Raw genomic sequence first — 72,089 nt, 5'->3', positions numbered from 1 at the left:
ATTTTCGTTATGGCGCGGTTTCGCCAAGGTCACTGCCAATGGCACCGAAAATATAGCCATGCACCTAAGGCTTTCGCCTTCGAAAAACAGAAATTCCGTGGCAGTGAACATAACTCGATCAGGCACCTGCACGCAAATGAGCAAATGGACTCATAAACTGAGGCCAACCGACAATAAGAGTGTCAACCATTCGACTGCATATCCTGAAACATGCGCCCATCGCGACCATTTAGCAAGCTTACATTATTATTTTAGAATCAGCTTTCGACAAATGAAGCGATAAAAGGGCATTTTTGCTTTTCTGATTCGATCGGACAAAAAGTTGGACGAGGAAAAGATGGACGGAAGGGGGGGGGGGGCGAAGGCCGCTCTTTCAAGATTCTGCACCCGCTTTCTCGAAGCGGGGCTGAGCCTCTAAAGGACTATCAATAGCAGCAAAACTGCTGATTCACAGTAGACTGGCTGGCCGCTCGTCTTATACCCTCGGTGTTTATCAGATCAGCCATTCCTGATTCGCGCTCGTCCATGCTGGACGGTGAAAGCTGTTGGCGTGGTCCCTTTTTTTTCTTTTATTGTTAAAACTTGTATTCTGTTATCGTCCAGTACACTTCGTGCGTCATCGCGCGAATTTCGAATCTTAAAGGTCCGTACGCCACGTGGTGTAAAAGCTGTGAACTAAAGGCGATGTCCGGAATATCTGGGGTTGGAATCGAAAACGGGATAAGTCTCGGTGTCGCTGATGTGAATCCTTGGGTAGCAGCACGAAATCAATGCAGAAGCAGCGCACAGGAAGTCCCATCCTAATGTCATCTGATGAGCGCATGTCAAAAGCACTGCAAGTTGCACATGATGACGAGTACTGTCTATCAGAACGCGAGCTGTGCACTGTCCGGTAGGAAAGAAGGGAACGGCATTGACACCACATAGGACCGGACCAACATACGGCGTTTGCACTTTTCGCAGACGGAAGCACAGTTCACGATGTATAACAGAAATAGAGGCTCCAGTATCTACAACGGCGTCGACAGAAACACCTTCCACACAAACCGAGAGCAAATTGGCGAGGCGAGCAGGAGGAATTGGGACAGTTCGATACAATGCAGTTTCTCCTCCAAAAACTGCAGCCTCTAGCTTTCCGAACGGGTGTCCGCAACAAAGGAAGCAGCATGCAAGGGCGATAAGGAACGGCGGTAAGGTGAATGAGAGCGACGCCGGGGCGAGCGGGATGCTCGAGCCATGTCCTGGGAAGGTGAAGGAGAGTGACCAGAAGAGGTTGTGTACGGTCCGGGAACGTAGGAATTTAACCCTGGTCTCCTGTCTCGCTCAACGGTGGCGTAGTCTCGCCTTTCACCTGGGTGATGCCCGGGAACGTAAGAGTCAAACCTAGGTGCGCTGTCTCGCTCAAAGGTAGCACAGCCCCGGCTTTCACCTTGCTGACGTCGACGGCAGTAGTGAGAAACGTGGCCGCGAATACCGTAGTAGAAACAAACCGGGCGCGACGACCGCCACGGAGAGTAGTACGGCTGTGCAGGAGTAGTCGCTGCCAGCGAAGCTAGGGGGTCGCGGTAAGCTTCGGCAGGTGGAAACTGAACGGTCGAGGGAGGCCGGGAGGCAATTTCGGCATAACTTAGTGGACGAAATTGTCCAGCAGACATGCCCATTTGGGCGTTTGTCATCGACGCCAATTCGTCCTTGATGATGTCACGCAGTCCAGAACGAGAGGGAGGAAAGATTGCAAGCGTCGCAGGTCCAGAAAGATGGCCGTGAAGTTCCTCCCTGATGAGAGTGCGTATCAGGGCTCGCAACTCAGCATCACCATTGAGATGAGGGTCGCAAGAGGTGCGTGGCAGGCGAATAGACTGGAGCGTGTCTAAACATTGGCATCCTGTGATAATATCACCAACGCAGTTTGGGCTCTGCGTGACGAGAGCATTAAAGGCGACTGTGTTGATGCCCTTCAGTATGTGGCGAACGTGGTCAGCTTCCGCCATGTCACTCTGTGCGCGGCGCCAGAGAGCGAGGACGTCCACAATGTAGGATGTATAGGACTCGTCCTGCTCTTGTATGCGCGTTGCAAGCCTCTGTTTCGCGACTTCAGAGCGTCCAGAGGACATGCCGAATATCTGGCGGAATTGCTGGATGAATGACGGCCAGTCCGAAAAGTCACTTTGGTGGTCTTCGCAACTTCGGTTAGGTAAAAAGCGACATACCGCAACTTGTGCGTGTCGTCCCAACAGTTGACGTCACTGGCTCTGTTGTAGTGACAGAGCCAATCTTCCACGTCGTCGTGGCGGAGGCCGGCAAAGACGGGAGGATCTCGGTGTTCACCGTCCAGGGTAGGCCCAGCTGGCTGAGCAGAGGTGGTAGCAGCCCTGGTGGATGGGTTGGTTTCTGCCATCACCGTGTTACGTGAGAAGAAACGACGACCGGACAGGAGCTCCAGGGTAATCGGGAAGTGAGAGGACGTGGGAATCGAAGCACACTCCACCACTTGTGAGACGTCGACCGATGCGATGCCTTTATTTCCGAGCGGCCGCCCGAGGCAGAGACGAAGCACCGCACGAGAGAAAAGATGATGAGTCGTATGTACAGATGACGACGGCGATATGCCCAAAATGCGCTCACAACATATATGCAGGGTGTTTCAGCGAACACTTTCAAAATTTATTTTGCCTGTGGCAGATAGCCCTATTCTAGTTATTGAGCTAGTGTACTCGAAGAGGCGGACATTACTTGCACAAGAAATTGAAATGCATAATCGAATAATTGACAGAAATTTACTAATTAAATTTATAACTAATGACCTGATAGCCCATATTGCAATTTACAAGTTGTAGCCGTGGAGTTTGCAAGGCGGATTCACTTGGGACGAATTCTCGGGATGACACCAGTTTCGAGATATTAATTCCCAAACTTTGCGGAGAAATGTATTGGCGTTCCAGTTAATTTTTTTTGCTTCAATGCATAAAGCGATGTTTTGTTAAGAACTTTACTGGAACGCCATTGCATTTCTCCGCAAAGTTTGGGAATTAATCTCTCGAAACTGGTGTCATCCGGAGAATTCGTTCCAAGTGGATCCGCCTTGCCAACTCCACGGCTACTATTTGTAAATTGCAATATGAGCCATCAAGTAATTAGTTAAATACTTAATTAGTGAATGTCTGTTAATTATTCGATTATGCATTTCAATTTATTGAGCAAGTAATGTCCGCCTTTTCGAGTAGACCAGCTCATGAACTGGAATTGTGCTATCTGCCACAGGCAACCTTTAAGAATTTTTGAGTGTTCGCTGAAACACCCTATATATGTATATATATAATATGTAATGGGGTTTATTGACGACTCAGAAACGCGACCGTCTCAGTTGAGCGTCGGACACCGAGAGCGCGAGCCCGTCTTCGTCGGCGGGCCGATGATGATAGTGCGTCCACAGGGCGCGCCAGTCACACAGGGCGCCAGTCTTCTTCGCTACAACTGCCCCCTGGAGAAGAAGGAGCCATCCTGGCGACTCAAGGAGAGGAGAGGACAAGGGGGTCGTAATAGGGTTTAAGTCTCTGGACGTGGACTGTCTCGCGTCCACGACACCTCAAGTCAGTAGATGGCGTTAGCGGCTCGACGACGTAGTTGACCAGCGTCGTCTGTTCAACGACGCGGTAGGGACTGTGGTATTGAGCGAGGAGTTTAGAGCATAGGCCAGGGGCGCTTGAAGGTATGCACAGCCAGACTAGTGAGTCCGGCTGGTAGGTGCAGGGAGGTCGGTCATCATCGCGACGGAATTTTTGGAGACTCTGGTCTTCCGCCGTGAACAAACGGGCCAGCTGACGGCATTCCTCGGCATACTTGGAGGCTTCAGACAGAGGCGTGCCCTCTGATGGGTCAGGCCGGTAGGGGAGAATGGTGTTGAGTGTACATGTAGGTTCACGGCCATATACGAGAATGAATGGCGAAAATCCCGTTGTGGCCTGTGAAGCGGTATTATAGGCGTACGTAACATATGGCAAAACGAGGTCCCAGTTGGTATGATCCGATGCCATGTACATGGATAGCATGTCGCCCAAAGTACGAATAAACCGTTCTGTTATGCCGTTCGTTTGCGGATGATAAGCTGTACTGGTGCGATGGACGGTATGGCACGCGGTCAGAAGGGCGTTAAGAACTTCGGAAAGAAACGCACGCCCTCTGTCACTAAGAAGTTCCCGCGGTGCCCCATGACGCAGTATGATGTGATGCAGTAGGAAGGACGCAATGCCGCGGGCTGTCGCTGTTTGCAGTGCCGCAGTTTCTGCATAGCGGGTGAGGTGGTCGACAGCGACAATAATCCAGCGATTGCCAGCTGATGTGCAGGGAAGAGGGCCGTAGAGATCGATGCCGACGCGGTCAAATGGTCGGGATGGACAAGGAATGGGCTGTAAAGGACTAAAAGGACGAGGAGCAGGAAGCTTGCGTCGTTGGCACGCTGTGCACGAGCGAATGTACTTTCGCACAAAATTATACATGCCACGCCAATAAAAGCGGGAGCGAAGCCTGGCGTAAGTCTTGAAGAGGCCGGCATGGGCGCATTGCGGGTCTGAATGGAAAGCGGAGCATACACCTGTGCGCAGATGGCGGGGAACGACGATCAACCATTTGCGACCGTCGGAAGCGTAATTTAGACGATAGAGAACACCATCCAGCAACTCGAAATGAGAAGCGTGGCGGCGCATAGCACGTGAAGGGCGTGTTCTTGAAGCGTCAGAAATGCAATCCCTAAGTGCCGCAATCCAGGGATCTTTGCGTTGCTCCACAGCCATGTTGACGGGCACAGGCGACGCAAACGCCGATTCGATGGCTGTAATGCAAGTCATGTCACTTGGTGTAGGCGACCGAGAGAGGGCATCCGCGTCGGTGTGTTTACGGCCAGACCGGTAAATGACGCGTATGTCGAAGTCTTGTAACCGTAGAGACCATCGCGCAAGGCAGCCTGACGGATCCTTTAAAGTCGATAACCAACATAGAGCATGGTGATCTGTAACGACGTAGAAGGGGCGGCCGTACAGGTAGGGTCGGAATTTTCCAAGTGCCCAGATGATAGCCAGGCACTCCTTTTCGGTGACGGAGTAGTTAGATTCCGCTTTCGTTAAGTGTTCGGCTGGCGTAGGCTACTACGTATTCATCATGCCCACTTTTTCGCTGTGCAAGCACGGCACCAAGTACTACGCCACTGGCGTCGGTGTGGACTTCGATGGGGGCCGTGGGGTCGAAATGGCGCAGTACGGGAGGCGAAGTGAGCAAACGCCGCATGGTTTCAAACGCATCGTCGCAAGCTGTGGTCCAAGTAGAAAGTCGTGTGTCGCCGCGAAGCAGCTGAGTCAACGGAGCAATGATGGAAGCGAAATTCCGGATAAAACGACGAAAGTAGGAGCAGAGCCCGATAAAGCTCCGAAGTTCTTTCAGGGACGTGGGTTTCGGGAACTCGGCGACGGCGTGAAGTTTCGAAGGATCAGGGAGTATGCCATCTTTCGATACGACGTGTCCGAGTAAAGCAAGCTGCTGGGCTCCAAAGCGACATTTCTTCAAGTTGAGTTGGAGGCCTGCCTCGGTGATGCACTGCAGGACTTGTTCGAGACGGTACAGATGTGTGGGAAAATCTGGAGAAAAGACGACGACATCAAGGTAACATAGGAATGTCTTCCATTTGAGCCCACGAAGCAGATTGTCCATCATTCGTTCGAATGTAGCAGGGGCATTGCAAAGCCCAAACGGCATAACGTTAAATTCATATAGGCCATCTGGGGTCACAAAGGCTGTCTTCGGGCGATCGGCAGGATCCATAGGCACTTGCCAATAGCCTGAGCGTAAATCGAGCGAAGAAAAATACTCCGCGCCTTGCAAACAATCCAGAGCATCGTCGATGCGCGCTAAAGGGTAGACGTCTTTGCGAGTTATCTTTTAAGACGGTGGTAATCAACGCAAAATCGAATTCAGCCATCTTTTTTCTTAACCAGGACTACAGGCGACGTCCAGGGACTATTAGAAGGTTGAACCACTCCACGCTCAAGCATTTCGCTTACTTGGTTTTCAATAACATGGTGCTCCGCGGGTGATACACGATAATGGGTCTGGCGCAGTGGTGCGTGGGTGCCGGTGTTGATCTCGTGACGTACAGTCGATGTGCGGCCTAATGGGGCGTGTTGACAGTCGAACGTAGATTGGTATTCCCGTAGAAGGCTGAGAAGCTGCGAACGCTGCGTATGGCTCAAGAGGGCATCCACTGAACTATGGAAGACGTCGTGCCTAGGCTGGGACCAATGCAAGCTATAGGTGAACGAGTTCACGTCTGAACAGGTGTCGTCAAGAGGGGCGTCAAAGATGATAACCGAGTCGGCAGACTGAAGACGTCCAAGGCACTCGCCACGACGTAAGACGAGGGGCGTGGCCTTAGCGTTGGAAACGAGTAGTCTCGTGCAGCCACCACTGACAGTTAGGACAGCGAAGGGAAGGGAACATTGTCGGCGAACAAAAATGTCCGATGGGGCAAACAGGGCAGTAGTGTCAGTGGCGAAAGTAGAGCAGGCATGCGCAATCACCGAAGAGTGCGGAGGGATCGTAGTGTCTTCTGCAACGACCAGTTTGTCGCCGAGATCGTCAAGTTCATGTGAGCGGGTGTCTGGAAGCGGAGAAAATTCAATTTCGGCGCGAGAACAATCAATGACGGCCTGATGATCGGAAAGGAAGTCCCACCCCAAGATGACGTCGTATGAACAGGATGAGAGGATGACGAACTCGACTGTATACGTGTATCCTTGAATGACGATGCGGGCGGTACATGCGGCAACAGGGGTAATGCACTGGGAACTTGCAGTCCGGAGTGACAGCGCAGATAAGGGCGTCATTACTTTTCGAAGCTTGAAAGTTCTTCCGTAACTACTGAAACGGCGGCGCCTGTGTCGACTAATGCCAGTGTGACGACTCCTTCAACAGATACTTCGATTACGTTCGTCGGAAGAGAGCGAGGCCTTGTGTGGTTCGACTGGAACGCAGTTCTCGCCTCTTGAACTGCGGTAGCTAGTTTTCCTGCTCCGATGGGGCCGGACGCCGCCGCATGGGGGAAAGTGAGCGGCGACGAGGGGATGGCGAGCGACGACCACGGGCAGAAGGAATGACGTTGCGCGTGGACAGCAAGTACGAATCACGTGGCGGTGAGAAGGACGAAGCCGGCGAAACGTAGGAGGAGACAGGTTGGTAATGACCTTGAACCATAAGCGACGGCGACAGAGCTGTGCCACGTGACCAGGGATACCACAGAAGAAGCACACGGGGCGATTGTCGGGTGTACGCCAGGGTCCCGTGTTAGCTGGTGATCTGGTGGTGTACACTGGAGGGATTGGACGTGGCGGTGCAGCAAACGGTGTCGCTGAAAAAGTCGATGGGGGTGGCCGTGCTGCAACCTCGGCGTAGCTTAGAGGTACAGACAATGGTGGCGCTGCACGAGGAGACTGTATGGCTTTGGACACTTCTTCTTGGAGCATTTGACGCAACGGAGGAGCCAAGGACGGCGTAGGTCCGGGGACGGCGGTGAGTAGGGATAGCTGGCGGGCGTCTTTGGAGCGTATAAATTCCTGGATTTCGCCGAGCAGATAGTCGTTGTTAGTGACAGCGGCTAAACTTGCAACGGAAGCAGCGGGAACAGAAAAACGTCGAGTCAGCAGACGTTGCCGCCTGAGTTCATCGTAACTCTGACAAAGTTCAGCGACCTCGACCACGGTCCGCGGGCTTTTCGAGAGGAGCATTTGAAATGCGTCGTCTTCGATTCCCTTCATCACGTGACGGATCTTGTCAGACTCAGTCATCGATGGATCGATGCGCTTACAAAGGTCTACAACATCTTCTATGTACTTGGTGAAGTTCTCACCGGGTTGCTGGGAACGGCTGCGCAAGCGCTCTTCGGCACAGACCTTCCGCACCGCAGGGCGACCGAACACTTGCGTAATGCACGCCTTGAAATCTGACCAGGTGCGAAGGTCGGATTCGTGGTTGTGGTACCACACGCTAGCGACACCCGTGAGATAGAAGTTGGTGTAGCCGAGCTTCGTAGCATCGTCCCATTTATTGGGGGCACTCACCCGCTCGTAGATCGAGAGCCAATCTTCGACGTCGTATTCGTTGGAGCCGCTGAAGTTGGGAGGATCAAGTTGACGCACGGGGCCAGGACAAATCAATGTTGGCAGTGCCGGAGGTGTTGTTTGGCTGGCGTCGTCAGGCATGATGGCCGGCAGCGTCTGATTGCGTAGTTGCAGGGTTGGGGAAGTAGAACCCAGCACAGCTCCACCAAATATGTAATGGGGTTTATTGACGACTCAGAAACGCGACCGTCTCAGTTGAGCGTCGGACACCGAGAGCGCGAGCCCGTCTTCGTCGGTGGGCCGATGATGATAGTGCGTCCACAGGGCGCCAGTATTCTTTGCTACAATATATATATATATATATATATATATCGAAGAGTATAGATCACCTTATAACGCAGTAACATAGAAAAGACACGTAGCTATGGTGACTTTGTAAAGCATCCACCTCGTAGGCGGGAATCATGGGAACGCCGGAAACCCACCGTTGTTTTAAATGCGAAGCATTTCTTGGCGAACATTTCCCACTTTGACAGTATCTATCTATCTATCTATCTATCTATCTATCTAGCCGCCTACGCCTTTGTGCTCTCATGGTCGTTTCATTAACTTGGTATGTACCGAAATTAGCATACTATGACAAGAGCATATGACGAATATAAATGATAAATCATGAGATGAATATCTTGACATGCTGTCATGTAGGTCACGAAACAGCCGCCTACGTCATGGTGCATTTATTGTCGTTTTGTTAACTTAGTAGGTACCAAAATCGGCATAGTATGACACGAGTGTATGACGAACATAAGTGATAGGTCATGACGTAACTGTCATGACATGCGTGTCATGTAGGTAATGCCAATGATTCAGCGAAAAATATTAACGCTCAAAAACCACTGAAATGGGTTTGCACGTGTGCACTAAGTGAAGGAAAAACTAAAGGATGTTGGTAGAAATCGTAGTCATGAGTATGACTCAGTATAAACGACAATGACTCAGTGAAAAAAAAATAAATTTAAAATCCACTGAAATGGGTTCTGACTTGGGGACTGACGAAAGGAAACACTAAGGGATCGTTGTAGAAGTCATAGTCATGAGCATGACTCAGCGAAAACGTCAATGACTCCGCGAAAAAACATTAACACTGAAAAGCCACTTAACTGGATTCTAACGTGGGTACTAAGTGAAGGAAACACTAAAGGATGAAGGTAGAAGTCACAGTCATGACCATGACTGATCAAGAATGACAATGACTCAGCGAAAAGGATTAACACTCAAAAAAACACTGAAATGGGTTCGGACGTGGGCACTAAGGGAAGGAAGTACTAAAGGATGATGGTAGAACTATTAATCATGGGCCTGACTCACGAAAAATGACAATGACTCAGTGAAAAAAGATTAATGCTCAAAAATCCCTGAAATGGGTTCTGACGTGGGGACTGACGAAAGGAAACACTAAGGGATCGTTGTAGAAGTCATAGTCATGAGCATGACTCAGCGAAAACGTCAATGTCTCCGCGAAAAAACATTAACACTGAAAAGCCACTTAACTGGATTCTAACGTGGGTACTAAGTGAAGGAAACACTAAAGGATGAAGGTAGAAGTCACAGTCATGACCATGACTGATCAAGAATGACAATGACTCAGCAAAAAGGATTAACACTCAAAAAAACACTGAAATGGGTTCGGACGTGGGCACTAAGGGAAGGAATTACTAAAGGATGATGGTAGAACTATTAATCATGGGCCTGACTCAGGAAAAATTACAATGACTCAGTGAAAAAAGATTAATGCTCAAAAATCCCTGAAATGGGTTCTGACGTGGGGACTGACGAAAGGAAACACTAAGGGATCGTTGTAGAAGTCATAGTCATGAGCATGACTCAGCGAAAACGTCAATGTCTCCGCGAAAAAACATTACCACTGAAAAGCCACTTAACTGGATTCTAACGTGGGTACTAAGTGAAGGAAACACTAAAGGATGAAGGTAGAAGTCACAGTCATGACCATGACTGATCAAGAATGACAATGACTCAGCGAAAAGGATTAACACTCAAAAAGCACTGAAATGGGTTCGGACGTGGGCACTAAGGAAAGGAAGTACTAAAGGATGATGGTAGAACTATTAATCATGGGCCTGACTCACGAAAAATGACAATGACTCAGTGAAAAAAGATTAATGCTCAAAAATCCCTGAAATGGGTTCTGACGTGGGGACTGACGAAAGGAAACACTAAGGGATCGTTGTAGAAGTCATAGTCATGAGCATGACTCAGCGAAAACGTCAATGACTCCGCGAAAAAACATTAACACTGAAAAGCCACTTAACTGGATTCTAACGTGGGTACTAAGTGAAGGAAACACTAAAGGATGAAGGTAGAAGTCACAGTCATGACCATGACTGATCAAGAATGACAATGACTCAGCGAAAAGGATTAACACTCAAAAAAACACTGAAATGGGTTCGGACGTGGGCACTAAGGAAAGGAAGTACTAAAGGATGATGGTAGAACTATTAATCATGGGCCTGACTCACGAAAAATGACAATGACTCAGTGAAAAAAGATTAATGCTCAAAAATCCCTGAAATGGGTTCTGACGTGGGGACTGACGAAAGGAAACACTAAGGGATCGTTGTAGAAGTCATAGTCATGAGCATGACTCAGCGAAAACGTCAATGTCTCCGCGAAAAAACATTACCACTGAAAAGCCACTTAACTGGATTCTAACGTGGGTTCTAAGTGAAGGAAACACTAAAGGATGAAGGTAGAAGTCACAGTCATGACCATGACTGATCAAGAATGACAATGACTCAGCGAAAAGGATTAACACTCAAAAAACACTGAAATGGGTTCGGACGTGGGCACTAAGGAAAGGAAGTACTAAAGGATGATGGTAGAACTATTAATCATGGGCCTGACTCACGAAAAATGACAATGACTCAGTGAAAAAAGATTAATGCTCAAAAATCCCTGAAATGGGTTCTGACGTGGGGACTGACGAAAGGAAACACTAAGGGATCGTGGTAGAAGTCATAGTCATGAGCATGACTCAGCGAAAACGTCAATGTACTCCGCGAAAAAACATTACCACTGAAAAGCCACTTAACTGGATTCTAACGTGGGTTCTAAGTGAAGGAAACACTAAAGGATGAAGGTAGAAGTCACAGTCATGACCATGACTGATCAAGAATGACAATGACTCAGCGAAAAGGATTAACACTCAAAAAGCACTGAAATGGGTTCGGACGTGGGCACTAAGGAAAGGAAGTACTAAAGGATGATGGTAGAACTATTAATCATGGGCCTGACTCACGAAAAATGACAATGACTCAGTGAAAAAAGATTAATGCTCAAAAATCCCTGAAATGGGTTCTGACGTGGGGACTGACGAAAGGAAACACTAAGGGATCGTGGTAGAAGTCATAGTCATGAGCATGACTCAGCGAAAACGTCAATGTCTCCGCGAAAAAACATTACCACTGAAAAGCCACTTAACTGGATTCTAACGTGGGTTCTAAGTGAAGGAAACACGAAAGGATGAAGGTAGAAGTCACAGTCATGACCATGACTGATCAAGAATGACAATGACTCAGCGAAAAGGATTAACACTCAAAAAACACTGAAATGGGTTCGGACGTGGGCACTAAGGAAAGGAAGTACTAAAGGATGATGGTAGAACTATTAATCATGGGCCTGACTCAGGAAAAATGACAATGACTCAGCGGAAAAAGATTAATGCTCAAAAACCCCTGAAATGGGTTCTGACATGGGGACTGACGAAAGGAAACACTAAGGGATCGTGGTAGAAGTCATAGTCATGAGCATGACTCAGCGAAAACGTCAATGACTCCGCGAAAAAACATTAACACTGAAAAGCCACTCAACTGGATTCTAACGTGGGTACTAAGTGAAGGAAACACTAAAGGATGAAGGTAGAAGTCACAGTCATGACCATGACTGATCAAGAATGACAATGACTCAGCGAAAAGGATTAACACTCAAAAAACACTGAAATGGGTTCGGACGTGGGCACTAAGGAAAGGAAGTACTAAAGGATGATGGTAGAACTATTAATCATGGGCCTGACTCACGAAAAATGACAATGACTCAGTGAAAAAGATTAATGCTCAAAAATCCCTGAAATGGGTTCTGACGTGGGGACTGACGAAAGGAAACACTAAGGGATCGTTGTAGAAGTCATAGTCATGAGCATGACTCAGCGAAAACGTCAATGTCTCCGCGAAAAAACATTACCACTGAAAAGCCACTTAACTGGATTCTAACGTGGGTTACTAAGTGAAGGAAACACTAAAGGATGAAGGTAGAAGTCACAGTCATGACCATGACTGATCAAGAATGACAATGACTCAGCGAAAAGGATTAACACTCAAAAAACACTGAAATGGGTTCGGACGTGGGCACTAAGGAAAGGAAGTACTAAAGGATGATGGTAGAACTATTAATCATGGGCCTGACTCAGGAAAAATGACAATGACTCAGTGAAAAAAGATTAATGCTCAAAAATCCCTGAAATGGGTTCTGACGTGGGGACTGACGAAAGGAAACACTAAGGGATCGTTGTAGAAGTCATAGTCATGAGCATGACTCAGCGAAAACGTCAATGTACTCCGCGAAAAAACATTACCACTGAAAAGCCACTTAACTGGATTCTAACGTGGGTACTAAGTGAAGGAAACACTAAAGGATGAAGGTAGAAGTCACAGTCATGACCATGACTGATCAAGAATGACAATGACTCAGCGAAAAGGATTAACACTCAAAAAACACTGAAATGGGTTCGGACGTGGGCACTAAGGAAAGGAAGTACTAAAGGATGATGGTAGAACTATTAATCATGGGCCTGACTCACGAAAAATGACAATGACTCAGCTGAAAAAAGATTAATGCTCAAAAATCCCTGAAATGGGTTCTGACGTGGGGACTGACGAAAGGAAACACTAAGGGATCGTTGTAGAAGTCATAGTCATGAGCATGACTCAGCGAAAACGTCAATGACTCCGCGAAAAAACATTAACACTGAAAAGCCACTTAACTGGATTCTAACGTGGGTACTAAGTGAAGGAAACACTAAAGGATGAAGGTAGAAGTCACAGTCATGACCATGACTGATCAAGAATGACAATGACTCAGCGAAAAGGATTAACACTCAAAAAACACTGAAATGGGTTCGGACGTGGGCACTAAGGAAAGGAAGTACTAAAGGATGATGGTAGAACTATTAATCATGGGCCTGACTCACGAAAAATGACAATGACTCAGTGAAAAAAGATTAATGCTCAAAAATCCCTGAAATGGGTTCTGACGTGGGGACTGACGAAAGGAAACACTAAGGGATCGTTGTAGAAGTCATAGTCATGAGCATGACTCAGCGAAAACGTCAATGTCTCCGCGAAAAAACATTACCACTGAAAAGCCACTTAACTGGATTCTAACGTGGGTTCTAAGTGAAGGAAACACTAAAGGATGAAGGTAGAAGTCACAGTCATGACCATGACTGATCAAGAATGACAATGACTCAGCGAAAAGGATTAACACTCAAAAAACACTGAAATGGGTTCGGACGTGGGCACTAAGGAAAGGAAGTACTAAAGGATGATGGTAGAACTATTAATCATGGGCCTGACTCACGAAAAATGACAATGACTCAGCGGAAAAAGATTAATGCTCAAAAACCCCTGAAATGGGTTCTGACATGGGGACTGACGAAAGGAAACACTAAGGGATCGTTGTAGAAGTCATAGTCATGAGCATGACTCAGCGAAAACGTCAATGACTCCGCGAAAAAACATTAACACTGAAAAGCCACTCAACTGGATTCTAACGTGGGTACTAAGTGAAGGAAACACTAAAGGATGAAGGTAGAAGTCACAGTCATGACCATGACTGATCAAGAATGACAATGACTCAGCGAAAAGGATTAACACTCAAAAAAACACTGAAATGGGTTCGGACGTGGGCACTAAGGAAAGGAAGTACTAAAGGATGATGGTAGAACTATTAATCATGGGCCTGACTCACGAAAAATGACAATGACTCAGTGAAAAAGATTAATGCTCAAAAACCCCTGAAATGGGTTCTGACGTGGGGACTGACGAAAGGAAACACTAAGGGATCGTGGTAGAAGTCATAGTCATGAGCATGACTCAGCGAAAACGTCAATGACTCCGCGAAAAAACATTACCACTGAAAAGCCACTTAACTGGATTCTAACGTGGGTTCTAAGTGAAGGAAACACTAAAGGATGAAGGTAGAAGTCACAGTCATGACCATGACTGATCAAGAATGACAATGACTCAGCGAAAAGGATTAACACTCAAAAAACACTGAAATGGGTTCGGACGTGGGCACTAATGAAAGGAAGTACTAAAGGATGATGGTAGAACTATTAATCATGGGCCTGACTCACGAAAAATGACAATGACTCAGCGGAAAAAGATTAATGCTCAAAAACCCCTGAAATGGGTTCTGACTTGGGGACTGACGAAAGGAAACACTAAGGGATCGTTGTAGAAGTCATAGTCATGAGCATGACTCAGCGAAAACGTCAATGACTCCGCGAAAAAACATTACCACTGAAAAGCCACTTAACTGGATTCTAACGTGGGTTACTAAGTGAAGGAAACACTAAAGGATGAAGGTAGAAGTCACAGTCATGACCATGACTGATCAAGAATGACAATGACTCAGCGAAAAGGATTAACACTCAAAAAACACTGAAATGGGTTCGGACGTGGGCACTAATGAAAGGAAGTACTAAAGGATGATGGTAGAACTATTAATCATGGGCCTGACTCACGAAAAATGACAATGACTCAGCGGAAAAAGATTAATGCTCAAAAACCCCTGAAATGGGTTCTGACTTGGGGACTGACGAAAGGAAACACTAAGGGATCGTTGTAGAAGTCATAGTCATGAGCATGACTCAGCGAAAACGTCAATGACTCCGCGAAAAAACATTACCACTGAAAAGCCACTTAACTGGATTCTAACGTGGGTTCTAAGTGAAGGAAACACTAAAGGATGAAGGTAGAAGTCACAGTCATGACCATGACTGATCAAGAATGACAATGACTCAGCGAAAAGGATTAACACTCAAAAAACACTGAAATGGGTTCGGACGTGGGCACTAATGAAAGGAAGTACTAAAGGATGATGGTAGAACTATTAATCATGGGCCTGACTCACGAAAAATGACAATGACTCAGCGGAAAAAGATTAATGCTCAAAAACCCCTGAAATGGGTTCTGACTTGGGGACTGACGAAAGGAAACACTAAGGGATCGTTGTAGAAGTCATAGTCATGAGCATGACTCAGCGAAAACGTCAATGACTCCGCGAAAAAACATTACCACTGAAAAGCCACTTAACTGGATTCTAACGTGGGTTCTAAGTGAAGGAAACACTAAAGGATGAAGGTAGAAGTCACAGTCATGACCATGACTGATCAAGAATGACAATGACTCAGCGAAAAGGATTAACACTCAAAAAACACTGAAATGGGTTCGGACGTGGGCACTAAGGAAAGGAAGTACTAAAGGATGATGGTAGAACTATTAATCATGGGCCTGACTCAGGAAAAATGACAATGACTCAGCGGAAAAAGATTAATGCTCAAAAACCCCTGAAATGGGTTCTGACATGGGGACTGACGAAAGGAAACACTAAAGGATCGTTGTAGAAGTCATAGTCATGAGCATGACTCAGCGAAAACGTCAATGACTCCGCGAAAAAACATTACCACTGAAAAGCCACTTAACTGGATTCTAACGTGGGTTCTAAGTGAAGGAAACACTAAAGGATGAAGGTAGAAGTCACAGTCATGACCATGACTGATCAAGAATGACAATGACTCAGCGAAAAGGATTAACACTCAAAAAACACTGAAATGGGTTCGGACGTGGGCACTAAGGAAAGGAAGTACTAAAGGATGATGGTAGAACTATTAATCATGGGCCTGACTCACGGAAAAATGACAATGACTCAGCGGAAAAAGATTAATGCTCAAAAACCCCTGAAATGGGTTCTGACGTGGGGACTGACGAAAGGAAACACTAAGGGATCGTGGTAGAAGTCATAGTCATGAGCATGACTCAGCGAAAACGTCAATGACTCCGCGAAAAAACATTACCACTGAAAAGCCACTTAACTGGATTCTAACGTGGGTTCTAAGTGAAGGAAACACTAAAGGATGAAGGTAGAAGTCACAGTCATGACCATGACTGATCAAGAATGACAATGACTCAGCGAAAAGGATTAACACTCAAAAAACACTGAAATGGGTTCGGACGTGGGCACTAAGGAAAGGAAGTACTAAAGGATGATGGTAGAACTATTAATCATGGGCCTGACTCACGAAAAATGACAATGACTCAGCGGAAAAAGATTAATGCTCAAAAACCCCTGAAATGGGTTCTGACTTGGGGACTGACGAAAGGAAACACTAAGGGATCGTGGTAGAAGTCATAGTCATGAGCATGACTCAGCGAAAACGTCAATGACTCCGCGAAAAAACATTACCACTGAAAAGCCACTTAACTGGATTCTAACGTGGGTTCTAAGTGAAGGAAACACTAAAGGATGAAGGTAGAAGTCACAGTCATGACCATGACTGATCAAGAATGACAATGACTCAGCGAAAAGGATTAACACTCAAAAAAACACTGAAATGGGTTCGGACGTGGGCACTAATGAAAGGAAGTACTAAAGGATGATGGTAGAACTATTAATCATGGGCCTGACTCAGGAAAAATGACAATGACTCAGCGGAAAAAGATTAATGCTCAAAAACCCCTGAAATGGGTTCTGACGTGGGGACTGACGAAAGGAAACACTAAGGGATCGTTGTAGAAGTCATAGTCATGAGCATGACTCAGCGAAAACGTCAATGTCTCCGCGAAAAAACATTAACACTGAAAAGCCACTCAACTGGATTCTAACGTGGGTACTAAGTGAAGGAAACACTAAAGGATGAAGGTAGAAGTCACAGTCATGACCATGACTGATCAAGAATGACAATGACTCAGCGAAAAGGATTAACACTCAAAAAACACTGAAATGGGTTCGGACGTGGGCACTAAGGAAAGGAAGTACTAAAGGATGATGGTAGAACTATTAATCATGGGCCTGACTCAGGAAAAATGACAATGACTCAGCGGAAAAAGATTAATGCTCAAAAACCCCTGAAATGGGTTCTGACATGGGGACTGACGAAAGGAAACACTAAGGGATCGTTGTAGAAGTCATAGTCATGAGCATGACTCAGCGAAAACGTCAATGACTCCGCGAAAAAACATTAACACTGAAAAGCCACTCAACTGATTCTAACGTGGGTACTAAGTGAAGGAAACACTAAAGGATGAAGGTAGAAGTCACAGTCATGACCATGACTGATCAAGAATGACAATGACTCAGCGAAAAGGATTAACACTCAAAAAACACTGAAATGGGTTCGGACGTGGGCACTAAGGAAAGGAAGTACTAAAGGATGATGGTAGAACTATTAATCATGGGCCTGACTCACGAAAAATGACAATGACTCAGCGGAAAAAGATTAATGCTCAAAAACCCCTGAAATGGGTTCTGACTTGGGGACTGACGAAAGGAAACACTAAGGGATCGTGGTAGAAGTCATAGTCATGAGCATGACTCAGCGAAAACGTCAATGACTCCGCGAAAAAACATTAACACTGAAAAGCCACTCAACTGGATTCTAACGTGGGTACTAAGTGAAGGAAACACTAAAGGATGAAGGTAGAAGTCACAGTCATGACCATGACTGATCAAGAATGACAATGACTCAGCGAAAAGGATTAACACTCAAAAACACTGAAATGGGTTCGGACGTGGGCACTAAGGAAAGGAAGTACTAAAGGATGATGGTATAAGTATTAATCATGGGCCTGACTCAGGAAAAATGACAATGACTCAGTGAAAAAAGATTAAAACTCAAAAACCACTGAAATGGGTTCGGACGTGGGCACTAAGTGAAGGAAACACTAAGGGATCGTGGTAGAAGTCATAGTCATGAGCATGACTCAGCGAAAACGTCAATGACTCCGCAAAAAAACATTAACACTGAAAAGCCACTCAACTGGATTCTGACGTAGGTACTAAGTGAAGGAAACACTAAAGGATGAAGGTAGAAGTCACAGTCATGACCATGACTGATCAAGAATGACAATGACTCAGCGAAAAGGATTAACACTCAAAAACACTGAAATGGGTTCGGACGTGGGCACTAAGGGAAGGAATTACTAAAGGATGATGGTAGAACTATTAATCATGGGCCTGACTCAGGAAAAATTACAATGACTCAGCGAAAAAAGATTAATGCTCAAAAACCCCTGAAATGGGTTCTGACGTGGGGACTGACGAAAGGAAACACTAAGGGATCGTGGTAGAAGTCAGTCATGAGCATGACTCAGCGAAAACGTCAATGACTCCGCGAAAAAACATTAACACTGAAAAGCCACTCAACTGAATTCTGACGTGGGTACTAAGTGAAGGAAACACTAAAGGATGAAGGTAGAAGTCACAGTCATGACCATGACTGATCAAGAATGAAAATGACTCAGCGAAAATGATTAACACTCAAAATACAATGAAATGGGTTCGGACGTGGGCACTAAGGAAAGGAAGTACTAAAGGATGATGGTATAAGTATTAATCATGGGCACGACTCAGGAAAAATGACAATGACTCAGTGAAAAAAGATTAATACTCAAAAACCACTGAAATGGGTTCGGACGTGGGCATTAAGTGAAGGAAACACTAAGGGATCGTGGTAGAAGTCATAGTCATGAGCGGTACTCAGCGAAAACGTCAATGTCTCCGCGAAAAAACATTAACACTGAGAAGCCACTGAACTGGGTTCTAACGTGGGTACTAAGTGAAGGAAACACTAAAGGATGAAGGTAGAAGTCACAGTCAAGACCATGACTGATCAAGAATGACAATGACTCAGCGAAAAGGATTAACACTCAAAAAACACTGAAATGGGTTCGGACGTGGGCACTAAGGGAAGGAAGTACTAAAGGATGATGGTATAAGTATTAATCATGGGCACGACTCAGGAAAAATGACAATGACTCAGTGAAAAAAAGATTAATACTCAAAAACCACTGAAATGGGTTCGAACGTGGGCACTAATTGAAGGAAACACTAAGGGATCGTGGTGGAAGTCATAGTCATGAGCGGTACTCAGCGAAAACGTCAATGTCTCTGCGAAAAAACATTAACACTGAAAAGCCACTGAACTGGGTTCTAACGTGGGTACTGAGTGAAGGAAACGCTAAAGGATGAAGGTAGAAGTCACAGTCATGACCATGACTGATCAAGAATGACAATGACTCAGCGAAAATGATTAACACTCAAAATACACTGAAATGGGTTCGGACGTGGGCACTAAGGAAAGGAAGTACTAAAGGATGATGGTATAAGTATTAATCATGGGCACGACTCAGGAAAAATGACAATGACTCAGTGAAAAAAGAATAATACTCAAAAACCACTGAAATGGGTTCGGACGTGGGCACTAAGTGAAGGAAACACTAAGGGATCGTGGTAGAAGTAAAATTCATGACCATGACTCAGCAAAAATTAAAACACATACCGAAAAAAGATTATTACTCAAAAACCAACGGAATTGGTTCGGATGTGGTACTATGTGAAGGAAAAGGCTAAAGGTTGATGGTCTCTTAGGTGCAACTAAAGGGACTCCTGAGCACTGATGACATGAATGTCATGAGATGCATGTCATGTAGGTCATGAAAGAGCTGCCTACGTCTTGGTGCTCTCATGGTCGTTTCGCTAACTTGGTAGGCTCCCCCCCCCCCCGCACACTGTTACACCGATTCCCACAGGGCGTGGGATCTGCGGCTTTTTTAAATGTCATGGCCAGCATTTTCCACTTTGACAGTATCTATCTATCTATCTATCTATCTATCTAGCCACGTAGGTCTTGGTGCTCTCAAGGTCATATCGTTAACTTGGTATTAACCAAAATTGGCCTAGTATGATAAGAGCGTATGACGAGCATAAATGATAGGTTAGGACATGAATATCATCAGATGTGTGTCATGTAAGTCATGAAACAGCTGCTTACGCCTTGGTGGCATGATGGTTGTGTCGTTAACTTGGGGTTTACCAAAATTGGCATAGCATGTCAACAGTGTATGACGAATATAAATGATAGGGCATGACATGCATTTCATGACATGCGTGTCACGTAGGTCATGAAACAGCCGCCTAAAATGACAATGACCCAGCGAAAAGCACATTTACACTCAAAAACAACTGAAATGGGTTCGGACGTGGCTACTAAGAGAAGGAAACACTAAATGATGATGGTAGAAGTCATAGTCATGATCACGACTCTGCAAAAAGGAGAATTAGCGAAAAAAGATGCACATTCAAAACCACCGAAATGGGTTCTGACGTGGGTACTATGTGAAGGCTGATGCGAGAAATGATAGTCATGAGCATAAAGTCATGAGTCATAGTCATGAGTCATAAAGATGTAGCTAGAAGTGATAGTCATGAGTATGACACAGCCAAAATGACAATGACTCAGCCGAAAAAGATTAGCACTCAAAAACCACTCAAATGGGTTCTGACGTAGGTACTAAGTGAAGGAAACACTAAATGATGGGGGTAGAAGTCATAGCCCTGAGCATGACTCAGCAAAAATGACAGTGACTCAGCAAAAAAGAATAACACTCAAGAACCACTGAAATTGGTTCTAACCTGGGTACTAAGCAAAGCAAACACTAAAGGATGATGCCAGAAGTCATAGTCAAGAGCATTACTAAGCAGTAATGACAATGACCCAGCAAAAAAGATTAAAACTCAAAAACGCTGAAATGGGTTCGGACGTGGGTACTAAGTGAAGGAAACACTAATGGATGATGGTAGGGATCATATTCAAGGGCATGACTCAGAAAAATTGACAATGACTCGGAAAAAATGAACACTCAAAAACCACTGAAATTGGTTCGGACGTGGGTGGGAAACACTAAAGGATGGTGGTAGAAGTCATATTCATGTATGATGCCCTGTATCTGCCTTTTGAACATCGCTCTTGGAAATGACAAATAAAGCTTCAGCGTAATAGAAGTTGCAGCTTGAGTGACATTGTGAACAAACATTACGGAGAACTCGGAAGCTAAGACGAAGGTATTTCTCAGAAACAGAAACAATACCGGCATTGTAAACTTAAGCCTTGAATGCGACGCGGCCAAGTACCATTGTACCTTGAGCGAATCTATCTGTGTATCTAGCCCCCTACGCCGTGGTGCTGGTGGTTCCTACAAAATTGAGCTACCGGATATACGCTCGTTTTGGCGATGCCGTGGTGGTCGCTGTATCGTCGTCATTGGAGCTTCTGATCTCCGCACTGATTCTCGCGCATTACGTGCGCTCGACACCGCTAGCGCGCGCAAGAAGATCTGGGCGTCTCAGCTGAGGAACACGAAGTGGAGGTCACCTCCGTACGAGCAGAGATTCGAAAGAAAGTTTACCACCAGGGTTGAATTCCGATCGCCGAACAGCAACGCGTCCCCTGCGCTGCTCCGCACATTCGCACCGGACTTTCGCGGCTCTTCTCGTCTTTACCAGGCCGTTCAGTCATCAGGCATCGAGGCCTGCTCTTTCGTGCTGCACATGGAGTCTCAGTGCGACAGCCCCGCGCCAAATTCAAAGCATGGTAGCGTCGTCACGGCCACTTGGATCGACAACCACCGGATTTTCATGCTGGCGAAGAAGCACTTGGGGGTGCCGCCGCTTCATAGAAAAGTGCGTCAACTCGGCGTTTGCGTTTCTCTGGGGTTCAGTGGAGCTCGAGTATGGCGTACGACTGAGGCACTATTCTGTGCGGAAGAAGAGGAACGTCTTCGTAATGATATAGCAGCTAGGTGAGTTTACGCCGCTCTTTTCGACCCTCGGCATCTCCGAGATACACAATGAGCGCCGGCTCGAACTCATCGGGAAAGCAAAAAAAAAGCTGGTCGAGGCACATCGCCGCAGGATGGCAACTCGCCTCAGAATTCTTCGCATAACGTCGGTTCCCACAGCACGTGGCACCGGCTGGCATAATTTTTCGAATACAAATTGAATACGAACAGTGTTTGTCAAATATCGAATTGAATGTCAAATAGACAAACGCAGAAGCACATGTTGACAGCAGCAGTATTTATTTTGGAAGACAGTCGAGCCCGGATATGTTGAATCTGAAGGGGATCACAAAAAAGTTCGATATATAGGTAATTCGATACATGAAATAACAATTTATTAGAAGAATTTTCAGGGTGATTTTATTGCTGTTCGTTATAACCAATAATTCGTTATATGTAGTTTCGTTATATCTGGGTTCCACTGTAGTTATGTACCACACTTGTATTAAATAGTGAAAAAAGACAGCTGACTACGACGGACAATAAAGATGAATTGTGTACACAAGAACATTAATTGTCAACAAAAAAATTGCAGCAATAGCCTGTCAAAATTTTTAGAGTTTGGTTGCAAACAAACTTACCAAAAACGAATGGCTGCTGTATGACTACGTGTCCAAAAACGCGAAATAATAGTTGTTGAAAAAAAATCCGAAGTTGTCAACAAAAAGCAATAAAGCTACTGAATGACTTGGATGCCGCAGACACATGTAAAATGCCCGAATGCAAGGCAAACATCAGTGCTTGTAGCCTAAAAAATAAAGCTGCTACATGACTGGTTCTAAGAACCATTCAAATACAGACCTCGAGCAAAAAGAACAGCTTGTCATACAGGCTATCGCCACGAATTCGAAATCAAAGCATGGATTACCATTATTGTTTCTGCATTACTTTGAAAACCTTTTACGTTGTTTTGCCTCTGATAATGTGTGACACATTTTTTTATCAGAAGAACAACAGTACTGACTTTACCAGTCAGCTGTTGCAAAATATTTGTCTCGTTTTGATGTTTGAAAATACCGAATAGGTCACTTGCGAATAAGAATGCGAATTGTTGGTGCTTTATATTCGATTTGCATCTGAAACTTCGAATATTCTTGCACTCCTATTAAAAATGGTATATCTGCAGAAGCAGCCAAAGGGAAAGTCCAAACGCGCATATTCTGACTTGGTCCTCAAAATGATGGAGGCGGGGCATGCGCAGCCACGACAACCCTGCCGTGCCCGCGATGAAGCACTTCACGTGCATAAATTTATGGATACGAAGAGCATTGCGAACATCATTAAAATAGAAGCCAACTTGCAGCGGAAATACAGAAATCTTCCATGTTTGTCACACAACAGAAAAAAGTGAAATGGTGCAGTTCCAACGAATATTTGTACCGAGAGCGATAAAATAGTGCAATCGCAAAAAATATAGGCAGACCGTATCAAGGGCGGGTTTATTGCAACTTTATTTTATTATAATGGACACTCCAAAGCGCATTTCTGCCGTCGCCGTCGCCGTGAGGCTCCGTATGACGTGAACGGCGATCGCCGCGCCCCGGACGCTGTATGTGCCAGTGAAAAGGCGCGAGGAACGCGCGCTTTCAAGGGGAGCGAACGAATGTCGGAGAGCAAACGCACGTTCTGCGCCGTTCTCCCTGAAGGGCTGAAGAATTAAGCGTCTGTTTCCTCCTTTACAATCACCATATATAGAGAGCAAACACGGCTTCTTCCGTCGAGCGAAAGGCCGTGGGGGGACGGGAGGGGGGGAGGGGAGGCAACGTTTAGCTGCGGCACCAAATGCGTATTTATATAAAAACGTTGCGAGGCGAGAAGGTGGGTAAGATTTCCAACGCTGCTCGACAAGTGTCCCATTCTGATCTCGTCGAAAATCTCCGAGCCGCCCCCAAAGGCACCGGCAACAGTCAACAACGCCGCGCGCGTTCGGTGCGAACGCGGGCAAAACGCCGAAGGCGTCGACAACAGTTCTGCGCGTTGCTGGTGCTGCTGCATGTCCAAGTTTATACAGCTGATAAAACTACTATCCTTACTCCGTATAGCTCTCTACTAATTTGCTATCGCAATTGATGCTTCGCCTTTCGGGTGAAACTGCGACATTTTTTTTGTCAGAACAAAATTTGTTTATGTAAATACCAAAAAAGAGAGTAGAACTATTTTTACCAAAAATCTAAGATAATTATCTAAGGTAATTGGAGCGACTTTCTTCCTACTTGTCGCTTGCGCGTCGCACAGAATTGCTTCAAATGTGACCAGGGCCACGTCCTGCCAATGAATATTTGCGAAGGAGTGTACTTACATCCTTATAATAAATACTTCGAAAAGTGGTGTAGCTCTACTTCAAGTGGTAGTCAAAGATTACTCCCATTCTGAACTGAGTGGTAGTGCGATGAAAAAAGTTGTCACAGTTTCACCTGAAAGGCGAAGCATCAATTGTGACAGCAAATTTGTAGAGAGCTATACGGAGTAATGATAGCTTTATCAGCTGTATAAACCTGGACATGGAGCAGCACCGGCCAGACGCAGAACTTGTCGACGCCGTCGGCGTTTTGCCCGTGTTCGCACAAAATGCGTGTGGCGTTGGTGATCGATAAGTGGTTCTTGAGGGAAAGGGAAAGGTTGGCGCTATCTGCTGCGTTGGTGACTGTTGCCGGAGCCTCTGATATAAATAGGCACTTGGTGCCGCAGCTATACGTCGCCTCCCTCCCTCCCACCCCCCCCCCCCCCACGGCCTTTCGCGTGTCTGAAGAAGTCGCGTTTGCTCTACATATATGGTGATTGTAAAGGAGGAAAGAGACGCTTAATTGTCCAGCCTTTAAGGGAGCACGGTGCAGAACGCGCGTTTGTTCTCCGCCGTGCGTTCACTCCCCGTGAAAGCGCGCGTGCCTCGCGCCCTTTCACTCGCACACACAGCGTTCGGCGGCGCGCGGCGACGATTTCATCTCCATTGACTTCATACGGAACCTCACAGCGAAGGCGACGGCGACGCCGACGGCATAAATGTGCTTTGGAGTGTCCATATAATTGCTATCGCAATAAAAATTGGACAAAAAATGCAAATGTGAATAACAGCAGATAACTGTCGAACTGTGTCTACACTGATAGTAAACAGCGCGAAAAAATCACATCGTCTCACCCTACGGGCAACTATGGTGGGATTGATGCGAAAGCATCGCGGGGGGTGCGCATCGAGTTTCCGTTTCGTTTCACTTGGCAACACAACGCAATGAGTGAGAGAAGTATCGAGAAGAGAGGAGAGTTTGTACGGGGTTGTTGCGTCTTTAGAGATCGTACGTGATTCCTAGCGTCGGTGCGTGCGGTATCTTGAAGACGATGGCTTTGTGGTCGGTGAAGTGTAGCGTCAATGGTTCTTGCTGCAGAGGGTCGAGTTTGAAATTTGTGAAGACGAGGTAGATGCACGTTTCCCTGATGGTGGTGGGTTGCTTGTGATCTTGGCAAATGCATCGCAAAGAGTATACGTCCTTCATGTGCTGCACCAGCCAATCGGTTGTCAGTATGTCTACGTTGAAGTCCCCTGCAAGTATGAAGGGCGCGTGTCTGTAGGTCTTGGTGTACTCTACCATGCTCCTTGCTAGGTAAAGTTCGACACTTTCTCGAGATATTGGGTTTGAGATAGAGCGTCATGATGACGATGTTGTTGCCGACGTTGACGTTTACGTTCGGCTTCCCTGGCCCGAAGTTCGGGGTCCGCTTGCCGACGCTGACGTTTACGTTCGGCTTCGCGAGCCTTCCTCTGCTCCGCGGCGGTGGCGCTGCCGCTGCAACTAGCGCCTACGTTGACGTTGTTCATGGCGTTTCGCACATCGTTGCACAGAGAGAGAATGACGGAAGCACAGCAAACGCGCGATTTATACTGCGGCGCGACACTTGCGCCGCCTACCGGCGTACCCTGAGAGAGTGAGAGAGAGAGAGTTATATGCAATGATTTGCTGCGTCGCACCTGTGGTGGAGAGGGGAGGAGGAGAGCGCACACCTGCGTAGGAGAGGAGAATGAGGGAGAGTTGCGCATGCGCAGTATGGGTGCGGACGCCGCAGAACGGAAACTGCCCCGAGCATAAGATGCTCTCGCATCTAAAAACACGGGGAGGAAAAGCAACCAGACGGGGCAGGCACTGACTTTTCAACTGACGAAACTGACGCGCGTCACCACGCGCGCTAGGACGTGTGTATTGGAGGCGAGGACCTACGGAGTCGCCATCTGTCGGAAGCACCTCGCTTGCGTATATAAGGGATAACGCGGCGCGCTCCTCATAGGTTTGGCTGTCGGCGCTCAATAAAAAGCACGCCGGAGCCCTCCTGGCCACTTCTGTAAGTAGTCTCCAAACAAGGGAAGTTTCTTACTGTCAAAATAATAATCTAGGGCAAACAGAAAGCGCAGAATAGTTTACAGGTGCTATCTCTTTTCCGAATTCGTACATTGAAAGCCCATGGCGCGCGGTCGCTGTGATGGAGTCCCCCAGACCCTGCAGCTTCTTGCATGAAAGATAGGCAATCGCTGAGAGCAGACTATGTGAAATATGTTCTTTTGGTGTGCTGTCTGTATAATCAAATGGACCATAACAGAATGAAGCCTCAATGCAGCAATCACACGGGTTCGCAGCGACCAACTGCGCGTCTGCATGCACGTCCACGCGCAATGTTTCGCTTTCGCTGCGAGTGCGTTTTGGCACCGTGCCGTGAGCTTTAGGCCGCAGCGTATGAACATTTAACAGTACACAAGCAACCATTGTTGCGTGGAATCTGTCAGAGCTGCTCAAAAATAATTTCGTTATAACTAGGCGCTTCGACGCTATATATGGCGACTCGCGAAGTGCCATCGCGACGATTCAATCATTTTTTTTCTGTCCTTTTAATTCTTGGACGTTTCAATATCGTTACTTCTCAAGTTGCGTCGCACTGTATGTTTATCGGTCTTCTCAGCGAGGAGTTTCCCGTTGCTTCTTTTTGTTAATCTAGTACATTCATTCTTGGTGCTAACACAAACATGAGCATATGCCATGCCTTTTTTGATGTGCTTCTTACCGTTCCCTTTCCATTCTGGTGAACTTGTCAGTATCTAGCATCAACAAGTTCATAGACCAAATCTTCATGACATTAACAAGGCTGGGCGTGCCGGCGAGCTTCTCAGTGTGCGCTTTCTGCTGCTCACCGAACATCGCAGCCCCAACGCCGTAGCAGAAATCTTCCTCGCAGAAGTGCTTGCAACACACCCGAGTTGCAGCCGATGGTTGCTTGCCGGTTCTAAGTTTCGCAATTCAAGCTACACGCAGCTTCCTGGCCTGCGGGTACGTGTGAAAGCTGACACCGGGCTCCGTTGCGTAAGCGTCCGGCAATGCAGTACCGAGCAATAAGCCAACCATGTCGGACGCCTTCAGAGGCAGCCTAGAGCACTGCACGGGCCGATTTTTGCAGCCCGAGCCCGGCCCGGGCCCGTTTTTACTTTGGGCGGCCCGCCCGAGCCCGATCAAAACTTTTATGGCGAGACCCGGGCCCGGCCCGGGCCCGGAAATATTCTACGTTACCCGTCCGGCCCGGCCCGCCATCCCTTTACCTTAGGCCCGAGCCCGGCCCGGCTCGAAACCGGCCCGAGACCGAAAAATACATGCTTTTCAGAGTTGAGTGGCCCGAGAATAACTCGCTGCACGTTACATGCGCACCACCAGAAAGCCCGAGCCCGGCCCGGGTCCGTGTAAAAAAACCCGAGCCCGGTCGGGCCCGGGTCAAAAAGCAAACGCAGTGCCCGAGCCCGGCCCGAGCCCGTGAAAAAAATTTGCAGTGGCTTAGCTCGGCTATGCCAGGATATACGTAGCGTTAGCAAAGGTTCAGCTGAAGGTCCGAGTCGCACTGGCGCTTTCGCTGAGTTTCACAGTATATTCAGTCGATCGGCGAGCATTGACGTCATCGACGGCGTTTTGTTGTTGCTGCAGGGGTGGTCGCGCACGTCGCTCAGCCTCCTGGCGACAACGCTTTGCTAGACGTTCGTCCCTTTGCTCCAGTGTCTCCGCAGCACGTTTAGCCTTCTTCTGTTCATTCCTCCTACGCTCAACCGCTAATTGCCAGGCAACTACTTCGGGATCCGATGAGTCAAGCTTCTCCGTTCTTCTGCGCTGTTGAGCAGCATTTGCGCTCTCCTTCTCCATGGCTATACCACACTGGCAAACGCCTGTCAGAAGCGCAGCGGCTCCAGCGCAGTGTCAGACGGCGACTGCACAGCGAGCACGCGCCGGCGCCAGTGCGTCTACCACGGCTACGACGTCACTCCTCTGGAATGCGCAGACTGGCGGCGGTGAGTCGCGCGCGGCGGCGGCGGAGTGCGCGAGAGGTGCCGGCTGCGGTGGCTCCGGTGCGCAAGCCGTGTGACATCACTGATCCTTGCGCATGCGCAGCACGGCTCTTGATGTGCCGCGCGAAACGGGCTTAACTAGGCCAGTGTAGCTAACGCTACAAAAACTGCTCTACCCGGCCCGGCCCGGCCCACGGGCTTTCGGGTAAGCGCGAGCCCGTGCAGTGCTCTAAGGCAGCCACTACCTATTCTGTGCTTTCAAGTGTTGTAAAGCAGACACCAGAAGCGGGAAAACATCCCCACTTGATCAGAACCGTAGACCAGATGGGACTATCGTTTTCAGCTCGCTTCGGCGCTTCAAAAACTGACGACGCGGCCGCTTTGTCCATGTGATCCCTCATACCAAGCCACGCAGACGGTGGCGACAGCTTTTCCAGTGGTGGAGCTCGCCCCCAATAGGATAGTAGTAGTAGTGATTTTTATTGACGAAGAAAATGACGCTTATTTCTGCTGCCCAATAGGGAGCACGGCGCAGCGTCAGGAGATAACTTCTGCTGCAAGCTAGCAAGCGCTGGCGTGGCTCTGTGGCAAGAAGGTTTTAAACAAACCTCCTTGCCCTGTGGTAGAGTAGCTAACTCCCGCGCAGCGGGCCGGGGCTCGATCCCAGCGGGAACTGGGTATTAAGGCGACAGTATTAAGGGCCCCGTGTCGCAGACGATCCGGCGTCGGTGTCTACGTAAGCACCGGCGTCGTTGGCAGAAATAATCATGCCGAACCAGATCATCCCGAGCCACCCCGAGCGGGCGGGCCGGGCCCTTCGCGTGGCGCAAGGCGTTAGTGAACAAAAATTGAATTTATCACAGTCAGAAAAATCGCAAAGCACGACTTAACCGAACCTACAGGCGTGTTAGCATCGGTTTGTAATTGGAATATACGATAAAAAAGCCTGATAAGCAGTCAGGGATCTTTGACTGCTATCGCATTCCACTCTTAAAGGCGAAGCTTAAGCGTCCTCGATTTTTTTTTCTCACTCCTGGCGTTAGCTTCGACGGACACCGGAAGCGGCGGCGGACAACATCGCCAACCAAAACGGCTATTGGAATGAGCCCATAACAGCTTACGCTGTAAAAGAAAAGAAGGTTCGCTTTGTGGCAGAAACTCTGATTGCAACGCTACGGTCTCGGGCTCGATACCGCAGTATACCCACGTCTCACTTCTTTAATTTATTGTTTTTTTTTCTTCGGTGCAATTTTGATTGACGTTCCAGACATCTTTTCGCCTCTTAGATATTACAATGGCAGTCGGCAGCAAGCAGCGCGTCCTTACTACCACTTGACAACCGTCTGCTTATGCGCTGTTTCTGTTGTGCTTATTCAACACCACCTAGATAGCACAGGTCTACGAACTCCGATCTATGACGTCATGCTACACGGCCCGAAATTTCAATTGCCAAGGCTGGCGTGACGAAAGCGGTGACGTCTAAATCACTGTTGCTTACGCGGGAGCATCCCCATTAGATTCTACGGCAGTCGGGCCTGGTAGCATGACGTCATGATCGAAGTGCGTAGGCCTTATGCTATCTAGGTGGTGTTGGCGTATTCCGCTGTATATACTTTTGCTGTCACGCACATGTAAAAAGAGTGCGTTTATTTGAACGTTTGTACATGTGCTCTCTTGCACGTGTAAAAAAAAAGGCGAAAGTCTTAGTCATGTTCATGGCTATGACTTCGACCATCAACTTTTAGCCTTTTCCTTCACTTAGTAGCACATCCGAACCTATTCCTTTCTTTTTTGAGTGTTGATCTTTTTTCGCTGAGTCATTGTCATTATTGGTCAGTCATGGTCATCATCCTTTAGCGTTTCCTTCACTTAGGGCCACGTACGAACCAATCTCACTGGTTTTTGAGTGTTAATATTTTTTCGCTTAGTCATTGTCATTTTTGCTGAGTCAAGCTCATGGCTATGGCTTTTACCATCATCCTGTAGTGTTTCCTTCACTTAGTACCCGCGTCCGAATCCATTTAAGTGGTTTTTGAGTGTTAATCTTCTTTCGCCGTGCCATTATCATTTTAGGCGGTTGTTTCATGACCTACATGACACGCATGCCATGACTTTCATGTCATGCCGTATCATTTATGTTCGTCATACACTCTTGCCATACTATGCAAATTTTGGTACCTATTAAGTTAACGAAACGAGCATGAGAGCACCACGACGTAGGTGACTGTTTCGTGACCTACATGACAGGCATGTCATGACATTCATGTCATAACCTATTATTTATGTTCGTTATACACTGTTGTCATACCATGCCAATTTCGGTACTTACCAAGTTTACGAAATTTGGTACCGGTCCGGGACAGTGGCCTTGGTAAACTCGGATGTAATGCGGTTCCACTCAACGTGAAAGCTGGGGATGTGTGAAGCAGTGATTCGCCGGAGTTTCCCTTGTGTTTCCCTTGCGTTTATCTTGTTTTATCCTATGTTTATATTGTGTTTAGCAAACCGTCAATAACTTTGACACCTGGTGCTAAGGCACAACAGGTGGGAAACTGCCACGCACATGGAGCCAAACTAACACGCACAGGGAGCCAAAGCCTTTGCTGATGATAGAACAAATTTCTGTTAATTAATTCGAATAATTCATGAGTATTCCTATCTTTTAAATTATTATGAATCATGTTAGTTTATTTTCCACCGGTTTTGATCAATTCTGCACTTGTTCCGATCCTGTTTTGAGAACTTGTTTTTGCGTGTGACCACGACGACATGAGATGAGATTACAAGATGTTCACAATTTTCTGCTAATTAATTCGCTTAATGCTTGATTATTCCTATCTTTTACATTATTCTGAATCATGCTAGTTTATTCTGAACGGTTTTGGTCGATTCTGCACTTGTTCTGACCATATTTTTGCGTGTGACCCCGACATGAGATCACATTACACGCCGTCAGCTGGGGCCCCTAAAGTGCTTCGCACTTAAAAAAGGCGCAATACGCTTAAACGCTTTACCCGACAGTCCGGTGAACGTGGCTCTTTGGAAGGAGTAAGGACATACTCGTTGCTGTCACCATCGGGTCAGGCTAATTGATGCAGAGAAAGGAAACCAAGAAACGAAATAAACAAAAAAATATATAGTTAACCCGTATCAAACGCAGGAACCCAGCGTAGAAATCGGCGATTTTATCGCTTCGCTAACAACGGCTGAGGAACAGTCGATGCTGTAATTGTGATAATAACCATTGACGGGCAAGCTACAGTGCTTTCTACCACAGATGTTTTCTTGATTGGGGAATTTTCGAAAACCATTTCTCGCGCACTTCACCTACATTCTGCTCTAACCTTTTATCTATAGCGTATTGGGTGCCTACAACAACTTCGAAGCGCAGCTAGAAAAGCGAGCCCTCAGCTCCGCTGGCACTGATTGCCATGGAAATGATCTACTGCACAATATTACCACTGAGTTTAGTGCGCAAACCATGCAAGCAATACAGCATTCGCTACTTTTAGTAGACAAAACAGCGTCAATGTGTCAGTGTGTATGCAAAACAGCGGGAAGTGCTTTTAAATGTATGCCTCACACGACGCCGTAAGACGCGCTACCAAGTTCCAAATTGTCTTACTGGTGTTGCACATCGGTATGATTAAAGCATTATCATGAAGAAGTGTCAAGAAAGCTGTTTGTCAGGGAAAAATTAAACGGTAGAAAGATCACTGGTGCCTGCTCATGAACTAAAACTGAAGGCGACCTGAAGAGTGGTCAGCGGAGCTAACTGTTCGGAGAATAGCTGCATTTCTCCGCTTGGTTTCGCTAACGTTTCTGTTAATTTGTAGATCGCCGTTTGTAATTGGAAGTGTTCGTAATTGTGATGCACCGACGTATTTCCACCAATCACTCAAGTGAATCGCAAGCGGAGCGTAATTGCACCGTTGATCCATTAGCGAGAAGCAAACGTCGCCGTAAAATGACACTGACAGTTATCAAATGGAATGCATCTTTCTTCCTGCGAGAGCGCGCACTAACGCTATGGGAGTTAGTGCAGTTGTTTCAGCATTCAATGAGCGCGCCAATCTGCGCCAGTAGAGCTCACACTGGCGCCCTCTACCACAACGGCCACAAAATGAACGTTGATGCGAAGAAAGAATATTTTTATCAACTGCGTATCTTAAATAACGGGAAGCATGCGGAAACCGACCAGACATGTCGGACGTGTCTCCATGAAAGCCCTGCCAGATCTGCGTAACGTGGCTGTGTAAAAAAAAAAAATCACGGGATACGTCGGACGTACTTTTGTGCACAACCTTCAGTAACACACATGAACGAGATGTTCTTTCGGAGACCTCTGTGTTGTTCTTGCCGTCTAAGTGATCGTATCGGCGAAAGTTGTTAAGTTGTTCCTGGCAACAACTTCTTTCTCTACAGGCTAACCCTTGGAACTTCTGGATACCATTGGAGTTGAAGGACCGCATTTTGTGCACATATAAGACTGGGACTTGGTTGGCGAAATGAGAGCAAGGATTGAAGACGGTGTCGTGTATTCGCCGTTTCCCGCGGTCGATATACCATGCTGTTCATTTTACGATGCTGCAAAACAGGCGCTCCTGGATCAGCCTGAAAAGCTAGCGTTAGTAAGTGCATTCCAAACTTTCTGCGTGCAGATCTAGGAATATATGAAGCAAGGCAGCCCATAATCAGCGAATTAGTTAAAAATTATGGGGTTTGACGTGCCAAAACCAGTTCTGATTATGAGGCACGCCGTAGTGGGGGACTCCGGAAATTTGGACCACCTGGGGTTCTTTAACGTGCACGTAAATCTAAGTACACGGGTGTTTTCGCATTTCGCCCCCATCGTAATGCAGCCGCCGTGGCCGGGATTCGATCCCGCGACCTCATGCTCAGCAGCCCAAACACTATAGCCACTGAGCAACCACGGCGGGTAGCGAATTAGTATACAAAGTAGTTCCTTAAAGGAACACAAGAATGAAAATAAATCGAGCGGCATTAGTCAATTATACTTCTACATGAGCTGGAAAAAATGCAAAAACGCCAGTCGGGTAGCTTTGCCACTTTGAAGATCCCACACCAGTTCGCAGCGGCGTCATCAGTTTGGACTGTCTGCTCGGGCCTAGGTAGTTTTCCATCGTTAAAGATTTACTTCATTGTATTGCGCAAGACCGAAACACTAAACCTGGTAAATTTCAAGAACATTTGTTTAATCACAACGGCCTAAATACTAGTACATAGAAATCCATGACGTCAAACTGACCTATTGACGCTAAGGTTTCAGAGCGAAATATAAGAAGTGGAACTGTGACCTTCACTTTCTCTTCCAATATTCAACCTAGCTATTACAGCAAAACTACTGATAATTGAGTGTTGAAAGAATCCTTCATCAATCTAAATTGATTTAATATTTCCCTTTAGTCCCTCTTTAGAGTCGTATATACTGACTTCAAGTTGCGTAAATTACGAATCGCTGGTATGCTTTTGATGTTACGCATTTCCACCATCACAACAGGAAAAAAAAACTTCGCAGTTTCGCCCTAAGGGCGAAGCAATGAATGCGATAGCAACACAACAATGTCATACGAAGTAAGGTGAGCGGCTTTGGTAGCAATATGAATTGTAGTAAACATGAGCTGATTAAGTAAGCAGGTGTGCTGCGGCGTAAGTAGACCGACATGAAGAGAGACTCGATGACCACGAGAAGGCGCGAGTGAAACGGTGGTGTTGATGAGAAGCGCTTCCCGTGGGCAGCGCGCGTGCGAAGGGACACACCTGTAGCGCTGCAGTGCCGATCCGGGCAGCATTGCATGTGTAGCGTGCGTTGGAAAATGTGGCCCGACTATTACTAACTGAATGAAAAAGCGTGGTGTGAGCGCGCACAAACAAACATGAATAGATCACACTGAATGACTGCAGACAACGACTGTCAAAACGCTGGCAGCAAGCGCATACGCCGCAGCGGGCGAAGGTACATGCGGTCTATCGCTTCAACGAAAACTGAGTGGCGAATGGACAGAGCATAGAAAGGTCAGAGCCATGTGGCGATAAGAGACGGTGCGGGCGAGCGACGAGCGCGGTTGTTGGCAGAGTAGAAGTGCGCCCCCCCCCCCCCCCCGCTTTCTCCGGCGCTGGCTTCCCGCTTCCTTGCTTGCGCGTGGGAGATTGAGTGCGTTCGCTCTCCGTGATAGCGCGCGTCCCCGCACGCTTCCGCTCGGGCATACGGCGCGCGGCGAAGATTTTATTTTTAGGGAACCTCACGGCGACGGCGACGCCGACGGCAGAAATCCGGTTGAAGTGTCCATATAATTGCTATCGCAATAATATTGCCCTACCTTACGTGAGCTTAGCGTACAGCTCATCGCACCCAAACCCCCGCTCACTACTTGCCCCTCAGCCTTCTGTTTGGAGGAGAACCGACGCGCCTTTCGACACGCTTCTTCCAACCTCCTTCCATTGCCGAGCCAGTGAGCTTAGCTGCGAATAAAGGTGCTCGTGACCTTCTTCTCCTGCGCTTTGCGAATCGGCGCACTGGTCCTCCGGAAAACCTGCTTGTGCCACATGGAGGCCTCTCTATGTCCAGAGACAAGTGGCCGATGCAATGCGTATGAGAAAGCCCCGCCCAATCTTGCCTCGCTTTCCTTTTTCTAACGTCGTCCACGCTTTCTGCCACAAGCTCTACTGTTCGCCAACACGAGTCGGCTCTTTCGCTGCCGGAGGTCAATGCCACAGCGCTCAGAGCATTGAAGCAGCAAAGTCTTTGGTCATTGTTGGAACGGAGAAAACTAAATGCCTATAAGACAGAATATCCACCATTTGGATGTTACGCTTTACTATGTAGATAATTTAGAAATGTATTTTCATTTATCTCTGTACCCGTAACTTATGCACAGTGTTACAGTATTTCCACTGTAACACTGTGCAGTGGAAACACTCGAACAGCAAGAACAGAAAAAAAACTTCTCCAAAAACACAAGTAGGTAAAGATGTCTTGTGAAGCGTGGCGGCAAAGAAGTCAGTCAGTAGAAACTGTTTTCTGAGGTATTGAATAGGCGCTAGATGCCGGTTTGGCGCAAAAAAAAAAATGAATCTGAAACGCAGGCGGATGGTTCCGTCGCCGTGACCCGGGGAGAACTCTTCGTCCTAATGCAACGCTATGCAGCGGGCTTCCAAAAGCATGGCGTACAGCCTGGAGACCGAGTATGCGTGCACCTCGCGAACAGTGTGAACAACTTTGCGGCCATGTGGGGATGCGTCTTCGCTGGAGCAAGTGTCACGCTTGCGAGAGCATCTCTCGCCGCACGTGAGTGGCCTGCCTGTCAGCGAGATTTTCGATTTTGTTGACCACAGCTAATTTAAAGCCTTGACCACGTTGATGTACCACAGCCAAATGTACGAAGGATTTATTGAGAATAGAGAAACGTGTTGCTGTTATTAATTGCACACATCGCGTCGCAGCTATTGTGCACAAAATTACGGTTGCACTACGCCACACGGCGATTAGGGCTCTTTTCATAATCTACACATTGTTTAGGCGGTACAGGGACCCAGTGGCCCCCTCGTGAGAGCGTACCGTAGGGCACAATATCGTATTGTATATCAAAAAGCGATGCGGAATATTTACTGGCGATTTATGTGCAATCACCAAGAGCGTTGATTATACGATCGTACAGGTTTCATTTCCTGATGAGTAGGCGAACGATATGAGAAACGTTGTCTGGGGCAAAACAGCCACCCCCCCTTGAAATATCTTATATTACAAGAGCTGCCAACGCTGAGTGGGAGTCATAAAGCCACTTCGCGTACACCTAATATTTCAGATGGAATTACGTTGCTTCTATTACCTGCACTATTTCTACGCCTGGTACTTCTCCATTCTAAACGACATGAACGCGGAATGATGACACCTATTCACACATTACCGTTTCGATGACACTTGATATATAATTTCCCGCGAACTTCTGGATCGTGATATCCCACGCACTTCAGTTTAACCGATTAAGAACGGGTTTACGTTCATTTTGATATTTTTTGTAGCATCTCTATACCAAACCTCTCCTTCCCCGAAGTTACAAGTCTACACAAACTACATGTCTCATGCTAATGCACAGCTCCGGCAAAGTAGCCCCTTGGCTCTTGCAGCTCATTCTCGACACTTGGGCTGTGGACAAGTTCAGGAGTTGAGAAAGCCAAGTTGTACTATAGATTTGGAATATTACTAAACGCATATCATTCATGCAACATGGCGCCTATTTTTATGATAATGTTACAAAGCATGGCACACACATCCGCCAAAAGTTCATTATTTTTTCTGCATTCTTGGCTCACTGTACTCTCACACCTGAGCTCAGCAAACATGCACTTATTCTAACGGCAAGCAAGCAGCCAAGTTGCTAACTTTTTTCATACGGCACATTTGCAAGAATTTACAGTATCATAAATCATACCGAACAAAGCCGTTTGTTTTGAGATCTGATCGTACAAGGCAGCCTTGGGTTCTTAACCTTCAAGATTTTAGTTTCTAATATGTTGTGGCCTGTCTACGAGCATGTTTTCAAACGTCTCTGGGTGCACCTAGAAAGCCATTAAGAAGTTACCACCTACTGCCGACATGAAAAACAATCTTGTTGTAGGTTTACTTATGCTTGGTAGGTTGCCGCCCGTGAAGTGGTTGTCAACAAAGACTACTCAACAAAACGCAACACTATTGTCAACAAAACGCCGCCGCTTCCCGGGCGTATCAACTTGACCAAGGCGCTATGTTGCAGTGGTGAAAGAGAAAACTTGGCCAAGCGACTGGCCATGCGATCAAGCGCAGATGTATTCAAGGTTTTGAGGCAGTGTAATGGGACTCTTTGTACTTCACCTGCAGGGCACATAAAGGTCAATGGCATATTGAAATGTTGCCCGCAATGGTTTGGTGGACATAGCAATGTCGGGCGTTCCGCCATTTGGTTTTCTGTGTGCTCTTTCTGAAATGCCTTGGCCACGTAGAAGCAGCAATTCTTAAAGCGTAACACCGAATTACGTTGTCACATCGCCTGACTGGGACACCTTGTTTGCATCACCGGCTACATAAGCAAGAGACAAATGCACAGTTACGAGCGAGAAAGCCAAACTTGAAGTCATTCAGAACAGCAAAGACCTAGAAGCTTATCGCTTACAGTAACATGGGTGAAAGTCGGGCAAGGGGGTTTGCGATCGCTGTGAAATGCATTGTGTTTATTCTGTCCGTCTGTGTTCAAGCGGCGCTGCATTTAAAAACGCATTATAACCTACTGTTTCTTCTTATTCACGTCAAGGCGAACTGCACTACCAACTGGCAGACAGCGACAGCACTCACATTCTCACGGAGGACGCTTTCACTGAAAAAGTACTGAAGGCGGCAACTTCAGTAAAGCTGAAGGTAAGAGAAGTAAACGCATTCCACGTGGTCTACGTGTTAAAGAATGTAATGGTTTCTATGCTTTTAGATGCGAAGCAGCTTATGGCGGGGGCTTTGTCCATCCTGCGTCCCGCGGTGTCCCACACCCCCACAGCGCATGCGCGTCCCCTCCCCCTCTCTCTCCTCTCCTACGGTCCCCCCTTTCTCTTCTCTAGGAATGCGGAGCGGCGCGCACGACAGGTGGTGCGACAGCTGCATACTCTGCTGGGGGCGCCACGGTAGTTCCACGGTAGTTCTCTCCTGTGCAGCGCCGCGATGAGCGCTCGGTCCGCTGCCGCGAAACCATCTCCCGCTCAAGCTAACCATCTCCCCGCTGCTTCGCATCCACACATGGTTCCCTTTAGTGGGAGATGGAGTAGTTTTTTTTGTTCAATTATATATTTACTTACCACCCTCTAATTAAATACACGTATAGGCCTCAGTTTATGCAGGAGCGAGAAACGTTTCGTCTGCATGTTCTAGAAATTTAAACAAGCCGGATATTAGAGGATTATGATGACATCACTGCTTGTTTCATCGCGCGAACTCTTAATAGAAGAGCTCACGCAATGCCACATTCTCGTGAAGGGGCAAAATAGCGTTCGAAATGTTCCGAACTCTTGGGCATGTCTACGCCTACATTTTTCTACGTTTTCAGTAGTACTCGGATTCCCACTTTAGACTAAAGTAGAAAGCAGGTCACTGTGCAGCAGTTACTTCGGGAGTGGTGCTACTTTACGGTGTACTCGAGTCACGAAAGCACGTTAGCTCTTGAGATTCAGATAAGTGTATTAGCGGCCAAGGATAGGAAATATTTCTTACAATGATCAGATTACAAAATCTGCTAAGTAGGATGGGACAAGGAGTAGCGTGAAATTGAGAATCCATAAAAATAGATGTGCACGGCTGTTCGAACCCAACATCTGTGAAAGGATAACACCGCGAAGGTGCGGCTAACATTATGTTAACGATGGTTCCTTATCAGCCGTTTCGTGCCCTACACCTGGGTGCTTGAAAGTGCGATAACTTATTAGGGACAGTGTTGCATTCATGTGAAATACATGGAATGTGTTATGATTCCTTTTCATTCGTCGTAGTATTTTTTTATTCATACCGTCATTGTTCCAGTGTAAACATATATCGCGCTTTATTGCTGCAAGTGGAAGATAGCCTGACTGGTAAGTTTTTTGTTTTAAATATTCATTTGAGTGCTATGACACTGTGCTGCTGAGTACGCCATCGCAGGTTCTATATCCCGTGAGTCACCCGCATTGCACTATGCATTAGGTGGGAATGCTAAAGAGCACCACGTGTAGCGTGCTCTGGCTCTGCGCGTTAACGAATCCCCCCCCCCCCCCCAAAAAAAAAAAAAAAAAAAAAACAAACAAACCCGGCCAGGAACGTCGCTAGAATTAATATGAAGCCATCTACAAAAACGTCCCTCATGGGATGCTCGTTGACTGTTTTACTGGAGCAATATTTGTCGCAAAGAGACGAATAAATAATCAGCAACAATGATGAGCACCACAGCACGCGCATAAGGCTGCCTTTCATATCTGGGGCATGTTTCTTGAGACACTAATTGAGCGTTTCTGCAGGGATTCTTTACTACGGGTGTCGCGGGAGGGTTTGTATCAACGGCCACATTTCCCGAGCTCGAAGAGGCTTTGTTTCGTGAGGTTCCCGTCGAAGATCCAAGAAACTGCGTGCTCGTTATCTGCTACACATCCGGCACCACAGGTCTGCCCAAAGGCGTGGTCGCCACCCATTACGCCGTCGTCGCAAATATGGCGACTGCAGGGTATGTACATATTCACGATCGCTACACTTACTAGTCATCTACGGGGAAAACTTGTTAGTGGAGCGAAGGCTTGAAGGGGGGGGGGGGGACTGAGTTTCTGCACAATCGTGTTACCCCCGCTAAGTAGTACGGCGGCTCGCAGCTGGTTCTAGTTTTCGTTTTCGTTTTGCATTTTTGTTTGCGTTGTGGACACCCTATGGCACAACCTCCTGAATAGCCCTGGATGTTAATTTAAATTCTACGCAATACTTATTTTTTATTTTCAAATGATATGCTGCCCTATTTAAGGTAGAGAACAGGCGTGGCGAAAACTGGGTGTGCTCCCAGTAAACAAAATACATGCAGAAAACGGAACAATTTCTATGCGGAAGTGCACCATCATTTAATATTATGTACGGCTTCCTATAACTTTGTTATGGTAATAATAAAGCCTGATGAATTTATTTGAGCTATTTAAATGTGAAACCTAATAATACATTTAGGGAGCTCTTCAGCAGTGCGTAGAGAGACATTGCGTCTCTGTTCCATGGCTTTCACAGCATTGCCAAAAAAAAAAATGTCCTCGTTTATAGCCAAACACGCTGTCTTTGAAGCAGGGCAGATCTTTGTTTTGCTAAAAAGTGAATTAGAGGCATTTCACGGAAGACAATGCAATGGCCAGACTATATACACAAGCGCTATTAGAGCCGCTTGTTGCTGCCTTTTCTGATTTCCCTTCGTGCATAAAGAAATCGAAACAACTGAAATCGTAGTGTTCATGCAATGATTTAAATAACGTGAGCCAACCACGATACAGGATGGGTGAAATGGCAGCATGCAGGATGCCACATTTTTGATGGCAGTCGAACATTTGGTAGATCAGCACGGCTTGTAATCAGGACGTGGGCGTCGACTTGTTGCTGAGTATGTCTTCTTCTCGTGAAGGCAGCGCGAAGCAGAAATTAAGAGTGGTATAGCTGACCATGTACACTTTCTTGTGGCTGCCTTGCGATCCACGCTGAGATTGGAAATATTTGCCTCCTATAAAATCAATGGCGGCCCTACGGTGACGTCAGAAAGCGGTCTCGCTTTTGCCGTCTTTTATGCTCCGGGTTTTCATTCGTTGCTCCTGCCCTCAATCTGGGCAATAACATGGTGTTCTGAAATTGTTTGTTGTATGTTTCCTAGTGTTAACATTTTGAAATAGTTTTATTAGATCAACGAATGAAATACTTTACCTTCTCAACCCCAATATTGTGACTCAGTGGCTAATTATCACGCCCAAACCGCTTACAGTACGGTGCACGCTACTTTGCAATGGAATCGGCATTTTCTACCTCAATCGCCAAATCACACATCGATGACCAGTGTTTTGCCGACAATATTCAGCGCATTACAGAATATGTCTTCGAAGTTATCCTACAAAGGCTAGGTGATATGAATAGTTGCTGTGACATTAACTTCGCTAATTACCGCGATATGAATAAACGAGTCCCTCGGAACTGATTTTTACACAGGAACACATAAAATTTCGCCAGGGTAATCATTAAAGAAGTGTTGTAAAAGTTAACCGTTTCCCTCTCTTTCACACACACACACACACACACACACACACACACACACACACACACACACACACACACACACACACACACACACGCACACGCACACGCACACGCACACGCACACACGCACACGCACACACACACACACACGCACGCACGCACGCACGCACGCACGCATGCACGCACGGACGCCGTATTTCCTTGCGAGACATGGATCCTGTTGTGCCAACAGTTCGTCACCGTTGCCAGACTTACGAAAAGCTGACTCTCCTTATTTCATCAGTATAGAGAATTTCCCCAAATTTCTGCACCGAACTGAAACTAAACGGCTGAAAAGCATTCAGTATAGCTCGTATAAGGCATCCATGTGTAATTTACCTGTTTCCCCCACAGCGTCAGTAGTGCATAAAAATCGAGAATTGATAAAGGCGCTCACACATGCTAGTAAGTTTATTGACTGAGTTGCATCTGCTATTCGGTATGCGCAAAGTGCGCGTGTCGAAAAAGAAAAAGAAAAGTTGAGCGAGCGGCCTTATTAAAGTCCAATCGACGTGCGAGGAATATCCGAGTCGGACATGCAAGGTCAACAGCGAGATCCCTTTTTTTCTTGGCAGAGTGGCTTTCAGTGTTAGTACAGACAAGGTTTACAAGCAAGGTGGTAAATTCAACAAACAATATCGAATAGAATCTTGACAGAAAATTAGCCGTGGTGCGACGTAGAAGAGCATATAGGCCTGTGCCCGAATTTAGAAAACCGTCTTACGATTGAATTGTTCGTAAGATAAATTTTCAGCCAATCCTGACGCTGGACATAACATTAGCTAAGGCGGCCGGCTATTCGAAGGAAACACTTACGAAAGAAGAGCTTTGTGAATTGGGCCCGCTTCTCATACTGGCAAGTAATAGGGTTTACACCACAAATTTATATCCACTGCTAGTCGCTTGTGCTCAGTGGCGGTACGCACCATTATTATCTCGTATTTTGCAGTGAGTGGGAGCTTCGTGTGGAGTAGTTAGTTTTAAAATGTCTTCAACAGGGAGCCAAGTACCGGCGTTACGCGCTGTTCTTTCCTGTATACGTCGGGATCAGTATCCATCGCGAATGACAAACAAATACCTCAAATAATCATTTGCCGTTGATATATGATTCGAGGGCTGTGTATGAGTTATATGCGTCAGGCCCTTTTCTGAAGAGAATGCATTAGAAGACTACTAACTCTTCAGCTGCTGAATAAGAGATGATAGGGGCTTGTTTTTCACCTTTGTGATCGATACCTTCTCAACAGAGAGGAAATCAATGCCTTCGATGATGCCGTTATCCGTGGTCTCAGGGCTCAAATCTGTATTGCTGACCCAATCGTTGTTTTCTTTTTTTTTACAGTAAGTCGATTAGTTAATTCGTGATATTTATGCCTGGTGGAATGAATAGGGTAGATAAGGAATTTATGACTGAAGTGCGAAATTTAAGCGTCTGCTTCAGTCACAATTGGAAAACGCGTTCCGGGAATACGTACGCAATGTGAAGCCTTTGTTCCCTTCAGTCAAGCCTCAAACCACGATAGCTCATATCTACTTTATAATTCATCTTGAGTGAATTACAGGCAGTGAATTGTCTTTCATTATTAATAGCGTAGGCTCTCCATTAATTCGGAAAGTACAATTTGCGCGGAAACAGCTTAGAGACGGCATAGAGTTTAAAGGCTGCGAGACGGCACAAATAGTCCATGCCTGTCTTTATCTTGTATTCCAAATTTGCTAATAACTTTCTGCGGGTTATCGACAGGCGGGATGTGCCACTTTACTCGAAGCAACTTATCATGGAACGAAGTGACCTGTACACGCGGAAAAAAGACGTCGCTATAGGCGACCTGCTTCCTGCGCGTGACACGAGATTAAAATACTCTGAGAAAACATGCCGCCTGCGGTGGAGGCACTGAAAAATTGGACCGACTAAACATACGATTTATATAGGCAGCAAAATGTTCATCTAGTTTCCTGGCTATACGCTAGCCCATTCCTTTTTGTTTCCCCCAGAGCATGAATGAGAGCGTACAGGTCAGCGAGGAGGTCATTGCTTTTGTTGCTCAGTATTTCTGTATCGGAAGGGCACATTTGTCAGTCGTCAACCACGAAAGGCTGCCTTAAGCGCCCCACGAAAAAAAAAAGGCCTAGGCAGGGCATCACTATTGGCGCCACCCTATCTCGGACAAACCGACGAGTTGAGCGTGAATTGGCAAGCAAGCATGTTTGTTTGTTAAAAAAATCACCGACGATTACGATACTGCCTAATGCGAAATTTGTGTGCAGCTCTAATACGTGTTTTAGTTTCGTGATATATTGGCTGGCGCGGACAATCTGCCTTCGTGCGGCACGTTGCAAACGGAGCGAAGTGTGGCGCGACCGCCCCGCTAATCTGGAGATAGCGAGCGCCAGCACGTGGGTGACGCGTGGGCACGATTCACAGCAGCCGCTGCAGACAGACCTCCCAGAAGACGCCCACTACTCTGGCGCCATCTCGCAGGCATCGTCACCGCACTACGCTTTTCTTCTGTTGCTTTCGCCATACCCTCCTCCGCTTTCCGCCTCATGGTTCCGCTGCACCATTCTCTCCACTTTCCTTCTCGCGTCATTCATCTCCGGCGGTCCGTGCTCCGCGTTCACTCTTTCATCCTTCGCTGCGATCATTCGCTCGGCTACGCTGCCGCCACCGCCGCCCGGCGCAGGTACGGTCGCCTAAGAGCTGCGCTATGAAATATTTTTTTTTCGCAATAATCGCCACTCACAGGCATGCACCCGTTTCAGTGTGCTCCTTACATTTTAGGAAAATTCGTTTCAGGACCATTTCAACGGCTATTCACTGCAAACGCGTAAGTTCTTTAGAATCACGTCGTCTATATGCCCTTTCGCTGACAATCGCATAATCTCTCGCAAAATCTACTCACAGCTAGATCATACGCTCGGCAGCAAGATCTCTATTTCATAACAACCTGGGGTTCATTTTGGCTGATGTCTTTAAATGCAGTATTAGTTTAGGTGCACTTAATCAATCAAAGCCTGTCAACCTCTGCGTTGTATTTTTTACTTGATGATATTCCTGTCTATCCAACTTCATTACAAGTATTTAGGCGTCCACCTCAAAACCAACCTCTTCGTTCACTCATATTAAGAAGGTAAAAGCTGACGCGTCTCGTATGCTAGGTTGCTTAAAGCGCAATCCTTGCGACACCTCCGCCCTTCCTTTCAGCAGTCATATTCACCTATGTGCACCCTAAACTCGAATATGCATCGTTCATCTGGTCATGTGCACAAGCCGATCCTATCCGCTCTTAGAAACAGTTCAGAACCACGCCGCACGCTTCATCTTCAACGATTTCAGCAGACATAATAGCGTGAGGAGCATCAAACAATCGCCATCACTTCCTATGGATTCTCGTAGCAAAATTTGGCTTCATTCTCTGCTGAACAATATCGATACGGAACAGCCGCCGCCACAGTGTGGCTACACTGAGGAGAAGGAAGACGATGGGTTTCCGCTTGCTATAGCGTCGCCATTTTGGCCTCCATTATCTTCCCTGTAAATAAAGTGTAAATAGCCTTGGGCATCAGTTACACGTAACATTATTTGGTGGAAGTGCGGACGTTCCCCCTAACCGTCATGTAGCTTCGCAGCCGTCGCAATGGCGCCACTGCAGCATCGGCTCCTGCTGCCCGCACTTAATCTACGCAAGCGTCTCCCCCTGCAGCTCCGACCGTTTCTGTTTCCCCCCCTCAGAATCCTGGTGTTTTCACCGGAGTCGGCAGTCCTGATGTCGACGACTGGCTCCGCTTATACGAACGTGTCAGCACCAGTCACAGGTGGGATCCGACTGTTATGCTTGCCAACGTTCTTTTCCACCTCGACGGAGCTCCACGGGCATGGTTCCAGACTCACGAAGAGGAGATCTCGAGCTGGGATCTCTTGAAAGAGAAGCTCCGCGACCTTTCTGGCAATCCGTTCGGTCGCCAACTCAATGCCACGCAGGCCCTTGCCACACGTGTTCAGACGTCGACCAAGTCCTACGTGTCGTACATTCTCGACGTCTTGGTCCTTTGTGCCAAGGCTGACCCGAACATGTCGGAGGACGATAAGGTTAATCACGTCCTCAAAGGCATTGCTGACAACGCCTTCAATTTACTGGTGTTTACGAACGTCACCAGCATCGATACGATCCTCAAGGAGTGCCGCCGTCTCGAGCATGCTAAAAGCCGCCGGGTATCCCAGCACATCACGCGACTTCCCAACACAGCTGCTACGTCATCCTGTGACGACCTCTTCCACCAGCCGTCGCGTTGCGGCAACTTGACGCGCATCATTCGTCGTGAGGTCGAAGCAGCCCAACCGGCGGCTCCCTCATTCCCGTCACCTGATCATTCTCCGGCGACGATCTCCTTGATCCAGGCCGTCATCCGTCAAGAGTCGTCCAACGTCGGCCTGAATTCCGTTCGTTCCGTGCCCTCAGAACCTCTTGCTTACCGCACGCATCCATCCCGCTTTTATTCCTCTTATGGGCAGCGCAAACCGTCCGAATGGCGAACCGTGGACAACAAGCCGATCTGTTTTAACTGCCGCCGCATTGGACATATAGCTCGCCACTGCCGCAGCTGCTGAACTTCTCCGACGCTCTTTTATTCTAATCACCACGCTCTCTGCTGGCTATCCTCACTCAAAGACCCCACGGGACGAATCGCTCGCTGTGCTTTACGCCTGCAAGATCACACATTTTCTGTGGTATATAAGACGGGATGCTTGCGCAAGGATGCAGATTGTTTGTCTCGCTACCCCGTCGACGAACCGGCCGATGAGTAAGCCATCGCTTCCATTTTCTCTGTGTCACAGTTGCTTCAAATTGGCAACGAGCAACGCCGCGATCCTTCATTACGAGTCCTCATCGACCGTGTGGAGTCAACGCCTGGTGACGCCTCTCCCCGGATGTTTCTCCTCAAGGAGAAATTATACCGCCGCAATTTCGATCCCCACGGCCCTGACCTTCTGCTCGTCATTTCATCACACCTGCGTTCGATTGTCCTCCGCCAACTTCACAACGCTCCCTTTGATGGGCACTTGGGCGTCTCGCGCACATACGACCGTGTACGCCGTCGCGTCTTTCGGCCGGGTCTCGCCCGCTGCGTGCGGCGCTACGTTGCCGCTTGTGAGCCCTGTCAGTGCCGGAAGAAGCCCTCCACACTTACAGCTGGATGTCTCCAGCCAATCGACATCCCACCCGAACCATTTCTTCTTGTTGGCCTAGACCTTCTTGGACCATTTCCTCTCTCGGACTCGGAAAATAAATGGGTCGCCATCGCTACTGATTACGCTACGCGATAGGCAATCACCAGAGCCCTCCCGACAAGTTGTGCTACTGACGTCACTGACTTTATTCTCTAAGACATCATTTTAGTGCACGGTGCTCCGAGCCAATTACTCACTGACCGTGGCCGTAGCTTTCTCTCGGCAGTCGTAGAGGACATCCTCCGCTCCTGCTCAACAAAGCAGAAGTTCAGCACGTCCTACAACCCACAGACCACCGGCGTCATGGAGCGCCTCGACCATCACCGACATGCTTTCGAACTATAGGTTGCGGCCGACCACCACGGCTGCGATCTTCATTCACGATATGTGACGTTCGCGTATAATTCACAGCCTCACGACACCGCCGGCTATTCGCCATTCTATCTCGTATACGGTTGAGAACCCGCGTTACCCATGGACACTTTGCTGCCCTCGCCCGCACGTTCAGCCACTGATTACGCCCGCGACGTGATCGCACACGCCGACCACGCACGCCAGCTCGCCCGCACCCGTCTCGAGGCCTCACAGGAGCATCAGAGACGCCTCTAGGATTGCCACCATCGCGACGTGCACTTTTCTCCGGGTTGTCTGGTGCTTCTCTGGTCACCCATCCGCCGTGTGGGCCTTTCCGAAAAGCTGCTGTCGCGCTACACTGGCCCATACCGTGTGGTGCGACAAGTGACCGATGTCACGTATGAAATCATCCCCGCCAACCTCTCAGCGTCATCGTCAGCTGCAAGTGACATCGTTCACGTGGCGAGACTTAAGCCATACCACACACCTTTCACCACGGATGTGTAGCTTAAGCACCGGGATGGTGCTTCTAATGCCGGGGGTGAAGATACGGAACAGCCGCCACCACAGAAGGAAGACGACGGGTTCCCGCTTGCTATAGCATCGCCATTTTGGCCACCGTTATCTTCCCTGTAAATAAAGTGTAAATAGCCTTGGGCATCAGTTGCACGTAACTATATCATCGACAGCAAACATTCCTCTTCTTTGCCGTTTCTTAGACCTCATCGCAGTTCCCGCAGTCTGCACAACAATACCATTTTCAGAATCTCTGCGGTCCCACCAACGCATTTAACACATCTGTATGACCATGTGCCATTGTACTGTGGAATCAAGATTCCTGATGAGATAGCAAATGTTCAAGGAAATGTAATCTTTAGGAAGCTGCTGGATATGAGCTGTTTCTCCGGCAGTAAAATGTATTCTTGGCTATAGGTATTGCTGCTTATGAAGTTACATAATTTTGTCTTCGTCCTTATAACATTGTATATTGCTTCATTTATGTGTACATCTTTATGCATTTCCTTAAAAACCGAAAGTTTGTCGTGTTTCTCCTTTCTATTGTATATATTCTTGATTGCTCCTTATAAACTCTCCAACCCCTTACACAAAGCTCACAAGTCAGAACCCGTAAAGTATCTCTATAAATAAGGGGATATTTCTACAATTCTACACTACACCGATGCGTTCTCACTACACATTTACAACCCATCGCGGTACGAGCTAATATAGTTCCTAAATAATTCGGAATCTGCTAGAGTGCCAATCTTTCAAGATCGAAGGAAAATAAATGAAGCATATAAATGAGCTTCCATACGTCAAACAACCATTTCTTGGATACGCTAAAATTACAGGCCCTGCTTACCCTGGGGCGCCAGCGACGTGGTTCTTAATGCGGCGCCTATAACACATGGCTCTGGCTTCAACTGCATCACTTTCGGAGTGCTACTGGGCGCCACCACCGTTATGGCAACACCCGGCGCCACTTTGACACGCATCGACCAGCTCGTCAGTCAGTACAAGGTACAAGAGCGGCAAACTTTGCATGTGCCCGTTGAACTATATATGTCTGACAACATCCTTCACCTGATCGAAGCCTAAGCTTTTTTTTACATTTGGTTATTCATTTGAAAACCCCTCAGCACCCATTTGACGCTACAATAGGGTTGGGAGGGGGCTGCTTAAATATAAATATAATACACATGTACACTGTCTTTCAGGAAATGTGTTCGAAACTATAAATAAATAAACCAGTTCATTTGTATTGTTGTTATCACACAGGCATACATATTAAATGACTCGAGGTAGTCATTGGACAAGTCATCACAAAAAATTGCCTAACTATTTTTAACCGAAAAATTAAGATGTTTGAACGTAATGAAAGACAGGAAGCCGGCCGGCCTAGGAGTTCATATATGCTTCCAGAAATAAAAAAAGCGGATGCTGCTAATTTCTTCAGCTTATTGAATTCCGCTCAGTGTTGCCATTTTAGTAATTTTGTTGCTAGCTTTGTGCATGTTTTACAGCGTTTGTTATGGTCTCGCTCATCTGGTGGTTTTTATGTCCACCGGGTCGTCGCTAGAATGTAAAAATATTTTTCGAGAAAATTATGAAGGCAGAAATATTTTCAGTGCGCCGCAAGCATTCGAACTTTCGACCAACAGATTGTCAGTCTAGGATATTACGTTTCAGCCAATTAGCCTTGTTTTTTCCATTCGCGGTATTCATTACAGGAACATTTAAAAGCAACGAGACCTGATAAGCAAACTAATGACGACAAGGACGGACATAGTAACACAATAAAATAACCGCGATATGTGCATAATTAATAATGGTGGCCACAATGACTATCACGCAGCTTTAAGAAGCGTAATCACATGCAGTGTTCAAACTTCCAGTGGAAATTATTTGACTAAAATGCACATCGCGCTTTAGAAGGGTGGTAAGGTCAAGCACCTCACCAAGATGAGGTACCAGACTGGTCAAGGCCACCTTCATCATAAATACCTTTGAGGCTACAGCGGTTTGAATGAAATGCAGCTTTGAAGAAATGATTGGTACAACGTCGTGGTCCATCAAATCGCATTTTCCACAAGCTTTGCATACCTTTCCGAGGAAAAAAAACTGGTAGGCTGTATTTGGGAAACACATGAAACGTCTTTTGCGCGCAGCAGACCACGCATAGACCCTACGGCGCAGAAATCACGTAACCAAATAAGCAACTTGCATTTATTCCCGCATTTATACGCTTGTATGCATGCGGAACTTGTATTAAATCTAGTAGGGGTTAGGGTCTAATTTTGAAATTGTGCTCGTTCCTTATTTTTAGTTGGCCCACTTGTTTCGCATACAGTGTTTGGGCACTATAGGGTAGTGAAGGACCCCTGTGCTAGTGGTGCCCGAGAGTGCCGTGCGCAGTTAGAGCCCGCCGCAATCATAGATGTTCGGGGCTCCTGCGCTTCCGCTCCCTAGGGAGAAGGACAGCTGCCACTATATTCCTCTGTCTTCCTACCAGAGTCTTGTCACACCATTTGTGGACCCTACGTCGAGCCGAGCTAGCATGAAATTTCTGCGACAAACTGCATACTTGTAGCCCTGATAACCAGCGTTGCACGGAACGGCGTTCCTGGAACTAGTTCCTTTTATGAGGAACGGAGGAACACCACCGTTCCATTATGGGTCGGTGGAACTGTAACGGTAACTCGTTAGGTTTGCGAAGGTACGGCAGAGGGAACGGCGTTGCTTCTGTAAACGTTCCACGGCATTCAACAGACGCACGCACGCACGCACGCACGCACGCACGCACGCACGCAGCACATATGCAGGACGGATGGGCGACCGCGTGAGGCCCAAACTACTACCGCTTGCTTGTCACGTGTCTATGGTGCATTTTTTTGCAAGTTTTCCGTTATTATCAAACAATGCCTGGGATATTAGAGGCCATAGTGAGGGGGGGGGGGGTTGGAAGAACTGGTGAGGCTTATAGAGTGCGGACTTGACGGCCACGTCCTCTGCCATAGAGGTTTTCCAGATGAGAGAGAGTACGGGGTAGGATTTCTAATTCATAAGGATATCACATGACACATCGACAAATTCTACAGTATTAATGATAGGATAGCAGTGGTCATAATAAAGATAAATAGGAGGCATGTAATAAAGGTAGTACAAGCCTACGTTCCAACCTCCAGTCACGGTGATGAAGAAATAGAACAGTCTCATGAAGATGTTCAATTAGCTATAAGAAAGGTGCAAACTCAGTATACTGTAGCCATGGGCGACTTCAGTGCAAAAGTGGGGCAAAAGCAGGCTGGAGAACAAGCAATTGGCAATTACGGCATCGATTCTTGGAACTTTACAGGAGAGGTATTGTTAGAAATTGTGGAAAGGCATAGGCCCAGAATAACGATTCCCTTCTTCAAGAAGCGCAGTAAGACGAAGTGTACCTCGAAAAATCCTAATGGAGAAACAAGAATGAAATACCTGTCATACTCTCTGCTGATCCCATCATATAGCTAGAGGTAGTAGCGTTAGGTAGGGTAAAGTGCAGTGACCATAGGTTAGTAAGGTATAGAATTTATCTCAATTTGAAGAGACAAAGAGTAAAATTAATCAAAAAGAAAGAGGCGAACGCAGGAGCAATACGGGTAAAAGCAGACGAATTCAGGCTGGTGTTCGAAAACAAATATTCAGCTTTACAACAGAAAGATGAAACAACATAGAGGTAATGAATGAAACCGTAATTAGGCTGATTTCAAAAGCGGCAATTAAAGTGGGAGGTAGGGCACCAATGCAACCAGTAGGTGCGCTTTCACAAGTAACAAGGGCCTAATAAAGAAACGGCAAAGCATTGCAGTGTCCGACTCAAGAGATGAGATAGAATTTGCAGAACGGTCAAAATTGATCAACAAGATGAAAGTAAGAAATATTAGAAATTACAACGTGGGAAAGGTTGAGGAAGCGGTAAAAATGGTCGCAGCATGAAATTAGTCTGAAAAAAAACTTGACATAAGGACAAGACAAGATGCATGCACTGTAAGATAATCACGGTAATGTCATCAGCAATTTTGATGATATTCGATGACATTTGAAGCAGTGATGAACAGGATGCAGTGGCTCCTTCTATAACTAGTGATTAAGTTAGAAGGGCGTTGCCAGGCGTAACCTGGGGGAAAGCGACAGGAGAAGGTGGGATAACTGTAGATTTAATCAAATATATAGAATATTTTATGTTTGAAAATCTTGCGGCCCCTCAATATGCAATGCCTCACGACGTCAAGTGTACCAGAGAGCTGGAAGAATGTCAACATATACGAATTCATACTAAGGGGACGAATCAATTGAATGATTACAGGCCCATTAGCGCAGTTTCAGTATTCTATAAATATTCACTAAGACAATTTCCCATTGAATCAGGACAACACTTCACTTCAATCAACCAAGATAACAGGTTGGCTTCATGAAGGCATATTCTAAAATGGATCAGATATACATCAACAATCAGGTTATCGAGAAATCTGTTGATTGCAGTCACCCTCTTTATAGGACTTTCATAGATTATGAAAAGGCATCTGATTGAGCAGATATCCGCAGCCAAGGAGACAATTTGATTATTTCTTAATCAAGGAGTACAGGATGCATACCGGAATACCTTAGGAAACATCTGCAAAGATTACACAGCTACCTTGGTTTTCTACAACAAAAATGAGAAAGTTTTATATCCAAAGAAGGGGACAGGCAAGGAGACACAATCTCCCCAATGCCATTCACGGAATGCCTAGAAGTATCCAAGCTATTAAAGTGGCAAGGCTTAGGAGTGAGGAGCAACGACGAATATCTGAGGAACCTTCGTTTGCAGATGACATTGTTCTCTTATGCAACACTGCAGATGATCTGCACCAAATGATTGAGGACCTTAACCAAGGAAATGCAAGAGAAGAGTTGAATAATATGCAGAAGAAAAAGGTAATGTATAACCGCGTGGCAAGGAAACAGGAATTCATTATCGCCAGTCAGCTTCTAGAATCTGTACAGGAGTATGTTTATATAGGTCAATTGCTCACAGGCGACACTGACCATGAGAAGAAAACTGACAGAAAAAAATGGGTTGGAGTGCATACGGCAGGCATTGCCAAATCCTTACTGGGAGCTGACCACTGTCGTTGAAAAGAAAAGTGTACAGTAATTCCATTCTGCCGGTGCTAACATATGGGGCAGAAACTTGGAGGTTAACAAAGACGCTCGAGAACAAGTTTACGACTACGTAAAAAGCGATGGAACGAAACATGTTTAGCGTAACGTTATGAGACAGGAAGAGAGCGGTGTGGATCAGAGAACAAACGGGGATAGCCAATATTCTAGTTGACATTAAGCGGAAGAAATTGAGCTGGGTTGGCCATGTAATGCGAAAGGTAGATAACCGATGGACCATTAGCGTGAAGCACCATCCAGGGCAGCAGAAAATTGGGTGGGGTGATGAAATTAGGAAATTTGCAGGCGCAAGTTTGTATAAGCTAACGCATGACAGGTGTAATTGGATATCGCTGGGTGAGACCTTCGTTCAGCAGTGGACATAAAGATAGGCTGATGATGGTGGTAATGATACTATGTTGTGCGTCGTCATGTCGCCTCGTATGAACTCTACCAGTGCTTGAAAAAGCCGTCCATCAACCTGATTGTCTTCTTCAGACTATTGAGATACCATCCGATGGCCTTTATGTATTAAGGCCAAAAGCCTTAAGGAGCTCATACCGCCGATGGCCATGAAAAAAAAAAACGCGTCATCCGGTACAGTGCTACAAAAATTGTCATCATCAGTAATGGCTCATACCCCCCTAAGCAAGCAAAAATGCAAGGGCTCATCCCTCTCGTAATGCAGTCGATACAAGCACACAGCAAAGTGAAGCCAACAGTGCACACAGTCATTGGACTAACGCATAGAACTTACAGAAACTAGTGGTCTAGTGGTACAAAAATAAACACGTGACCTTCTCAATGGCTGATACCCCCGTAAGCTCATACCGCCGTAAGCAAGATAACATGCAAGAGCCCATACCGCCGTAAAGCTGAGGCTGCAAGCGCTCAGCAAAGCGAAGCGAACAGTGCATACTCTCGTTGAAATCCCCCATGCAGCCACACATAACAGCATACGTTTCAAACCCTTGCTGAGAGGACACAACATAAAGTCGCAGAGAGAGGGAGAGAAAAAATATCTTTACTGAAGAGTCCCTGCTGGGTTCGAAAGGGGAACAAAGAGACTGGGAGGCAAGTCCCGTAGAACTCCCCTTTCCGTCAGACGCAGGCCAGGCCTTGTACCATAGCGGCGTCCTTCGCCAGCCAGACAGCCCACAGCTGGTCTTCTGGGCATCGGCTGAGCAATATAGCCTCCCACTGCTCAGGGTTTTTATTTTACCAGTGTATTTTTTGCTCTGGCTGATATTGTTTGGAGCTGATAGGTATGCCCATATAATGTGATGGAGGTCTGCACGTGGTGTATTGCATGTCTTACAGTGTGATGAGTATGACTGTGGGTGTACTCCGTGCATGAGTAGTGGTGTAAGGAAGGTGCTTGTTTGTAGAAGTCTCCATGTAGTTGCTTGGTGTTTCTTTAATGATTTGTCAGGTGGAGAGTATTTATAGCGAGCATCTCTGTAGTATTCGAGGATTTCTCCATAAGTAGTCAGTAGTTCGTATTGGGAAATTGTTCTGTCCTGAGAAACGTCGTTGGCGCGAGTCTGCCTCCGCTATAGGAGCACGCGAAGTCGCAGTTAAGCGTGAAAACGAGCCGAACAAGGTGAACTGCGAAAGCAGCAACGCGACGATGCGAGACGGCGCGTAACCAAGTGTGCAGCAGGCTTTCGCCTTCACGTGTTACAGGAGTGTAACATGCTGCCGAACTATTTTATTTTGCACTCACTTGACCCTTTCCCTGTGTTCATTTTCGCAAAGTGCGTGTCTATCCCTGGGGTTGCCAGATACGCCCAAGGGTAAGGTACCGCCATCGGCGCAACAGATGTCTCAGGCTTTAACACGGCATAGGTGTTCAATATGGCGATTCTCGAGTACTTATTACAAATTTAGCTCACCGCTATCTCTTCATTGACATCGCAGGCACAACTCGCTCGTGCTAGACACAACAAAGATATGCAAAGACCTTAATGCACAACAGCAGTATGACGACTAGAGTGTGATTGAGATCACACTCTAGTCATCATGCTGCTGTTGTGCATTTCCGCTGATCATCGGGGTAGGAAAGTTTCCCTGTGTTTTGGGGCATTCGCGTTTAACACCTCGCTCTATAAAACCGCTTGTTAGTAACCACTTTTTGTTTTTGTCGACACTAACATACTAGGCATGCATGTTTCCTCTGAATATACTTTCGGCTTTAGATGCAATCTTTGATACGACTTTCGAAGCTCATCGTGGTGCTGCCTCGGCTGATCCCACAAGTGAAATCGCTTGTGCCCACTTAACCGGTTAATAGCAGCACCACAAACCTTTATGTGACAGACACACCTGGATTGCCCTCACATCACCGGAATTAGTTGTGCTTGTCAGTCGTCCTTGTTGTACCCTGCACCAACGTCCGTGTTGTGAACCTGGGACCTTACTATACATTCTTGACTCGTACATTGAATAAATACAGTACATGACTTCCTTGCGTTTTTGTCGCTTAGCACCTTTCCATCGCCGACAACTACACTGTACAATATTGTAACGAATGGATAGATGTAACGCTCGTGTAAGAGAATAAAGAAGCGCACAGGAGATACCAAAAGAGCACAAGAGGAAGAAGTTTGTTTTAATGATGTCTTATTAAACGGAATGTTAAATTTTGGCTCAGTAACAGTTTCGAACCATGTGGGTGTCATTCACCATCGCCTCACATGAAGATGGCCGCCTACTGGTGAGGAACTACCAGGAAGGTGGAGACAATGCCTTCGAGTTACCTGAAAAGGTCAGCACAACGGACTTCTTAGCCTTCTTAGCAGATAGAGCGCTTGAGAATCTCGAATCTATATGGGCTCAATCAGAGTGAATATGCGCGTGACTGACTTCCAACGCGGGATTGACAGTTCGAGTAGCCAAAGCGTAGTTAAAAGCGAAACTCAAGCTGCCGGCCATCTCATACAACATATTTTGAAACGTCAGCAACAGCAAGCGCAGCGACAGCAAGAGCTTCTGACTATGTTGTCATCAAGACTCCGATCAACAAAGGAGACGGTGCAAGAACTTTATCAAGCCCGAACCTTTCGATGGGACATCGTCAAGCCCGTCAGTGTGGCTTCACATTTACGAATATGCATGCTCGCCGAACAATTGGACCACAGACTGTGACCACATCTATAATATGCGTCATTTCCTTTTATGAAATGCGAAGAAGTGGTTCGAGCTGTGCATACCGATCAACAAGGATGTACCATGGGTAGAATGGTGAGCTAGCTTTCTGCGAACTTTCGCCTTGGATCCAGTAGAGTGCTGGGAAAAAGCCATTGCATTCAAGCACCGAGAAGGATCTATCATCAACTACTTCTACGAGAAACGTTTGCTTTTGCAACGCGCCGACCCCGACCTGCGGGAATCATCAATCGTGCCATTGATTGTTTTTGGAATGACACAGGATTATCAGTGCCTAATCATGACAAGACGAGCTGCGACATTGGATGAACTCCTAGAGTCAATGAAAGACGTTCCCGATGACCTTTTACTAGACAATGACCAAGAGCAACTTCAGTAGTCGAAGTTATACTATTGCATCCTGGAAAGATCACGTGTCCTAGCTGCAGCCCTACAACAAATTATGCTGAAAATGACTCATCCAAACAGAGGACTCGACACCCGAGACAAGTAAAGGAGCTGGTAAGCCCGGACTTTTCATTCTCTTTGGAGACACCGAAAGAAAGTGTTTACTTGACGAAGTCCGCTGCAGGCCTACTGTACGCAAAGATGAGCGTCAACGGAAACGTCATTGTAGTATTAATTGACACTGGAGCTTCAGTTAGCATAGTTATTTCGCTACTGATCCCGCAAGATCAAGTCTTCAGCGGCAAAGTTGTCAATGTACACATTTATGATGGAAGTTCTTGAGTACTAGACAAGTGGACATGCGTGTTGCGTGGAATTTAAAGCAATGAAAACAACTGTACAAGCACTGCTCGTTCATCATGCCGCTTTTAATTTGTACTGGCATGCCCCGACATGAAGAAATTAAAGATAAACATGTAATGGCGCGATTAGGTCGCTGTAGACATTCTGGTTGGGACATTCCAGTTGAATGTGTGCAGACTCTCAAACACGTCTCAAGTTGGTCAGGGAGAGTTCGGATGTACCGACACAGTTCTCAGAGCTGATATGCATCGAAGTTTACCCTCCGGCAGCGAAAGTAAGTGAATTCCATTCAAGCTCAGCGACACGACACCGGTTAAAAGAAAGCCCCATGAGGTCTTCTATGAAAAAAAAAAAGAAATGGCTAAAAGAAAAGTTACAAGGCTTGCATATGCTGAAATTATTCGACCCTCAACAACCATCTTTGTATCTCTGATCATAGTTGTGCCCAAAGATGATAGAACCTTCAGGATGTGCACTGATTATAGGCTTGCAACCGTGAGAGTGATTTATTCCTGTACCCGATGCCAAGAATCGACGATACTATTGACGAGACAGGCGAATGTACATGGTTTTCCCGCATCGACCTTTGCAAAGAGTATTGGCAGATCCCGCTACTAGAAGACTACAAACAATTCATGGCATTTGTTACTCCCTCAGACATTTTCGAATACAACCGCCTGCCTTTCGGTTGGAAAAATTCTGGTGCATGGTTTCAGACGATCATGACCAGCGTGCTTAGCGAATTTAACGGGATCGTCTGCAACGTGTATGTGGATGATGTGAATCCAACTTTCAAGCGCATTGACGGATGTGTGCTATAAACCCCATTTACACGTCTGTTATTCCTTCTTGGATGCTTTATCACTGGGTCTAAATCACTCAAGTATACCATAGAGATTGCCGAACATTTTACTTACGCGTCGTTCTTTCAGAAGCCTCTCGCTCGAGTAGTAATGAATTTTTTCAGTATAGTGAAACAAGATAATATACATCTTATATGCAGTAAACTTGCTAGCGATTAGAAAATCTTGCAATAAATATGTATTAGAATGTGATTTCAAACCATAGCATTGGCGGCCGGGCAAAGGACTGATTTTAGCACGCCGAATGTAATGGTATACCTAAAGGATTGTAAGAACAATCGTTTTGCTCAAATTTCTTGCCTTAATTCCAACAGGCATGAAATGCATAAAATCGCAGAGGGCTGTGTCCTAGCTTGAATGCCAGTCGACTCCTGTGTAACGTTGGAGATGTTACAGTTGCTCGTAGATTTCTTCTTTACCAGAGCAGAAACTGGAAAACATGGTACACATGGAAGCTATAGGGCAAACTAAGTGCAAACTACATTTTGCAGTGAATATTTCGAACTTCCTGCGTGATTCAGGGTCGAATTCGTATTTATAAGTCTTTTTTAGTTTTTTCCCGTTTTCGTTATAAATCAAAAGTACAAACTACATTCGAAGACTCGAAATAAGCTTTTTCTTCTATTAGTCGTGCGTTGGTCAACGCTATCGGCAGTGCAGTCCAATTTTATCAATGGATTATGTTTCTGTCCAACTGCAGCCAAAACTTCCAAACTCCCTCTTTATCTAAACGATTTTATACCCTCTGCAAAAAGGAGACGAGCGCCACAAAATTGTTACGTAGACGCACATTTAAAGGTTGATATTTTCATAATGCAATATAATGACAGGTACCCGTAAACGTGAGTTTCTGCTGCGTATCACACTCTGGGTTAAGAGTGCCAAACACATCGGTTGACCGTGCCCAAATCAGGTACACTGGCCGCTGTTGTGTTTTACTGCGGCAGCGGTAAAGTGCTAAAAACTTGGTTGGCCTTGTACGACCGTTTATTCTGCTACGCTGACGAGGACCGTCGTCGTCAGGTCGCCGCCTCATTCTGAGCTTCACCATCACCAGCGGGCACAGAAAGCTTTCTTCACAAGCACCGCCGGCGGGATTTGAGCCCGTGTAACTGCAGCAATGGGAATTTGGGAGCTGGGCACGCTAACCATTACGCGACCGTCTCCACTCTCCACCTTCCTGCTTCTCGTTTCCGTCGTACACGTAGGCAGAACTGACACAGGTAAGATACATCAAAAGATCATCTGAGCCGCTGGCTGACACATGATCCTAACTCGGTCAGGCTAGTGGTTAGGATTCAGTGCCAGAGCGAAAAATCGCAAGGGCAGCGCCACCCACTTCCATTTCCTCCATTTTGAGAGCTTACTTCACAATCTTATTTCTTCCATTCAGGTGACCGCCATTAGTGTTCCACCGGCACACTTACGGGCGGTTCTAGCCGAGATGAAGAGCTCGGGAAACCCGCTCAAGGGAGTCCGCCGCATCAGCATCGGAGGCGGCGTGTTTCCAGAAGCCTACAAGGAAGCGCAAAGCGCGTTTGTCGACTTTGAGTGTCTGACGAACGCATACGCTATGAGTGAGTCTATGGGGATCGTATGCTCACCTTCCATTCACGCGGTCACTGGCATAGACGTTGGATTCCCAGCTCCATCGTCGGAAATCAAGGTGGGTGCATCCAAGTAGCGCAAATTAGGCCCTTTGAGTACTCAATAAAAGCATCACCATGTAGTTGTCATTGGGACTTGTACTTGTATATTTTTAAAATCGCTATCCTCTCTTTCTTTTCTTGCGTGCAGATTGCGGCTAGCCGTAATCTGCATTGTTTTTTCGGACAGGCTTGGGCTACTGAACGGTACGACGAGAGGCCGAGTGCCGGCTCTAATTGCTTGGAGGGGGAAGTGGTCGAGCGCGGAATAATAGCAGTGGTGCTGAAAGATGCATGGAGAGAAGATTGGTCTGACTGAGAAGCGCACTGGGCACTACGATGTCGCGATTGTTGGCACTTATTGAAAACGTCTTCACTAGGCTACCTAACAGGAAATGTGCGCTGGTGAACAACCCCAGGGGAGAGGGCCGAGTGAGATTTACTCAGGAAATCACATATGCAAAGTCGCGAAGAGTGCCAAATATTCGAGGCGTTTCTCATCGCTGAGCCTTGGTGGATGATGCACGAATACTGGAGAACACTTGGTCAAGTACTGCTGGCGATCACGTGTTGTCGAAGATGAAGCGAACGAAAGTACAGCAGGAAGACGCGACATGCACACGTGGAGCGCTCGAACGGGGAAGAGAGTAGATATGTCTCTGGCATGGGAGACCCTTGCGGGAACACATCTAATCATGCTTTGGTTCGGTACAGCATGCGCCATGCTGGCAATCTCGAGTGAGTGGCAATACCGCTGTACCAAGATGTTGATTTCCGAATGCAAGGCAGACGTTTGACATTGGAAATGCCGAGATGGTTCATGAGCTGGCGTAAACATTTGTGCAATTACCGATGTTCGCTGCCCGTAATTATATTTTTACTTGATTAATCGGAAGCTTTCCTTATTTCTATTTATTGTCGACAACCGAATAAGCGCATTTGTGGATTTACGTACGCGAGCTGAAAATAACAACAACACAACAACAACGACAACAACGACAACAAAGAAGTCATGAGTTGCACATAAAATTGGCTCAAATAGGAAGCCCTGCAATTTGAATGGGCCATTACCCGTTAGTGAGAATGCGTGCGTGAACTCAGTCATATCCAGTTTTACTCGAACTCCACTGAAAGTTCACCTGTGGAAGCAAGGAAGTTGCTAACGTTCTTTGGAGATTTATTGTCATTATTAACAGCCAGCTTTCACTCGTTACCGAGAATGAGAGCAGAATACAATTGTTCAATGCCGAAATGCAGCAGATTATCGTTATAAATACAGTGAAAAATTTAACTAACCGTCATTAGGCAGTTAAATTCCCGAGTTAATACCACGGTTAAGAGGTGAGTCTACAAGAGTCATCTGATGTTTTTGCACCATTGCCTTTGTCCTCATGTGCACGTGCCATAGCGAACTCCCGTAGCCTGGCAAGCCCTTACGAAAGGGTGCTTGCTACCAAGGGAGTTAATGTCACTTTAAGAAAGCTGTGATTTGAAAACACATTTGAAGAATACGATGTGGTGCGAGAAGGTGCACTACAAGATTTTCTTTAATGGAAAGGCACGTGGGCTCAGGACACGACGCTATGCGCACTTAAAGATTGGTCGCTAAAGAAAGAAGAGTAACGAACGAACGTAATTAGTTACCATGTTATGTACTGAAATTACTATAAAATGACTCTTGAAATCCATTGCTTTCGTTACAAAATTTGAGAAAAGTGTAACGTTCTCTAGTAATTTCGTTACTTGTAATGCATTACATACAAGCTTGATTAACAGTTATGCCTGCTGAACGGAAGAGGAACTCTCTTGGAGTCGCATTTTATCTTCTCTTGCTTGAAGTGCAGCGCTCATCACTGGCTTCTGTTGCGAGAGAACCACAGGGGCCGTGTTAGTTGGAACATCTTAGAGAACGTTTTTTTCCTAGAAGATGAGCAAACGAGCATTATCAGGATATTCAGAAGGTATTATCGAAACGTAATTGGGCCATTACACGGAAGGCAAATCTGCAAGTAGTATTTATCTCGGACATTAGGCCTAAATGGGCAATTTATATGTAAACAAGGGTCGGAACGACGGTTTCGGCCGCAATGTCTTGTAATGGCGTCGCCCTAAGCCAACGGGCGAATCTGTCCATATTGGTAAGAATATAGCACAGCCCTTCGGAAGACGCGAATGGTCCTAGGGTATCTACCTGGACTGATTTGAAACGGGTATCGGGAACAGCGAACTTCGCCAACTTGGTGGGAGTGTGGCACCACTCACTGTACTGTTGGCAAGTCGGATATGAGCGGGCCCAAGTACAAACGTCGCTGCTCATTCCTCACTAAACAAAACGATTCATGCCGAAGCGTTGTGAAGCACAGACGTTAGGATGTCAAAGCCCCGGCGAGGGCGTCTGCGTCAGCAGGTCATTAGCGTTTGTCGACACCACGTACCCGAGCACATGAGTATTGGACCCTCCCGCGTGTAGCCGTGCGTGGCTTAGCCGTGTGTCGAGAAAGGAGGATCCTGGGGGTTGAGCCGATTCCGAGGCCCCCTGGCAGAGTCAACACACCTCTTCGGTCTCTGCTTAACATAGAGGGCGCCTCCAGACTGATCCACTTGGAGGAAATTGGCAGCCACCTTTTCCTGTCCCCCTCTTCAATCTTCTTTCTTTTTTTCTCTGGCCTTTTCATCTTTCCTGTCTTCTATTCACTTCTACTCCCTCCCAAATTTCTGGGCGGCAAGGGTTAACCTGGTGTAGTTATCCAACCTTGGGTATTTTATGCCAGCTTATTACGGCGATGCATGGCTGGCATCTGCTGGCATTCCTCCAACCTTGTAGCATCCCGTTGTAGGACGCGGTGGCAGGTCGCTACCATCGCCGCCGAATTTTCCAAGGTTTATATGGCAAATGCTCTTCCCCCTACTTGATCGCTCCCTGAAGAGGGGACGCATCGATGAAACATTCAGTTCTTTTATGCAATTGAAAGTCTTTTCACAAGAACCACATTGTACATGGTCAGCACGAAACTATAAGTCCGAATGATCTCACCATCTTTCCATGTCCTCGACCAGGGTAGGGAAATAGGAATTGAGCGTAAAAAATAGCTTCATTCTTCGTATCGTCAGCATATTTCACTGCACCCAGCATTTTTTCTTAGTCACAAACTCGCTTTTCACTTGAAAACAGTTTCTCGCTTTTTGATGACGTTAATATTGTAAAAATAATTTGGCCGAGTCATGTGCAAGACAGTTTCGCCTTCGAGACTGCAGTACCATAAGTTTTCACGGCACATGTCTCTCAGCCCTTGACTTCAAGAGTGCTGTGGAGACAGTAGTGCTTGTATGCATTTTGTATCACTTCTTCGCAACGAAACTTTTATGTTCATAGTTCATATCGTGAGTTATTGTCAATATTTTGATGCTTATATAGTTTACGCAGTTTACTGCGACCAGTTTGCAGCCCTCTTGGCAACCTTATTACGTCTACCATTTGCAACTCATTTGATAATTGCATACACATTACATATACAATGCATTACCCAATGTCATGACGCTCTTTCGCCATAGGTGCCCCTTGCGCCATTAAACACCACACATCATTATCATCATGGTATGTGAAAGCCAGTGAAGTTGTTCAAAAGAAGTAGCTGCAGTGGCAGGTACGCGTAAGGACGCTGCCGGACTAGAACCCGCATCTACTTAGCAGACATTGTGCATTTCCGAGTGGGGAAAGCATATGTTCTTTGGAAACAGACGAGCAATGCGACGACTAGACATCATGTGTGTTTCTCTCTTGCTTGTAAATGTGCAAGCCGCTGAAACAGAAAGATAAATGTTTCACAACCAGCAGATACGGGTAAGGTTGTCAGCAGAAATGTTTTCAGCGCATTTCATGTGAGGAGTGTTGGCTGCGAATTCTCAGAATTATACCGCATGTCGATTCTGGCGCATATTGGGAAACGTGCGGGAGGAGGATGTGAAGGCATCAAAGGCGCGTCATCAGCTCATTTACAATGTAGCATTGCTTAGTGCGGCATCGGTTCGAAGATTATTTCCATTCTTAACCAAATCACACACAAATCGGAACGTTGTTGGTGCGGGCTTCCAATAATCACCTGCTGCGTGTCCCACGTGATGTTCGTAGCCTACGCAATAACCAGGCGGTTGCCGAGTCAGGTAATGAGCGAAGTTGGATCCTTGAAATACCTTTTGCAACCTCTAGTTTCGCGGCGCGCAGGCGTGCAATCACGCGGCTTTTCGCAGTCCGCGCGCAGTGAGTAAAGCGTAGAAAAAGTAATGACGAAGGCCGAAGCGTGATCAAAACGACCGAATGGGATGATTTGAGGTGCACTAACAGTTTTATCAAGGAAAGTACGCCATGACTTGAAAACGCTTAAACTCCTACATCAAATCTTTTCTAAATAGCCGGGTAATTCGATAACAAACATCCCTCTTACAGTAGGAAAGAGATGGCCATACGACGTAGACCTCAATGATATATCAGAGCCTTTTTTTCTGTTTTTATAGGCTTGGTGGAGTTTAGCTGGGAGACCCACAAAGAGTACGACCTGAGGGCGTACGTGTTCTGTTCTACTGAAGCCTCTCTCGATGGCCTGACAAATTTATGCACATAAACATTTTGTACAGGAAGATGACAAAAGTGTGTCTCTAAAATATTATTAATATTGATTACTATTTTATTGCACTTCGAAGGGAATAGACCTTCACCGCCTCATCTCAGCAGAAGGTTCTTGTGGGTTTGCAGGTAGACCAGCGGAGCTGTCCGACAATCATCGCTGGCGAGTTGCTTGACAAAACTGATGCTGAGAAAGAGAGCTTTGATAGTGTTTTTTTTAATTTTCTGGGGTCAAGCTATTAAATATTTCCTCGCAGGTTGTCGATATACTGACGCGAAAGAAGCTTGGACCGAACCAGGTTGGAGAGATTTGCTTTCGCACTCCAACGGTAATGAAGGAATACTACAAGAGGCCAAAAGAGACGGCCGAGGTCTTCGATCAAGAAGGCTGGTGCAAGTCAGGTACAGTAACTTTAATACACTCGGACCAATTATTTTTAACTGATGTGTTAGCTTAGACAAATATGACTGTGCAACTCATATTTTTATTTATTTGCCTGTGAAGCCCGTCCAGGAAGCAATATGACCAGGTAATTTCTCAATCAGCATCATGTGCCTCTGCCCAGCTCTGTCCGTGTAAGTGGCATTCCTAGAGTGCGGAGCGAGCTGTCAAGTCGGAGCACTATTGCGACGACGAGGAAGTACTTTTTTTTTACCCTTCAATATTTTCCGAAATGAAGTGCTGCTCCACGCACATTGTTGCTCGTGTTGACAGCACGGCATAATGACAGTGGCGGTACAGCTTTTCCAATTTCATTACGGCGATGTTACTGAATGCCGGTGAAGACATGAATCTGACGCGAACTAAACTGACGCAGTGGTGAAAGTTACTTCGCATTGTTGTCTGAAAGCATATCTTACAACAAAAGCTTGAAGGAACAAAAGCCGAGAAAGTTGAGACAGAACAAAGAACTCAAGTTTTGTGTTTGCTTTCTCATCTTTTGTTTTTTCGCGCTGGACCTAAGGTGCATCGAGAACACAAGCACTAGCTTTACTGACATTCTGTGCTAACATTGTCCGCATAATTCTGGAACAGTTCGCTGTACCATTTGCTTAATACAAGCTTTTTTATCGCCGTTTGGAAGATGCATGCCTCTGTTCAACAACAACATTTTTTCGGTACAGGAGATGCCGGTTACTACGACGAATATGGCAGGGTGTACATTGTACAGCGGCTGAAGGAAATGATCAAGTGCATGGACACTCAGGTGGTGCCCGCTGAACTAGAGGAGCTGCTCTATGAAGAGCACTCGGAGTACATCTCCGAGGTTGTCGTAGTGGGTACTGCCACATCCTGAATACGGACAGGCACCGGCTGCGGTAGTAGTGCTCAAGCAGCCAAGTACCAACGAACATCAGGCTCATGACATTGCCCAGAAGATCAAAGCAACGATTTCAGGTTGGTGCCATACGGTACAGTGCGCTACGAAGTTTTTTAAAATTACGGTATCTCTACAACAAGTACGTCACATGGAGTGCAGCCCTGGATGTTTAGAAAACAGTGCTAACGCACAGCATTTTGCGCACCAGCTACTTAAGGCCACTCGACTTCGCGCCACTTATGGCGTGAAATAATCATCGTTTCGAATGTCCTCCATTTATTTGGGTTTCATCGCATTACACAGATAAGGAATTTTGCTAATAGCAGTGATTGTTGTTTACAACACGGCAACCACTTCGTCTGATTTGAAAGTGCATTTACACATGCAATGGACAGTCTTAAAATGGTTCTTGGGCAGATTACCCACACAAACCAAATTTAATAATATTCTCTAATTTATGGAAACAAGAGCCACTGGATTTGTCTCTACAGTCGAACCGGATATATCGAACCCACCTATAACGAATTATTGCGTATATCGAACAGCTGTAAAATATCCTTGAAAATCCCATGCTTATCGATAGGGCTGGTGCACCCGTTCACTCGCACATTCGATATATCGAACGTGGCGCCACGCCGAGGACTTCAAAGTGCACTTCTTTGTAGACGTTGACGTCTTCTGGCACCTGGAGGTGAAGAGAATGAGCAGTCAATTGATCCGTGTAGGCTGTATGTGCAGTCAGTTGAGCCCCGTCGAGCTGTTCGGCTAGCCCACGAGCTACCTGGAATGTGAACATTCCTTCTTTCCGATTTTGGTGGCGTCATCGTGTGGGTGAGTCGCAAGCGATGGCCGCTGCAAGTGTAAAGAAAAGAATCAACTTGAACTTTGCAATCAAGCTGAAAGTGATCCAGCAATTTCTTGCATGTAAATAAAGTGTGCTCGCTTTTTTTTTCCGAGTCACCTGCAGTAAGTTAGCGGCCCTTGGACGCACCAGTCGGTAAGCCACCGTTTGCGTCAGGGCCTATTATTTTATATATCGAATTACTATATATCGAAAATTTTTGTGATACCTTTCTGATTCTATATATCCGGGTTCGGCTGTATTCGTTTCCTTACTAACACCCTTTCCACCACAAATACAGAAGATAAATTTTCCTTTCTCGGCTATCCGTGATAGCAGTTTATCCGTGACGCAAAGTTTTACAATACTTTGCGTCCTGATAAGAGGTTTGTCGGACCGGCCTGCGGTATCGCCAGTATAAGCCATACCAAATGCATCCACCGACACCCCAGAATTCACGCTTTGCTTGAGACTAGAATTCGCTTTCCACAGCAATCGCCTCCGTTTGATCAGACAAAGGCCAGCCTTGCAGCAGGGCTTAGAATAAATCAGAAAATGCCTTATAAGAAGAGCAAAAGTTAGCACGCAGAAATAAGCACTTTTAAGACACAGTTGAAAATACAACAATAGCACAGTTCGTATTGTATGAAGGGAGAGGAAAAAAAAAACTATTACGAAGAGAAAGATTGCGATTCATGTTTTAAGTGCTGCTTGTTGAACAAAAGTTTATTCCGCCCCTCAGAGAGTCAAGGCCCGCCCGACTTAGACAATAGAACTAAATTAAGAAATTCTGGTCTTAGTTGTGCTTTTCATAGTTTTGACTTGTATCTTCTGCGTCAAAACATGAACGTGGCTATTGTTTCGCCGTGACTTCTATGTGCGGGAGGTAGCAAACGTTTGGCACTAGGAGCGAATGTCTTGCAAATATGCTCATTATTATCTTGATGCATTAGAAAGCGAGATTAGCTTTTTCATGGCGGCGAAGGGGTTAACTCCTCATTCACATTAAGGCGCTTGCTGCGAACTCCTATATATAGAGAAGCCTTCTCTATCGCGCAGTAATATAACACTGAGTACTACTTTCGCGATCTGCTCGCCGAAACTATGTTGCAACATATTCTGACTACTGTCATACTGTCAACATACTGACTTTCTCGTCAATTTTCCTCGTGTAATACCTGCACCAGGGGCATTTGAGAAATAAATAAATAAATAAATAAATAAATAAATAATAAATAAATAAATAAATAAATAAATAAATAAATAAATAAATAAATAAATAAATAAATAAATAAATAAATAAATAAATAAATAAATTTATCTCATAGTCCGTGATGGAGGATTGTTGGGAAGCTACTGAATCGAGTGTCAGTACATGTTGTGGTACCCAATTTGGGGGCACATTATCCAAAGTGTTGCTAGTCGCGGATATCGGATACATGGACAAGGCGCCTATTTAGCGCCTGGTTTAAATTCAGTAGTTGTAGTTGGTGTCGGTGTAGAAAAATTATTATCAAGGTATTAAGAATTTGACTGTGCGATGCCTTGGCGGCATCTTTCTTTAGTATGTTATAGTACCTGTAGAAGTTGAAGCACAAAGTCGTTTGGCGTGTCCGGCGCTTACCGTTCCTATACCGCATGCAACAGCACGACCACCTGAGTCAATCGTCTAAAGGAGGCAAATAATCAAACTTTATAGTAAATACAATAGTACATACTTGCACATAAGAGAGTACGAAAAAAAAAGTCCCAAGGGTATAAACCGCAGGCGGGATCTCCTATATTAATAAAATTGAAAAGTGATACAGTGCACCAATAACAAAGATTAAAATCCGTATAATGCTAGCTACAAGAACACGACCAACCTTTTGAGTAGCTGGCAGGAAAATTCTGAAACACACAATTTCAGTTAAAGGAACAAAGCATTTACTGCATGTCGTAAACTGCGACTGATTTCTCATGGAAAGTTGCACCGTATGTTTGTGGACTTTTTATTTTAGCAAAAGAAAGGTTAAACTATGGCGAAACAGAGGGGAACGAAAGTGCTCGTGTTGTTCATCGCCTTCTTGCCCTGCCGTGTGCTTCGCGCTAGTTTAACCTTGTTAATGTTGTACTTGCTAGCTCAAACATCTACCATTATGCAGCTATTTATATTAATGTGACTCAAGCTGTGTGCTTGCCGTTATTACAGCTACGTGTAACACTGAGAAATCATCCATACATAATTTCGTAATTATGATGTTGCCATCGTCGACTGCCGAAGCAGGTACGTTTCACCGCGCCGTAGTCACAAAAAAGTGGAATTGGTCGGCGCTGATGAATTTCTCGTAGAATGAATTTGAGCATTGAGCAACCACCTCTCTGCGTAAAAAAAAAAAATAACGCTGTGAAATTGTACTACAGCGTTTACCTTTTATTCTCGGCAGATAACTTGGCTGTGAACAAGCGCCTTTACGGAGGCGTGTTTTTCATGGAGACACTGCCGAAGACTGGAACGGGAAAAGTCAAGCGAAGTTGCCTGGTCGAAGAGTGCGCCCGTACAATGGTGCCTTGAAGTTATTGCATCGTAAGCCTAAGGGCGGCGCAATAAATTTGACGACGTTCGTTCTGACAAATTTAGTTTGCAATAATTATTTCATATATTTTCGTTAAAGGTGAGCGTGTGGTTCGAGTCCTTCGCATGAAGCACAGACCGCAGCCGGTAATTGTTGCTCTCCCGGGGCTGTTTCCCGATTAGCTTCCTTTTAATTCCTGCAATAATTTATTCACTACCGTGAATCATGCCTGCAGCAAAATACGCTGACGATACAGCACGTATGCAAAATTTTTACAGCCATGGCAAAAGTATATTCTTTGAAAGTTGAAGACTTTTATTCAAAAAGATAAGATGTAGAGATTGTCGTCAGCCTTCCAACTAAATCGGAACAGCGAACACTTTAGAATCGGAACTATATCTCTAAATAATGTAAGCCCGATAACAACATAGGTGTGATCATTGTTAGGCGTTACACAATTTTAGACCCTGAGCTGAATTTTTCAAGGAGGCGGACATTACTTGCTTCAGCAACTGAAACATATATTCAGCTAAAAAAAGATTGGCAGCCCTCCCGTCCTGCGATCGGGAATGTCCAGCGAAGCTGTATCAAACACCACACATGGTCGAGCATTGTATTCACGCTGTTATTCTGGTGTCTTTAATTTCCGTCGTCTACCCATGGCAGTCTTAGAATGCACTGAATGAGTTGCTAGACGGGTCTCTTTTATATATAAAAAGCGTGGTGACGTCACTAAGTATATATATATATATATATATATCTTATCTATAACTATATCTTATATTGTTACTATTACATTTCCAGGTTATTTCTTCTGCTTTCGTGTTTCTCGTGTTTTGCCCTTTTTTTGTGTGGCATGACCAGGTCTTGGTGCCTTTCCTTTCTCTCTCTCTTTTGCATGTTCAACTTAACATGACAGGCGTGTCCGTCAATCATGTATGTCAAACACGCTTAACAGCGACCTTGTCAATGAAATGTCCACTGCAGCTGTTGACGGCAATGCGCCGGGCAGCGTCGTCAATCATGTAAAAGCGCGTGTAATGGGGAGCGTGACAAAGGCGTGTCCACTGCCACAAAGGACAAGCACTCGTCGTGCAAAACCCCGTTACCAACAAGTAATCTCCCTGCCATTGGCTCTCTCCCTGGGATTTTTATTTATTTAATTATTTTTTTGTTTGCTCTCTCTATTTCTCCTTTCTTACTTTTTTTGGCGCCTTCTTTCTCTACCTGAAGATATAAAAAGACTGTTGCAAGAATTTCCCGTATCCCTTGAAAAAGGTCGGTCCACCAACCCCGAAACTGTTGGGTAAATAAACATAAGATAACCGCGAAGTTGTGCTTCAGATTTTTCTATATATATATATTCTAAAGGGGTGTCCTGGTCTGGGCTGGTTGGTACATCATTAGGACGGGAACAAACAGCGCAAGTACGGGACGACGTGAGTAGACTGACAAGGCGCTGAACTAAGAAGCACTGGTTTATTGCTGGGAAATCAATATATGCAATACACTGTTTCAGCGTAGAAGGCCAGAAAAATACACTGTTTCTGCTCCAGGAAGGGAATGCGCGCGTCGTCAGAGCAGGTTAAGATGTTTTTGACAAGTAGTTAATCTCGCAGCTATGCAGTGAAACAGAGGGTACGCTGACGCAGGCGTTTCCGTGCGAAGGAATGCAACACGCTTCCCAAATCTCGCGTGCTTTTTGTTCTGTATATCTACCTAGTATTGTGCAATCCTGTCTTCGTCAACATTGCTGGATATAGAACCAACGGCCGAAAATCCTGTCCTGTGACGCATTGGGATACACACAGGGACGGCCTAATAAGTGAATCATCTGGAGACCTGTTCGCGGACATGCTACGTAGCAAGAGATTCGCTACCGCTGAGCTGAAGCTACACGACCACTTCCCTGCTCCGGATCTAAAGCTAAAAAATCTATGCGCTGCTCGTAGAAGAGCGGAACGGAGGCTGATGAGGACGAAGGGCGCCCCACCAATAAAGACAGTATATAACAGAATTAACGCGGTGATTCGACATTACACGAGGAAACTAAGAAGAGATCAATGGGCAGCATTTTGTGCAAGCCTATCGGTCTTCATGCCAGTTCCAAGGATATGGCGGGACGTCAATAACCTTGCTGGAAACATTCGACCAAACAAGCCCTTTGAAGCCCTAGCATTTAAGTTAGGCAAGACGCTCGCTTGTCTTGCGAATGCCTTTGTCCAAGTATACTCTTCTGGAAGGTCAGCCGGCACAACCAACCTGCCTCCGCCGCTATCGTCGTCTGTGATGGATGCTCCTTTTACACTGAGAGAGTTGGAACTATCTATGAGCAGCCTCCGACGTCGCTGTGCGGTGGGACCTGACCGTATCAGTAACCAGATGCTGACGAACCTACCGATTGAGCAACGACGTGACTTGCTGGCATTGCTTAACAAAGTGTGGGCCAGAGGGGATATCCAACATTTATGGAAGGTAGCATGGGTGGTACCGGTTCTGAAGCCTGGAAAGAATCCTGCAGCTCTGGACTCATACAGACCGGTATCGCTGACCTCCTGTGCAGCGAAGCTAATGGAGAAGATGGCGTGTACAAGACTCATTTGGTATGTCGAGCAGGGTCGAAAATTACCGCCGTGCATGACTGGGTTTCGCCAGCGTCTAATCGCTCAAGACAATGTGCTAGACCTGCTAAGTCACATAGAACATTAAAGTGCGGATAGCCTGTCGACACTTGCTGTTTTTATTAATGTTTCCAAGGCTTACGACTAGGTGTCTCCAACAGCCATCATCAGCCAGTTACAAGTTATAGGCCTCACGGGTCATCTCTTGCACTTCATACATACGTTTATCAATGATCGCCACATCAGAGTCCGTCTTGGTAACACTTTGAGCGATGAAATAGATATATTTCGCGGCGTGCCACAGGGGAGTGTTTTATCTCCCTTATTGTTTAACATCGCCATGGCTAGCTTCCCAAGAGTACTAAACCATCGAACACCAGTGAATATATCTATATATGCCGATGATATCTGCATATGGGTCTCCGGCTACCAGCATCGGCGCCTCGCACGAATAGGCCAAGGAGCAGTAAATGCCATTCAGGGCCACTTGGCAACGCTTGGACTATTACTATCAGCAGAGAAATCATCATTCGTACGATTTCCTGGAGTTAAAAGAAAATGTACACGCTTGAAGCTGAATATGGATGGATACCACATTCGACAAGTCACCAACGTCCGATTTCTTGGCGTTACCTTGGACCACAGGCTACTCTGGCGCCGCGCTGTTGACCACGTTGTGGCATCATCGTCACAAAGGCTACATGTGCTCAAGTGAGTCGCTGGCATACGCTGGGGCAACCACCCGACGTCGATGCTACGGCTACATACAGCGTTGGTTACCAGTGGGATCCTATACCAGCTACCCCCGATGTCACCCTCAGATAGCCAATACGAGCACTTAGAAGCCATCCAAAGAAAAGGTATTCGACTTTGCCTTGGAGTCCCTCAGCCAACGTCGAACAAGAAAGTGCTCTACGAAGCTGAGTCACGCCGTCTGCGATTTCAGGCTTCCCAGACTCTCATGATCGAGTTACTACGATTGAGTGAGTCTACGTCCGGCAAAGCCCTGTTAAGACGTATAAGTAACAGGCCGCGCTCACATTTTTATGCAGAACTGAACACACTTCGCGTCTTAGGATTGCGCTGCTCGAGACAGAGGGAAAAAATAGAACCGCCCTGGACATTCGAGGACATCACATGTGACTTAAGTATTCCACGATTGCAGTCAAAGAGCTGCATTTCATCTGCAGAAGCCAAGTCACTAGTCCTGGAACATTTGCACACGACTTACCAGAACCAC

The 72,089-nt window shown here is 46.3% G+C and overlaps 1 protein-coding gene across 1 annotated transcript; it reads left to right on the top strand.

The window, feature by feature from the left end:
• The first annotated feature begins 32,807 nt into the window (after positions 1-32,807).
• Positions 32,808-68,261, top strand: LOC119441677 (uncharacterized). The gene is given in 10 exon segments (XM_049661517.1): positions 32,808-33,010; positions 35,487-35,688; positions 37,688-37,791; positions 39,408-39,610; positions 48,130-48,298; positions 58,637-58,909; positions 63,768-63,912; positions 64,636-64,793; positions 64,795-64,909; positions 68,100-68,261. Coding segments are annotated over 10 exon segments (1,620 nt in total). The 5' UTR covers positions 32,808-32,887; the 3' UTR covers positions 68,228-68,261.
• The last annotated feature ends 3,828 nt before the right edge of the window (positions 68,262-72,089 follow it).

The sequence above is a fragment of the Dermacentor silvarum genome, chromosome 2 (assembly GCF_013339745.2).
Source record: "Dermacentor silvarum isolate Dsil-2018 chromosome 2, BIME_Dsil_1.4, whole genome shotgun sequence".
NCBI lineage: Eukaryota > Metazoa > Arthropoda > Arachnida > Ixodida > Ixodidae > Dermacentor > Dermacentor silvarum.
The sequence above is the reverse complement of the archived record's forward strand: the minus strand, read 5'-3'. Positions and strand labels throughout refer to the sequence as shown.